Source organism: Lampris incognitus, chromosome 2, assembly GCF_029633865.1.
Source record: "Lampris incognitus isolate fLamInc1 chromosome 2, fLamInc1.hap2, whole genome shotgun sequence".
Lineage (NCBI taxonomy): Eukaryota > Metazoa > Chordata > Actinopteri > Lampriformes > Lampridae > Lampris > Lampris incognitus.
Window position 1 is genome coordinate 144,804,415 of NC_079212.1, and position 70,915 is coordinate 144,875,329.

At 47.5% G+C, this 70,915-nt stretch overlaps 3 protein-coding genes across 3 annotated transcripts; 2 read left to right on the plus strand and 1 right to left on the minus strand.

The window, feature by feature from the left end:
* Positions 1–3,906: 3,906 nt before the first annotated feature.
* On the minus strand, positions 3,907–25,598 carry psmf1 (proteasome inhibitor subunit 1). Its single transcript, XM_056274342.1, has 8 exons — positions 25,537–25,598; positions 22,727–23,081; positions 19,386–19,538; positions 18,402–18,484; positions 16,714–16,905; positions 6,997–7,053; positions 6,757–6,918; positions 3,907–4,457 (listed from the first exon to the last, which is right to left on the minus strand). The coding sequence occupies exons 2-8, from the start codon at positions 22,853–22,855 to the stop codon at positions 4,406–4,408; spliced, it is 828 nt and encodes a 275-aa protein (XP_056130317.1). The 5' UTR covers positions 22,856–23,081; positions 25,537–25,598; the 3' UTR covers positions 3,907–4,405.
* A 219-nt stretch (positions 25,599–25,817) lies between these two features.
* On the plus strand, positions 25,818–39,931 carry pigu (phosphatidylinositol glycan anchor biosynthesis, class U). Its single transcript, XM_056275246.1, has 12 exons — positions 25,818–25,947; positions 28,917–28,981; positions 29,640–29,703; positions 32,377–32,435; positions 34,038–34,147; positions 34,402–34,502; positions 35,593–35,690; positions 36,149–36,303; positions 37,700–37,843; positions 38,369–38,493; positions 38,713–38,855; positions 39,818–39,931. The coding sequence occupies exons 1-12, from the start codon at positions 25,818–25,820 to the stop codon at positions 39,929–39,931; spliced, it is 1,308 nt and encodes a 435-aa protein (XP_056131221.1).
* Positions 39,932–46,437: 6,506 nt separating this feature from the next.
* Positions 46,438–70,884, plus strand: mcm2 (minichromosome maintenance complex component 2). Its single transcript, XM_056274244.1, has 20 exons — positions 46,438–46,495; positions 48,218–48,405; positions 48,676–48,848; positions 49,350–49,480; positions 49,996–50,134; positions 51,763–51,860; positions 52,122–52,243; positions 53,340–53,547; positions 54,257–54,391; positions 54,726–54,917; positions 55,601–55,694; positions 55,930–56,008; positions 60,417–60,588; positions 61,680–61,806; positions 62,110–62,222; positions 64,913–65,080; positions 67,404–67,478; positions 67,672–67,854; positions 68,264–68,419; positions 69,676–70,884. The coding sequence occupies exons 1-20, from the start codon at positions 46,490–46,492 to the stop codon at positions 69,784–69,786; spliced, it is 2,670 nt and encodes an 889-aa protein (XP_056130219.1). The 5' UTR covers positions 46,438–46,489; the 3' UTR covers positions 69,787–70,884.
* Positions 70,885–70,915: the final 31 nt, after the last annotated feature.

The following is a 70,915-nucleotide window of genomic DNA, read 5'->3' on the forward strand; positions in this document are numbered from 1 at the left end:
CTTGTTAACGTTCTCCTATCAGTGTTAACGTTCTCCTATCCGTGTTACCGTTCTCCTATCAGTGTTTACGTTCTCCTATCCTTGTTAACGTTCTCCTATCCTTGTTAACGTTCTCCTATCCGTGTTAACGTTCTCCTATCCGTGTTAACGTTCTCCTATCGGTGTTACCGTTCTCCTATCCGTGTTACCGTTCTCCTATCAGTGTTAACGTTCTCCTATCCGTGTTACCATTCTCCTATCTGTGTTAACGTTCTCCTATCCGTGTTACCGTTCTCCTATCCGTGTTACCGTTCTCCTATCCGTGTTAACGTTCTCCTATCCGTGTTACCATTCTCCTATCTGTGTTAACGTTCTCCTATCCGGGTTACCGTTCTCCTATCCGTGTTAACGTTCTCCTATCCGTGTTAACGTTCTCCTATCCGTGTTACCATTCTCCTATCAGTGTTAACGTTCTCATATCCGTGTTAACGTTCTCCTATCCGTGTTACCATTCTCCTATCTGTGTTAACGTTCTCCTATCCGTGTTACCGTTCTCCTATCCGTGTTACCGTTCTCCTATCAGTGTTAACGTTCTCATATCCTTGTTAACGTTCTCCTATCCGTGTTAACGTTCTCCTATCCGTGTTAACGTTCTCCTATCCGTGTTAACTTTATCCTATACTGTTAACGTTCTCCTATCCGTGTTACCGTTCTCCTATCCGTGTTACCGTTCTCCTATCAGTGTTAACGTTCTCATATCCTTGTTACCGTTCTCCTATCCGTGTTAACGTTCTCATATCCTTGTTAACGTTCTCCTATCCGTGTTAACGTTCTCCTATCCGTGTTACCGTTCTCCTATCCGTGTTAACGTTCTCATATCCGTGTTACCGTTCTCCTATCCGTGTTAACGTTCTCATATCCGTGTTACCGTTCTCCTATCCGTGTTACCGTTCTCCGATCCGTGTTAACGTTCTCCTATCAGTGCTAACGTTCTCATATCCGTGTTAACGTTCTCATATCCGTGTTACCGTTCTCCTATCCGTGTTAACGTTCTCCTATCAGTGTTACCATTCTCCTATCCGTGTTAACGTTCTCCTATCCGTGTTAACGTTCTCCTATCAGTGTTAACGTTCTCCTATCCGTGTTACCGTTCTCCTATCCGTGTTAACGTTCTCATATCCGTGTTACCGTTCTCCTATCCGTGTTACCGTTCTCCTATCAGTGTTAACGTTCTCCTATCAGTGTTACCGTTCTCCTATCCGTGTTAACGTTCTCCTATCCGTGTTAACGTTCTCATATCCGTGTTACCGTTCTCCTATCCGTGTTACCGTTCTCCTATCCGTGTTAACGTTCTCATATCCGTGTTACCGTTCTCCTATCCGTGTTACCGTTCTCCTATCAGTGTTAACGTTCTCCTATCAGTGTTACCGTTCTCCTATCAGTGTTAACGTTCTCCTATCCGTGTTACCGTTCTCCTATCCGTGTTAACGTTCTCCTATCAGTGTTAACGTTCTCCTATCCGTGTTACCGTTCTCCTATCTGTGTTAACGTTCTCCTATCCGTGTTACCGTTCTCCTATCAGTGTTAACGTTCTCATATCCGTGTTACCGTTCTCCTATCCGTGTTACCGTTCTCCTATCCGTGTTAACGTTCTCCTATCAGTGTTACCATTCTCCTATCTGTGTTAACGTTCTCCTATCCGTGTTACCGTTCTCCTATCAGTGTTAACGTTCTCCTATCCTTGTTAACGTTCTCCTATCAGTGTTACCATTCTCCTATCTGTGTTAACGTTCTCCTATCCGTGTTACCGTTCTCCTATCAGTGTTAACGTTCTCCTATCCTTGTTAACGTTCTCCTATCCTTGTTAACGTTCTCCTATCCGTGTTAACGTTCTCCTATCCGTGTTAACGTTCTCCTATCGGTGTTACCGTTCTCCTATCCGTGTTACCGTTCTCCTATCAGTGTTAACGTTCTCCTATCCGTGTTACCATTCTCCTATCTGTGTTAACGTTCTCCTATCCGTGTTACCGTTCTCCTATCCGTGTTACCGTTCTCCTATCCGTGTTAACGTTCTCCTATCCGTGTTACCATTCTCCTATCTGTGTTAACGTTCTCCTATCCGTGTTACCGTTCTCCTATCCGTGTTAACGTTCTCCTATCCGTGTTAACGTTCTCCTATCCGTGTTACCATTCTCCTATCAGTGTTAACGTTCTCATATCCGTGTTAACGTTCTCCTATCCGTGTTACCATTCTCCTATCTGTGTTAACGTTCTCCTATCCGTGTTACCGTTCTCCTATCCGTGTTACCGTTCTCCTATCAGTGTTAACGTTCTCATATCCTTGTTAACGTTCTCCTATCCGTGTTAACGTTCTCCTATCCGTGTTAACGTTCTCCTATCCGTGTTAACTTTATCCTATACTGTTAACGTTCTCCTATCCGTGTTACCGTTCTCCTATCCGTGTTACCGTTCTCCTATCAGTGTTAACGTTCTCATATCCTTGTTACCGTTCTCCTATCCGTGTTAACGTTCTCATATCCTTGTTAACGTTCTCCTATCCGTGTTAACGTTCTCCTATCCGTGTTACCGTTCTCCTATCCGTGTTAACGTTCTCATATCCGTGTTACCGTTCTCCTATCCGTGTTAACGTTCTCATATCCGTGTTACCGTTCTCCTATCCGTGTTAACGTTCTCCTATCCGTGTTAACGTTCTCCTATCCGTGTTACCGTTCTCCTATCCGTGTTAACGTTCTCCTATCAGTGTTAACGTTCTCATATCCGTGTTACCGTTCTCATATCCGTGTTAACGTTCTCCTATCCGTGTTAACGTTCTCCTATCCGTGTTAACGTTATCCTATACTGTTACAGCTACAGAAAAGAAACAACGTCCCCCAAGAAAAGTGCCAACCGGCTCTGTGCGTAACTGCAGCCCACTGACTTCCGGTTTCTCCTGCAGCGGTCGCACCAGTTTCCTGTTTGTTGGCGCGCGCTATTAACAACGTTCGGCATATTTGTCGGCAAGATTTACCGTGGACATTTATCATCCCCATCCTCATAACTGCGGAGTAACGTGATGTGTACAACTTGACGCTTTTCACCCGTGTGCTGGTAGGCTCAGGGGGGAAGTGTGTGGACAGTTGTGTGCATGTGGTTGACGTGTATCCATGGTAAATTCTGCAGCAGGCGTCGCCAAAAATATGCCATTGTCGGTAACACGCGCCAACAAGTAGAAACCGGAAGTCAGTGGACCGCAGTAGAAACCGGAAGTCAGTGGACCGCAGTTGTGCACAGTCGGAGAGATTTGCGGGCGCTTCTCTGGCGAGGAAGCCGCATTAGAGGACAGACGTAGCCGAGCGGGTCACAAACAACTGTCTTAACGTTATCTAAATGGGTTTGTTGCCCCATAGCCTTGTGGGTAAAAAACACTAGACCTGATCCACCGCTGCCAACGCAACTGTTGGTAAATAAGGGTTTACCGCCTAAAGAGCAAGATCTGGGGTCGGACTCTGATTGGTTGGTAGGGAGGGGGAATGAGGAAGTTGCTGTTGTGTGGCGCGAACGGTAGTGGGAGCTCCGCGCAAGTGAAAGGAAATATTATCACTAAGATCTGTGATATGTTGGACCTATGTCAACGTTTTGTGCAGCTGTGAAGAAGGATTAAACGTGTTTCCGAAGAGAGAAGACGGTGTCGTCGCCATTTTCAGACGAAGTGAACTATTGAGCCGTGTTGGGTGGTGCTCCGGAGTTTAGCTAGCTAGCTAGCACCAGGCCGTGACGGACAGCGCCGGCGAACTTCCGCCCTGGATCCCAAATACATTCGGTTCCCCTGCAACTTCCGGCGAGCGAAGGTGGTCAGAAGACGGAGACGGGACAAGTAACACAACAGTTGCCGTTTTCCAGCAGAATGCACCAACGAGTCTGGCCGAGGTCTGCGTTTTTCCCGTCTTTATTTAAACACACATTTTACACCAAGCACATTTTATTCATACACAAGTACACACCGATTATCTAGGATGGACATGGACTAGCTTCTCTACTCCAGTGTGTCCTCCTTCCAGGCGAGGGGGGAAAGCACTACCTAAATAAACGCAGAGGAACACCACGAAAACCAGTGTGCGTGTGTGTGAAATGTTATTTTAGATTCTTCACTGCAAACGAATGGAATCAAACCAAAATTCACACGGGAGGTTTAAGGTGTTTTTTGGACACCATCTATGAGCTTGAAAGGAATGATTAGCAAGTGGAGAGAACAACACACATTCAGCCACAAAGGGGAACCGAACTCAGCCCTGTGTTTAGTAGAAGACCCCCATCAGGAAGGTGGTAATGAAGCCCGCCCTCCAGCTCCTATTGACTGGGGGGCTGGAGAGTTGGTAGCTGAGTTGGCAGAGGGCAGGAAGTAAGAACCAGGAAATGTTGAAGAGTTCTACATGAACATGTCGTCGTAGCCTGGAGGTGGCAGGTGATCTGGGTCCGGCCTGCGAAGCAAAAATATAAACATTATGACCACTCAAAGGTGAATCGAATAACACTGATCATCTCCAAACAAGGACACATGTCAAGGTCTGGGTATACTAGATGGTAAGTGAACATCAGTTCTCGTAGTCGCCATGTTGGGTGCAGGAGAAATGGGCAGGAGTTAAGACCTGAGTGACTTTGACAAGGGCCAAGTTGTTATCGCCGGATGACCGGGTCAGAGCATCTCTGAAACGGCAAGGCTTGTGGGGTGCTCCCAGTCAGCAGTGGTAAGTACCTACCGACGGTGGGGGGAGGAAGGACAAACCACAAACCAGCCCAAGGCTCATTGATACGTGAGGGCAATGAAGGCTATCCCGTCTGGTCTGAACTGACAGAAGGTCTACTGTGCCACGAGTCACCGAAAATTTTAATGCTTGTTACAGAAGGACTGTGTCACAACACAGTGCATCGCACCCTGCTACGTATGGGGCTGCGTAGCCACAGACCGGTCAGAGTGCCCATGGTGGCCCCCACTGAAACCACCTACAATGGGCACGTGAATGCTGGAACTAGACCTTGAAGCAGCAGAAGAACATCACCTGGTCCAATGACTCCCATTTATTCAGATCAAGTGGATGGCTGTGTACGTGTGCCCCATTTACCTAGGGAAGGAACGGCACCAGGATGAACTGTGGGAAGATAACAAGCCGGTGGAGGGAGTGTGATGCTCTGGGCAATGTTCTGCTGGGAAACCCTAGGTCCGGGCATTCATGTGGACGTCAATTTGACACGTACCGCCTACCTAAACATCGATGCACTGGTATTCCCTGAGGGCAGTGGCCTCTTCGAGCAGGATAATGCGCCCTGCCACCCTGCACACATTGTTCAGGAATGGTTTGAGGAACTTGAGGAATGCTAGAGATAGGAGACTCCATTACCCACAATATCAGATTAGCTTCGCCAGCCTTGGCTCACTGTTTAGTCTCCGACATACAGGATAATCTTAGGGTGCTGGCATCACGGAGGGAGTCAGGGAACCCAGGCACTGCACCACTACTTTCAGCAACATCGTTATTCACGTCGGCACCAATAGATCACAAAAGCCAGCCTAGTCGGGACGCTTGAACTGGCCAGAAAGATGTGTCGGCATCGATTAATGGTCCCTGGTCCCTTACCTGTGAGGGGTAATGATGAGATGTACAGCAGGCTCACCTCAATGAACCGCTGGCTGGCTCGTTACTGTAATGAGCGGGGATTCGGCTTTGTTGACAACGGGCCTGCTTTCTGGGGCCGCCCTTATCTGCTGAAAGTGGACGGCTTTCACCCTACCAGGGACGGCGCCACTCTTTTGTCAAGCAATACAAATCGCTGTCTACGTCTAGTTTGACACTAGGGACTTATCATTCAGCGGGGTGCAGGTGATTAGAGAGCCTGCTAGGTTTAAATCTAGTGCGGATGTGGAGTCAAGTGGTTTAGTTTAATATGTCTAGTCAGGGAATTTCTCATAGTGTAGATTATCAGACTGACAGCTTGGTCTATAACACTGAGACCATCTCCCTACCCTGCTGTAATGCCCCCAAGCTCTCCTCTCCTAAATGTGTGAATCACAATAATCTAATATCATTCCTGCCCCTGTTGGTGGTGAAATGTGCAGCAAAGTACCTGATAATCTACAGAACCAAACATCTAACGTTATCAAAAGTGTGACCACATATCGTCCGAAGCGACTTGACCTGTTCGAGGTGTTGCCCTGGCCTCCAAATTCTCCAGATCTCAATCCGATTGAGCATCTGTGGGATGTGCTGGACTGACAAGTTCGATCCATGGCAGCTCCGCCTCACAACTTACAGAACTTGAAGGATCTGCTGCCGCAGTAGTCCCAGTGGTAATGGGAGCTCTAGGGGCTGTGACCCCCAAACTGCGAGACTGGCTCCAGCAATACCAGGAACAACATCTGAGGTCTCTGCCCAGAAGAGTGCGGTCCTAGGAACAGCTAAGATACTGCGCAGAACCCTCAAACTCCCAGGCCTCTGGCAGAGGACCCGAGCTTGAGGAGGACACACCACCCACCCGAAAAATGGGTGAGAGGGAGAATTTTTCTGCATACATTTTGGAGGTATGCATCTAGAGCTGAAGCATGTCAAGGTCTGTCCAGTCCCCTTGCACAGTACATCTTCACAAACACACCCACTCCTCTTTGGTTTTATACACTTATATGCCAATTATTTTTAAAAATTGTGTTTTTATTATCAGAGTGATTTCCTTAAAGTAATTAAAACGTCATCCCACTGTGTGTGTGTGCGTGTGTGTGTGTCTCACCCTGGTCTGTGGCGTCCTACAGGGCCAAATGGGTCAAAGCGGGCTCCTGGTGGAACCGCTCCAGGAGGCAGAATGTCGGGGATCCCACTGGATGGGTCGAAACCAGACCGTGGATACCCCGACCTCAGAGGGTCAACGATCATTCCCCCACCACCACGAGACCTGAGAGAGAGAGAATAGGAAATAAATACACAGTAAATGTGGGTGGAGGGGGGATATAACAAAAGGAGAGAGACTCACCCAAAGGGATCCAGATCTGCTCCACCAGCTGCAAATGGAGGACCCATTGGGTCGGGCCTGAAACACACACACACACACACACACACACACACACACACACACACACACACACACACACACACATTAAACGCTGCACATTTTTCAGGGTTAACATGGTTGATCACCTGCTGCATTGCAAACAGCAGTAATACAGGATAGATGTTACCATGGTGACCACTGTAAACAGCAGTAATACAGGATAGATGTTACCATGGTGACCACTGTAAACAGCAGTAATACAGGATAGATGTTACCATGGTGACCACTGTAAACAGCAGTAATACAGGATAGATGTTACCATGGTGACCACTGTATATAGTTCTAATACAGGATAGATGTTACCATGGTTACCACTGTATATGGCAGTAATACAGGATAGATGTTACCATGGTTACCACTGTATATGGCAGTAATACAGGATAGATGTTACCATGGTTACCACTGTATATGGCAGTAATACAGGATAGATGTTACCATGGTTACCACTGTATATGGCAGTAATACAGGATAGATGTTACCATGGTTATCACTGTATATGGCAGTAATACAGGATAGATGTTACCATGGTTACCACTGTATATGGCAGTACTACAGGATATGTTACCATGGTTACCACTGTATATGGCAGTAATACAGGATAGATGTTACCATGGTGACCACTGTATATGGCAGTAATACAGGATAGATGTTACCATGGTGACCACTGTAAACAGCAGTAATACAGGATAGATGTTACCATGGTTACCACTGTATATGGTAGTACTACAGGATATGTTACCATGGATACCACTATATATGGCAATAATACAGGATAGATGTTACCATGGTTACCACTGTATATGGCAGTAATACAGGATAGATGTTACCATGGTTACCACTGTATATGGCAGTACTACAGGATATGTTACCATGGATACCACTGTATATGGCAGTAATACAGGATAGATGTTACCATGGTTACCACTGTATATGGCAGTAATACAGGATAGATGTTACCATGGATACCACTGTATATGGCAGTAATACAGGACAGATGTTACCATGGATACCACTGTATATGGCAGTAATACAGGATAGATGTTACCATGGTTACCACTGTATATGGCAGTAATACAGGATAGATGTTACCATGGTTACCACTGTATATGGCAGTAATACAGGATAGATGTTAACACTGTGAGGCCTGCATGTTTTAGTTGTATGCAATGTGCTATTTTAATGGATACTCCCACTTGGTGTTTAGAATATCACCGGTCTTGTAAAACTCTGAATATTGTGACACCGCTAGTCATGAGGGATCGCTCGGTGGTGGTTGTACACAGCTTACACAGAAGTGGCGGCTCCGCAGGACTGTTTGCTGGATGACTCCCCATGGTTTAATGTTCCAGCAGCCTGATATTTCCCATGGGGATAATTAATGTTTGAGCTAATCTACATTCAACCCGTGTCATTTATGTTACAACGTCTGTCGGCCTGGCAACCTGCCTACGAGTCAACCAGCCTGTCAGCCCATCGTGCAGCACCGCCGGTTTTAACGGGCTGGTCGTTATTCTCGCTTAATCACACCGGCAGGCAGCAATTAGTTTTTGATGGACTTGCAACAATAAACTGATTCAAAACTGAAGTGAACCCTTCACATGTGACAGTGTGTCACCTCTCCTCGTCTCCAAACCATCCTCACTTCATATCAGCCATACTTCCCTCACACGTCTCTCGTTCCTGCTCCTTCCACCCCTCCTCCACCTCTCCCTCTACATCTGCAACGACTTCTAAGACACCGCTGGTGGTTTTCCATTTTAACACATGGACACAAATCTTCTGTCATTTATTTTACAAACTACAGCGTCTCTGGGCATCCGGGTGGCGTGGTGCGCTATCCCGTTGTCTACCAACACGGGGATCGCCGGTTCGAATCCCCGTGTTACCTCCGGCTTGGTCGGGCGTCCCTACGGACGCAATTGGCCGTGTCTGCGGGTGGGAAGCCGGATGTGGGTATTTGTCCTGGTTGCTGCACTAGCGCCTCCTCTGGTCGGCCAGGGCACCTGTTCAGGGGGGAACTGGGGGGAATAGCGTGATCCTCCCACGTGCTACGTCCCCCTGGTGAAACTCCTCACTGTCAGGTGAAAGGAAGCGGCTGGTGACTCCACATGTATGGGAGGAGGCATGTGGTAGTCTGCAGCCCTCCCCGGATCGGCAGAGGGGGTGGAGCAGAGACCGGGACGGCTCGGAAGAGTGGGGTAATTGGCTGGATACAATTGGGGCGAAAAAGGTGGGGGGAAAAATCCAAACTTTGTTTATAATCTTTGCCCTCTCGAGGTTCCATACAGCTGTACAACAGAGCTGACTATCGGACTGAACCAAGCTCTTCTGTTTCTGGGTCGGTCCATTTCCAGACACGCGTTCTTTACTTTCACCGCTTTACAAGATAATCTCTGGCTTCATACAAGCCAAACGTCTGCCAGCAGCATGTCGGGCTGCCCTCCCCCTGACTGCCTCTCTCAAACCGTCCCCAGTTAAAGGGAAGCATCAATCTTGCAGCTTTTATTCAAACTGTTTGGTAACGTTTCTGTAAATATTACTCGGTCCCGAGTCAACAAACTCCCGATCCAACGTTTCCAGAATTACCGACTCCGCCACGTGGTCACAAATGAACACGACTTGTAAAAGTCCCACACAATCTGCAGATTAGGTTGCCTGTCTGTCTGTCTGTCTGTCTGTCTCTTTCTCTAGCCTCCTCCTCTATCCTTTCCTCTCTTTCTCTAGCCTCCTCCTCTATCCTTTCCTCTTTCTCTAGCCTCCTCCTCTATCCTTTCCTCTCTTTCTCCACCCTCCTCCTCTATCCTTTCCTGTCTTTCTCTAGCCTCCTCCTCTATCCTTTCCTCTTTCTCTACCCTCCTCTTCTATCCTTTCCTCTTTCTCCACCCTCCTCCTCTATCCTTTCCTCTCTTTCTCCACCCTCCTCCTCTATCCTTTCCTCTCTTTCTCCACCCTCCTCCTCTATCCTTTCCTCTCTTTCTCCACCCTCCTCCTCTATCCTTTCCTCTTTCTCTACCCTCCTCCTCTATCCTTTCCTCTCTTTCTCCACCCTCCTCCTCTATCCTTTCCTCTCTTTCTCTACCCTCCTCCTCTATCCTTTCCTCTCTTTCTCTAGCCTCCTCCTCTATCCTTTCCTCTCTTTCTCTACCCTCCTCCTCTATCCTTTCCTCTCTTTCTCCACCCTCCTCCTCTATCCTTTCCTCTTTCTCTACCCTCCTTCTCTATCCTTTCCTCTCTTTCTCTACCCCCCTCCTCTATCCTTTCCTGTCTTTCTCTACCCTCCTTCTCTATCCTTTCCTCTTTCTCTACCCTCCTCCTCTATCCTTTCCTCTCTTTCTCTACCCCCCTCCTCTATCCTTTCCTGTCTTTCTCGACCCTCCTCCTCTATCCTTTCCTCTCTTTCTCCACCCTCCTCCTCTCTTTCCTCTTTCTTTCTCTACCCTCCTCCTCTATCCTTTCCTCTCTTTCTCCACCCTCCTCCTCTATCCTTTCCTCTCTTTCTCTACCCTCCTCCTCTATCCTTTCCTCTTTCTCTACCCTCCTCCTCTATCCTTTCCTCTTTCTCTACCCTCCTCCTCTATCCTTTCCTCTTTCTCTACCCTCCTCCTCTATCCTTTCCTCTTTCTCTAGCCTCCTCCTCTATCCTTTCCTCTCTTTCTCTACCCTCCTCCTCTATCCTTTCCTCTCTTTCTCCACCCTCCTCCTCTATCCTTTCCTCTTTCTCTACCCTCCTTCTCGATCCTTTCCTCTCTTTCTCCACCCTCCTCCTCTATCCTTTCCTCTCTTTCTCTCTTTCTCTACCCTCCTTCCTTCCCGGGGGATGAGGCAGTGACAGCAGCGAGGTCGATAAAGTGCTGACATCACCTTTCTCCTCTGATAGGGTCACAGCTGAGAGGAGAGGAGAGAGGAGAGGAGAGAGAAGAGGAGGACAGGAGTGGAGAGGAACGGAGAGGACGAGAGAGAAGAGAAGAGGAGGAGAAGAGAGGGGAGGAGAGGATGAGAGAGAAGAGAAGAGGAGGAGGGACAGGGCAGGACGAGAGAGAAGAAGAGGAGCGGAGACGAGAGGCGAGGAGAGGAGATGAGAGGAGACGAGAGGTATGGATCTTGGAAAGAGAAGGAGAGCGGGAGAGAGGATACTGATAGACTCTGTTATGAATCCCTGCCACCTCCCTCACACACACACACACACACCCTAATGCTCATCTCTCTCTATCTTGTAAATCCTATATAAGATCAGAGGATACAGCAGTGGTGGCCAACAGACACACAACAGACACACACCAAGTCCTTGCTGTGTGGATGTTGAACAGCTCCGTCTAGACACACTGGATGACACACACTCAGCATGTCTACACATCTGCTTCGAATATGCATGACTACACACACTCTCAGAAATACACGTGTGTGTTAAGTGTGTGTGTGTGTGTGTTATTAGGTAATACACACAAGCCCATTTGTAAGTCATGTTCTTCCTTGTTTCCCTGCTCTTGATCCCGCGGGACAGAAAAGACTCCGAGGTGGGTCCTTAAAGAGACCGGTCCGCGCCACGCCAAAGCCCCATCGTCACTCATTTCAACCGCTGTCCCTGGAGGCCAACCAGCCTCTCCCAAATCGGGCCGCTACAGAACCAAACCGACGGGTTTCAGGTGTGCGTGGTGAAAACCTACAGATTCCCGGGTTCCTCGATCTCCCGGGACCTAAGGTGGAAACCCAACACGGACACAATCGTCAAGAGGGTCCAGCAGAGGATGTCCTTCCTCCGCCAGCTCGGGAAGTTCTGCCTGCCTCGGCAACTGCTGATTGGGTTCTACTCGGCAGTTCACTCACTGCGTTTACATGCACAGGGAAGGCGAGCTACGGTTACAGCTCGCCTAGGCCGCGTGACCGGACTACTGTCGTTGTCCCAGTAGACAAGAACCGGGGGAGAATCCATTTATTGGCGGCAGTAGGTCCGACCCCGGTACGGTAGGTGGCGATATGCCCCCCTTTCAGCTGGTCGCTATTGGACCTTCTTCCGGTTGACCTGTTGCCTCACATACCAAACAAGCGACCAACAAGCTAGCAAGCAGCAAGCAGGTTCTCCTTCCATCCATGTACGTTAGGATGTTCACCTCCTTCAGCTGACGCAACATGAAGGTTGTCTCCTCGTCTGTCCAGGAACGCGTGGTTCTCGCTCGATACCACGCTGTTCGATTTCCGGGTGAAAGACCGCCGCGCGAACTATGGGTCATGCCCAGAACGCCTAGGCCAGTTGGGGGCCGACTGAAGCGTACACATGCCAGAGTCAATCCATCCCCAACCGCGTCGTCTAGGTGTGTTAGTCCCACTTCCCGAAAGTCGATTTGGTACGACTTCAGTCGGACTAACACGTTTACATGTGTTGTAAAAGTCCAGTTTTAGTCGGGCTAACACAATAAACCCACTTCTTCTAACATCGTGTAAACGTACCCACTGTCTGGTTTGGATCGGCCACCGAACAGGACGGGGACAGACTACAACGGACAGTCAGGTCTGCAGAGAAAACCATGGTGCCAACCTGCCCTCCATTCAGGACTTGTACACCTCCAGAGTCAGGAAACGGGCAGGCGACATCACTGCAGACCCATCACACCCTGGTCACAACCTGTTCCAACCCCTCCCCTCCGGTAGGCGCTACAGAGCACTGTACCCCAAAACAACCAGATATAAAAACAGTTTCTTTCCGCAGGCTGTCATTCAAACGAACACTTAAAACTGCCGAATAAATCCAACCATGTGGTAGATGCTGTACTGTACATTGTACTGTACATTGTACTGTACATTGTACTGGTACGCTCTGTCGTGTCCCTCTACCTCAGGCATGCATGTAAGTAACGGGCCATCCGGGTAGCACAGTGGTCCGTTCCATTGTCTATTCTGTGTCCTGGTCGCTGCACTAGCGCCTCCTCTGGTCGGTCGGGGCGCCTGTTAGAGGGCGGAGGGGGAACTGGGGGGAACAGCGTGGTCCTCCCACGCGCTACGTCCCCCTGGCGAAACTCCTCACTGTCAGGTGAAAAGAAGCGGCTGGCGACCCCACATGTGTCGGAGGAGACGTGGTAGTCTGCAGCCCTCCCCGGATCGGCAGAGGGGGTGGAGCAGCGACCGGGACGGCTCGGGAGAGTGGGGTAATTAGCCAAGTAATTGGCCAATTACCCCACTCCAAAAAAAATACACTGAGAGAGCCACGAAACCACAAAGATCCCCACGCAGGGTGAAACAACAGCAGATTTGTCGGCCCCCGTGTCCATGTGACCAGGCGGGGACCAGGTCTCGGTAACACAGCACTACTGAACTGAGTCCGATACCGAGAGCAGCCGAGCAGAATTAAACGTGATCAGTTCTTATGATTTTAATCACACAGACTGAAGTTTTTAAAAACTAGGACGAACAAGGCCGTCATTCTGACCGCTTTGGATTTTCAAAGTTTAATAACTTTGTGGGGGGGGGAAAAGATACAGACCTGCCGCCTCCCCGAATGCTCCTAAAATTGCATATATTTGCGTTAAAATGAGTTTTAGATCAACTGCACAATAAAAAGTTAAGACCTACCTAAAAAGACTATGAGCCATCAAAATACACCTTGTTAATTTGCGCGTGGTTGTGCGCATCATGTCCGCCCACAGTCGTTCTGGTAGTGTTTAGGTCCCGGTCGGTGTTTGGGACAGTCTCAATATTCATTTTCAGTTCTTTTTTTACATTTCATGTTTTATAGGCCTTGTTACGTCCCAGGTACGACGTTAAAGTGCAACCGCCGGGTCGTTGGCGACTATACCGGCACCGCCCCCCCCCCCACTTCAAGCCTTGGGTTGTTGTGAGGAGGGTGTGTGGACACCCAGCAGGACTAAGAACGAAACCGCTCAAAGGGCGGATGAGATGACCCAACAGCCACCCATACCTGGAGAGGAGCTGGGGACCACCAGGCACTCCCCCTACTGACACACAATGGTGACCCAACCTGTTGAGGCATCAGCTGTGCTCCGACCATCTCCATGGGTTACGGAACTGATGATGATGATGATGATGATGATACATTCGTTAGATTAGCAACACGTGTTTCCTGCTTCGATCTCCAGGTCGTATTTTCACTTTTTCAATTTTGATGTTCCAGTTCGACCACGTCTCTCTGAAGTTTAAACTGTTTAAAAACAGTATTGTAGTTGTTAAAATGTTAATTTTGGAGTCAGTTAGTTTCACAACAGACACACTAACGTATGTAATGCATCAATATCTCAGTTGGGTGTTTATCTTGACAGAATATAGAGTTTCAAAACGGCCGCCATTTTGACCGCCTGTGGTCGTTTTAGGTAGGAGTGAAATCCTGGTTGTTCTCGTACCTACACGTCAGGCGTGGTCTCTGGTGGGTGTGTCTGACATTCAGACCCGGACCTCCGGTTTGACCTGACGTCATAATCGAGAGAGAGGGAGGTATGAATGATTCCAGAATGTTCCTGTAGTCTATGTTCCTGACCGTTTTCCCTGTATGTCACCATGTCCTCTGTGTGCAGGCCTGTATCATTTTTAACTTTCTCCCCTTTTCGTTCTGATTTGAAACCTCCACGTTCCTTGTTTTCCGGCGGTCCCCCTGATGCGTGACCCCTACGGCGGTCGCAGACTCCACATGCGTTCTTACATACATGTGGAATCAACAGCCGCTTTTAAAAAAAAAAATTTTACTTGTAGTAATAGACTCATTACTTTTAGTAATGGACTCATTCTGCTGAAAAGCACCACAGGAGGTCACATTCCTGCCTGTGGCCATCAAACTTTACACCTCCTCCCTCACACTCAAGCCTGTCAGACACTCGGAGTTAACGGTCCCTGGACCGGCCCTGTCCAGTTTTGTTTGTGCCGCTTGTTGTGTGCTGCGGTAGTGCAGTATAGATACGGTGTTATGTGCACCACGCTTGTTGATATATTTTGTTCTTATTTCTATTTCTTATTTATCTTTTATTTCTGTTTCTATTTTCTTATCTTGTATCTTGTTAGTTTTTAGCTATTAGAGCGCGAGTGTCTGTAATAGATCTCAATTTATTTTCTCAATTTATTTCTGATTTTTCCCTTTTTCTCCCAATTTAGTGGCCAGTCGACCCCTATTTTTAGTTCCAACACCACCCTCATACTGCATGTGTTCACCAACAGCGTCTCTCCGGCTGGCAGTCTCGAAGGAGTCGCCTCGCCACTTTCGCGACAAGGCGACTCCGGGCCGAACCACTGCTTTTTCCCCCACAACCAGAGACGCATTCATGTGGCGAACACAAGCCGACTCCGCCCCCCTCCCGAAGACAGCGCTGCCAATTATTGCTGCTTCGTCGAGTCCGGCCATAGTCGGATCTGACGAGACCGGGGTGCGAACCCCCGGTCCCCAGTGGGCAACTGCATCGACACAAAGCCGATGCTTAGACCGCTACACCACCGTGGACCCCTGATTCTGATTTTTTATTTTTCCCTTCCCCCACAATTATTCCTGTCCAATCACCCCGCTCTCCGAGCCGTCCCGGTCTCTGCTCCGCCCCCTCTGCCGATCCGGGGAGGGCTGCAGACTACCACATGCCTCCTCCCGTACATGTGGAGTCGCCAGCTGCTTCTTTTCACCTGACAGTGAGGAGTTTCACCAGGGGGACGTAGCGCGTGGGAGGATCACGCTATCCCCCCCAGTTCCTCCTCCCCCCCAAAAGGGTGCCCCAATCAACCAGAGGGGGCGCTAGTGCAGCGACCAGGACACACACCCATATCCAGGTTTCCACCCGCAGACATGGCCATTTGTGTCTGTAGGGACGCCCGACCAAGCCGGAGGTAACATGGGGATTCGAACTGGAGATTCCCATGTTGGTAGGCAACGGAATAGCCCGCTACGCTACTCGGACGCCCTGGTGAGGCCTGTATGTATGTTAGCATGTTCTTTGTATGTGTGGCCTGTATGTTAGCATGTTCTTTGTATGTTCTTCGTATGTGTGGCCTGTGTGTTAGCATGCTCTTCGTATGTGTGGCCTGTGTGTTAGCATGTTCTTTGTATGTTCTTCGTATGTGTGGCCCCGTGTGTTAGCATGTTCTTCGTATGTGTGGCCCGTGTGTTAGCATGCTCTTTGTATGTGTGGCCTGTGTGTTAGCATGCTCTTCGTATGTGTGGCCTGTGTGTTAGCATGCTCTTCGTATGTGTGGCCCGTGTGTTAGCATGCTCTTTGTATGTGTGGCCTGTGTGTTAGCATGCTCTTCGTATGTGTGGCCTGTATGTTAGCATGTTCTTCGTATGTGTGGCCTGTGTGTTAGCATGCTCTTCGTATGTGTGGCCCGTGTGTTAGCATGTTCTTTGTATGTGTGGCCTGTATGTTAGCATGTTCTTCGTATGTGTGGCCTGTGTGTTAGCATGCTCTTCGTATGTGTGGCCCGTGTGTTAGCATGTTCTTTGTATGTGTGGCCCGTGTGTTAGCATGCTCTTCGTATGTGTGGCCTGTGTGTTAGCATGCTCTTCGTATGTGTGGCCTGTGTGTTAGCATGCTCTTCGTATGTGTGGCCTGTGTGTTAGCATGCTCTTCGTATGTGTGGCCTGTGTGTTAGCATGTTCTTTGTATGTTCTTCGTATGTGTGGCCCGTGTGTTAGCATGCTCTTTACGCGTCACCACCCACCAGCGGGGCTGCGTGCCGGCGTACGGCTGCCGGAAGGGGATGCGTAGCGGGTCGTGGTGCTCCCCTCTCTGCCTTGTCCTCTCTTCTTCCTCCTGGGTCTCTCTCTTGCTCCTCCTCTCCGCCGGCCTTTCCTGCGACGGCAGCAGCTGAGTCCTCACCTTCTCCGACAAGCCGGCCGTGTCCTTGTAAACACTGAGGAGAACATTTCACTTTCGTTTGATACGGAAAAACAATGGAAACCTCTGATCGACACACACCACATGTATCACCAAGCAAACGGCAGGAGCAGGACCCGCGATGTCTCCCACGCAGTCCCAAAACCTCCTGTGTTAGCTGAATACCTGGCTCCATCCATCTATGGCGTTATACTTTCATCTTTACTCATGCTTTAAAACTTGACTAAACTAATCCTCTCTAGAGCTCAATAACGTCCACCACCAAGACTCCGCGTCGGCGAGGGAGTCGAACCGGACGCCGTAAAATTCACACGTAAACTTGACGGTCTTGCTGGTCAGTGACGTCTAACAGTTTGTGTGTAACTGAGTTTTCACGATGTTGTAGCACTTAAAATGTTTGCCTGGCGGTGGGGCGGCATCCTCCCGTTATACTCTTCCTGCCTATTTCAGATACCGGAAGACGTTCTTATTCCTCCCCATCTTGAGTTGCTGCCTCAAGTGAAGGAGTTCAAGTATCTCGGGGTCTTGTTCACGAGTGAGGGTGGGATGGAGCGGGAGATTGACAGGCGGGTTGGTGCAGCATCAGCAGTAATGTGGATGTTGTACCGGACCGTTGTGGTGAAGAGGGAGCTGAGCCGGAAGGCAAAGCTCTCAATTTACCAGCCAGTCTTGGTTCCAACCCTCACCTATGGTCATGAGCTTTGGGGAGTGGCCGAAAGGGTGAGATGGTGGATACAAGCGGCTGAAATGAGTTCCCTCCGTAGGGTGTCTGGGCTCAGCCTTAGAGATAGGGTGAGGAGCTCGGACATCCGGAGGGAGCTCAGAATAGAGCCGCTGCTCCTTTGTGTCACAAGGAGCCAGATGAGGTGGTTCGGGCATCTGATCAGGATGCCTCCTGGGCGCCTTCCTTTGGAGGTTTACCGGGCACGACCAACTGGGAGGAGACCCCGAGGTAGACCCAGAACTCACTGGGGGGACTACATGTGCAGTCTGGCCTGGGAACACCTTGGGATCCCCCAGGAGGAGCTGGAGGGCGCTGCTGGGGAGAGGGAGGTCTGGAGTGCCCTACTTAGCTTGCCGCCATCGGGGACCCGACCCCGGAGCCCTGGCTGATGATGAATGAATGAATCTTATTCCGCCTACATTTCAAACGGTGCGTTGTGTCTCTTGTGTTTGGTGAGAGTATGACATCAAGTCATAGACCTTGTATGTGCAAACTTAACTGGCGACTGACGAACCTCAACTTTGTTTGAGGCGTTTAAGTAACACAATTTCTCAAAAAGTGAGATTGTTTTGAAAAACGGTTTTTAAAAATTGGCGGTACGGTGGCGCAGTGGTTAGCACGGCCGCCTCACAATTAAGATAAGTGGCTTGGATGATGCGTGGATGGAAATTTTCATAGATACCAAATACTAAGCCAATATTGGTGCATGCGTGTGTGTGTGTGTGTGTGTGTGTGTGTGTGTGTGTGTGTGTGTGCATGGTTGGGGGGGGGGGCTCTGACACACCTACCTGTCAAACGAGTGCAGTTGGTCACCATTGACGTGATCACTGACATTCACCGTCAGGTCTGATACCTGCTGTGTTTTGATATTCTGAGAGCACACAAACACACACAAACACACACACACACACACACACACACACACACGCACACACACACACACACAGACAAGCAAAAAAGTAAACGGACAGCGTAACCTCTTCTTTTGAAAGGACTAAATATTTAAACGTCCTGCTTTCTGTGGCGTTTTGCTGGAGTAATAAACAGTGGAGTTTCACAGGGAGACACAGACTCTCACACCGTGCACCACCCTGACACCATCCACTACCCTGACACCATCCACTACCCTGACACCACTGCAGTTCACCAGCAATGTTACTTCTGCCCTAACTAACGAGTATTCCATTACTTTTCTTCGGATTGTGTTCCCTTTTTTTCTCCCCAGTTGTATCCGGCCTATTACCCCACTCTCCCGAGCCGTCCCGGTCTCTGCTCCACCTCCTCCTCTGATCCAGGGAGGGCTGCAGACTACCACCCGCCTCCTCCCATACATGTGGAGTCACCAGCCGCTTCTTTTCACCTGACAGTGAGGAGTTTCACCAGGGGACGTAGCACGTGGGAGGATCACGCTACTCCTCCCCAGTTCCCCCCTCCTTCCCCCCCGAACCGGCGCCCCGACTGACCAGAGGAGGCGCTAGTGCAGCGACCAGGACACAGACCCACATCCGGCTTCCCACCCGCAGACGCGGCCAATAGTGTCTGTAGGGACGCCCGACCAAGCCGGAGGCAACACGGGGATTCGAACCGGCGATCCCCGTGTTGCTAGGCAACAGAATAGCCGGCCTTGCTACCCGGACGCCCCGTACTACGTTACTTTTCATGAATGGAGAGCCATCACGGGTGGTGGTGCTAGTGTCTCCACCACACCAGCACCTGTGCAGACTCGGGACCGCAGCGTCGCCGGTCTTTACGGCGCCATCCACCTCACGTACCATTAGGTTGAAAATCAAGGCGGAGTCGACGGTGATGGCTTTGAGCAGGAAGTGGCCATTGTCGTCGTTGCTACGGTAACGCAAAGTGTAGAGCTCCTTGTTACTGTTCCAGCCTGCAGGCAGCAGCTCTGACTTCTTGTCGCTGTTACTAGGCTGTTTGGAAGGAGCAGAGAGAGACAGAGAGAGAGAGAAGGAGGGGGAGTGAAGGAAAAGGGAGGTGCAGGCAGAGGAGAGGAAACCGGCGAGCGGGAACGAGAGACAGAGAAAGGGGATCGGGGCGAGGGGACGTGAACGGGAGATAAAGGGGGGAGGGGGGGGGGGACGGTAGAGAAGCGGGAAGTGGAAGAAATGGAGACAGCAGCATTAATAAAAACCATGACAACGTTGTTAATTGAGTCATACCCCCCCTCCCCCTTTCCCCCCCCCAATTTTACCCGGCCAATTACCCCCCGCTCTTCCGAGCCGTCCCGGTCACCGCCCCACCCCCTCTGCCAATCCGGGGAGGGCTGCAGACCACCACACGCCTCCTCTGATACATGTGGAGTCACCAGCCGCTTCTTTTCACCTGACAGTGAGGAGTTTCCCCAGGGGGACGTAGCGCGCTATTCCCCCCGGTTCCCCCTCCCCCCTGAACAGCCGCCAGGACCGACCAGAGGAGGCGCTAGTGCAGCGACCAGGACACATACCTCCCACCCGCAGACACGGCCAATTGTATCTGTAGGGATGCCCGACCAAGCCGGAGGTAACACGGGGATTCGAACCGGCGATCCCCGTGTTGGTAGGCAACGGAACAGACCGCTACGCTACCGTGACAGATTAGCCATCAGGAGACTCGACAAAGACCCGTCAGAAATGGTGCAGTTGAAGGCGGGTCTCACGCTCGACAACGCAGTCGAAATGGAGCGACAGTCAGACCAGGTGAAAAGACAGGTCAGTGAGCAAGGCACATCGGTTGGCAAGCAGCTGAATGAACTCCCACAACTCAGAAGGAAACTAGCAAGTGCTCAGCCCAACAAAGCCTGATAACGGCCTAAATGTCCTGTGTTGAGAGATCAGAGCTGCAGAGCGTCTCTCCTCCACACATGTCCACACCATCTCCATCTCGCCTCTCTTGCTTTGTCTCCAAACCGTCCAACCTGAGCGGTCCCTCTAATATACTCCTTCCTAATCCTGTCCTTCTTCATCACTCCCAATGAAAATCTTATCATCTTCATCTCTGCCACCTCCAGCTCCACCTCCTGTCTTTTCATCAGTGCCACTGTCTCCAAACCATACAACATAGCTGGTCTCACTACCATCTAGTAAACCTTCCCTTTAACTCTTGCTGGTACCCTTCTGTCACACATCACTCCTGACACTCTCCTCCACCCACTCCACCCTGCCTGCACTCTCTTCTCCACCTCTCTTCTACATTTTGTTACTTTGCACAGTTGAACCCAAGTATTTAAACTCGTCCACCTTCGTCACCTCCACTCCTTGCATCCTCACTACTCCACTGTCCTCCCTCTCATTCACGCATAGGTATTCCTCTTCTCTCCAGTGCATACCTCCACCTCTCCAGGCTCTCCTCCACCTGCACCCTACTCTCACTACAGATCACAATGTCATCCAAACATCATAATACACAGGGACTCCTGCCGGATCTCGTCCGTCAACCTGTCCATCACCACTGCAGACAAGAAAGGGCTCAGAGCCGATCCTTGATGTAATCCCACCTCCACCTTGACCCCATCTGTCATTCCAACCACACACCTCACCACTGTCACACTGCCCTCATACATATCCTGCACCACTCCTACATACTTCCTTGCCACTCCCGACTTCCTCATACAATACCACACCTCCTCTCTCGACACCCTGTCATATGCTTTCTCTAAATCTACAAAGACACAATGTACCTCCTTCTGGTCTCCTCCATACTTCTCCATCAACATTCTCAAAGCAAACATCGGAACCAGCATGCTCCTCCACTCCTCAGGCATCCTCTCATTTTCCACTTGTGTTAAACAATCTAGTTAAAAACCCCACTGCCATCTCTCCTAAACACCCCCATGCCTCCACAGGTATGTCATCAGGACCAACCACCTTTCCACTCTTCATCCTCTTCATAGCCGCCCTCGCTTCATCCTTGCTAATCCACTGGACTTCCTGATTCACTATCCCCACATCATCCAACCCTCTTTCTTTTTCTTCATTCATCAGCCCCTCAAAGTTACTCCGTCCACCTTCTCAACACACTCTCCTCGCTTGTCAGCACATTTCTACTTCTACTTCATCATCCTCACTTGCCGCACATCCTTCCCGGCTCGCTCCCTCTGTCTAGCCAATCGCTACAAGTCCTTTTCTCCTTCCTCAGTGTCCAACCTCTCATCCAACTCACCATCCACCTTTTCCTTGGCCTTCACCACCTCTCTCCTCACCTTACGCCGCATCGCCTTGTACTCCCGTCTACTTTGGGGAGAACATGCAAACTCCACACAGAGGACGACCCCCAAGGTTGGACTACCCCGGGGCTCGAACCCAGAACCTTCTCGCTGTGAGGTGACCACGCTACCCACTGCGCCACCGTGCCACTTGTCACCATCAATGTTCTGTAAAATAGCTTTCATTAGCATAAACTCCTCTCCGCTGTTTGTACAAGGTAACGAAACAACACACGCGGGGCGACACTTCCTTTTTCTCCCCAGTTGCATGCGGCCAATTACCCCACTCTTCCGAGCCGTCCCCACCTCTGCTCCACCCCCTCTGCAGACCACCACACGCCTCCTCCCATACATGTGGAGTCGCCAGCCGCTTCCTTTCACCCGACAGTGAGGAGTTTCGCCAGCACGTGGGAGGATCACGCTATTCCCCCCCAGTCCCCCCCCTGAACAGGTGCCCCGACCGACCAGAGGAGGCGCTAGTGCAGCGACCAGGACACGTATCCACATCCGGCTTCCCACCCGCAGACACGGCCGGAGGTAACGCGGGGATTCGAACCGGCGATCCCCCGTATCGGTGGGCAACGCTACCCGGACGCGCCCCACCCCCCCACGAGGCGACACTTTTGTTAATATTTGAACCAGTGTGCCTTTAATTTTATGTTATAAGTATTATTTGGACTCGGGTCTTGGTTCGGATCTCCTATTTGGCACAGCCACGTTTCCTGCCCGCCTTCCCCCCTGGGCACCTTCACGCCGTGCAGACGCACCGTTTTGCATTTTAATGACGTAAATGTTCCAGGCTACACAACAACAACAACAACAACAACAACAACAATACTGTTGACTGACTGAGTGAGTGAGTGAGTGAGTGATTATCCTCCTGAAATGAGCAGCGCTTATCTGACGCCACCGCCTCACCTCGTCCCCCGAGCCGACACATTTGTATCCGCTCTTTATAATCTCCCAGTGCACGAGGCACACGGCGGCGTCCTGCGCGCACGTCAGGCTGCCCGCCACGCAGCAGTACAGCACCTCCAGTCCCGCCATCTTCCGTCAAGGCGGATCACACGGCCAGCATAGCCCCGCTTTCCCTTGGCAGAAAACGAAAACAAAACCGATCGCCGCTCTGAACGGTGGCCGTTGTCAAGCGCGAGGGGGAAGTGGGAAGGCAAACTTCCGGTGCCTTTCAAGTTAATGGTCGCGTGAGAAAAAGAGAACGTGTCCAGTCTTCCCAACTCGGATTTCTAGACACAGTGTAACATCTGGTAGGATTCTGCAAAACAAAAACGATGAGCTCTGCTGTAATGCTTAGCCAAAGTCCTTATTCATAAGAATAGATACTTTAAGTCATCCCCCAAATTTGTTGTTTTTTTAAATGAATTTAGGTTATACTTGAAATCTTTAGAATTAATGAGCGATACAAAAGCTCTGAAGGTTTATGAGGTGTTAAAAAATTTCCCCAATGACTCAGAAGACTGACATCCTTATTAATCCCCCCTTGTAGGATGGACTATGCTTTATTATTTTCAATTAGTGTACGTCACGTATTTAATTTATTATTGTTTGTACCCTTATTTTCGTAATACATTACCGTATATTTGTCACGTGACATTCAACCTCTATGCACTTCCTGATGTACTGTATAGAAATGTTTACATACTGTTCCCTTTGGTACTTTGGATATACCTATGTGTTTTTGGATGGAATGTTGGTTTTATAATGAACTTTCTTCAAGAATCTGTACATGAACATGAACAATGTTCAATAAAAATATTAAAAAATAAAAAGCTTTAGCAAAACATGTAAAACTGCGGGATGGGTAATTGGCAGAGGACAATTAGGGAGAAAATAGGGGGGAAACTACGGGATACCAATGTAATTATGATTTACCGTGGAGAATAACAATATAATAATAATAATAACAATAATAATAATAATAATAATAACAATAATAAATTAAACTTATAGAGCGCTTTTCTAATATAATATCTTAAAAGAGGGTAACGAGTATAATGCTGGTAAAATTCAAGAGTAAAGTCCTTAGGTTAGCCTTATTTGAATGTGTTATTGTGTGTTGTTAATTTCAACAGCCCATGAGCAGCGTTTTCCAACTGCACAGAAAACGAGGAAAAACGTTCGTTTTCAGGAGAAGAAAAAAAAAACCGCTAATGGGGGGGGCTTTTATTTTGAAAGGAAAATGTCCTCCGCGGAACAAAGCGAGAGCGATACTTTGTGTCGCTTCACCGGGCCTCGTCACGGTGTTTTGATGCAACGCGTTCTGCCTACCGGTGTGAAACGTGGACAGCTATTTATAGTTCCGCTCCGTGTGCAAAAGGTATTTCGATTCTTGTGCTTTTAAAAGGCTTTACGATTCAAATAGAAGTGGAAATCATTGTTATGTGAAGCTTTTGAGTTCATCTTACCGAGGGAATAATGCATGTGTAGGCCAATTTAAATAAGTAATTGTAAATGAACACCAGTGATTTTTTCCCCCTTTGGTTTTGTCCCCCTTAAAGTCCCCTTCTATGTTCCTTAACCTGTATACATCTTCGGTAACACTTTAGTATGGGGAACATATTCTAAGTAACAAAACCTTAATTACTAGTGAATTAGTAATGATCAAGATGTCACTTTAGTATGGGGAACATATTCTAAGTAAAAAAACTTAATTACTAGTGAATTAGTAATGATCAAGATGTCACTTTAGTATGGGGAACATATTCTAAGTAACAAAACCTTAATTACTAGTGAATTAGTAATGATCAAGATGTCACTTTAGTATGGGGAACATATTCTAAGTAACAAAACCTTAATTACTAGTGAATTAGTAATGATCAAGATGTCACTTTAGTATGGGGAACATATTCTAAGTAAAAAAACTTAATTACTAGTGAATTAGTAATGATCAAGATGTCACTTTAGTATGGGGAACATATTCTAAGTAACAAAACCTTAATTACTAGTGAATTAGTAATGATCAAGATGTCACTTTAGTATGGGGAACATATTCTAAGTAAAAAAACTTAATTACTAGTGAATTAGTAATGATCAAGATGTCACTTTAGTATGGGGAACATATTCTAAGTAAAAAAACTTAATTACTAGTGAATTAGTAATGATCAAGATGTCACTTTAGTATGGGGAACATATTCTAAGTAACAAAACCTTAATTACTAGTGAATTAGTAATGATCAAGATGTCACTTTAGTATGGGGAACATATTCTGAGTAACAAAACCTTAATTACTAGTGAATTAGTCATGATCAAGATGTCACTTTAGTATGGGGAACATATTCTAAGTAACAAAACCTTAATTTACAGTAATTTAACACTATGAACACTTGTAGTTTTGTGTGTTGTTATGTAAGAACAGACCATATTCATTAAGTGTTAGTAAGGGAGAATAACTCTTCTTGTGGTACTACCACCTTATAAAGGCCATACTAAGCAAAGCATATTGAGATGGTACTACTAATAAGCAATACTTCTGAGGTTATAGAGGGAAAACTCATAGTTAATGGCTTACTGGTTGTATAATAAGGCCATGCTGAATAAGGCATTAATGAGTACGTAATAATGACCAATTAAGAGCCGATATGTTGCTAATTTGCATGCTAATAAGCACCTAATTAATGGTGACTACGTTCCCCATACTAAAGTGTTACCACATTTTCATCATTTTCAAATTGTCTTAAAACGTCTACAAGGATACGATATGAAGACCTTACCTGTAAACCCAAACGTTTTCTATTTTGTTTAGCCACAGAATAAATGGTTCATTGTAATCAAAGGCGCTGGGTTATAGGCTGGCGCCATTCGGGATCTTATCAAAATTGGGGAGGAGAAAGCAGAACACGAAACATTACGAACGCCTAGTATCTCGCACGTCAGAAGTTTTGCCTGGTGAGAATTGTAGTTTTCCGTTACGCCCCGCCCCCCGCTCCGCGCCATAAGACTTCATTTCCCATCATGCGTTTCGCAGCGGGGCGGCTCTCGCTTCCTGGCCAAGATGGCGGCTCCCTTAACGCTGCTTCTGCTTGTAGCTGTCACGATCCGAGCCGCGCTTTTTAGATCCAGTTTGGCGGACTTGATTTCGGCGAGAGTGGAGGTCGTGTCTCCCCTGAATGCCTGGAAAAGAGGTGAGCAGTTGAAAATCGTGTCTACGGGTGAGCTTTTCAGTAAAATCCATGTTTCTTGCCCCCCACTTCCCCCCGGGGCTGGGACGGGATGGGCGAAGTGGGAGCTAAGCTAACGTCTGGCGGCCGGTCGAACCGGTTCAGTCGCAGCGACCTGGCTCTGCAAGCGGGATTTAGTTATCTCGTGGTTTTGCGTTTGCTGTTGATTTCAGTGGCGTACGCTGAGGAATTGGTGCACTTATTGGACCCTCAACTCCGGTTCATTTCTGGTGAAGGCTCGCCGTTACTACGTCGCATCTCTTTCGAGTCTGTTTGGTCGTTGAGAGGACACGAAGTTCCTCTCGCTTGCGTATAAACACACGTATTAACCCCAGATAAGGACTTGTGGATGCCTACACATTGAAGCAACACTACAACCCTTTGCATCATAAATATTTAATTGAATAGCAGTTACAGGAAATGACCAACTGGGTAATTTCTGTAGTGGATAGACTGCAGTATAAAATGTGCTTTGATAGAAGTTTAAAGTTTGGGGTCAGCTGTCCAAAGTAATGGGGAGTGCAGGAGAGAGGTGAAGAAGAGAGTGCAGGCAGGGTGGAGTGGGTGGAGAAGAGTGTCAGGAGTGATGTGTGACAGAAGGGTACCAGCAAGAGTTAAAGGGAAGTTTTACAAGATGGTAGTGAGACCAGCTATGTTGTATGGTTTGGAGACAGTGGCACTGATGAAAAGACAGGAGGAGGAGCTGGAGGTGGCAGAGATGAAGATGATAAGGTTTTCATTGGGAGTGATGAAGAAGGACAGGATTAGGAACGAGTATATTAGAGGGACAGCTCAGGTTGGACGGTTTGGAGACAAAGCAAGAGAGGCAAGATTGAGATGGTTTGGACATGCATGGAGGAGAGATGCTGGGTATATTGGGAGAAGGATGCTGAATATGGAGCTGCCAGGGAAGAGGAGAAGAGGAAGGCCAAAGAGGAGGTTTATGGATGTGGTGAGGGAGGACATGCAGGTGGCTGGTGTGACAGAGGAAGATGCAGAGGACAAGAAGAGATGGAAACATATGATCCCTGCGGTGTCCCCTAGCGGGTGCAGCCGAAAGTAGCGGTAGTAGTTTCAGAAACATCCATCCATTCATTATCCAAGCCGCTTATCCAAAGTTGGGTCACGGGATGCTGGAGCCTATCCCAGCAGTCATTTGGCGGCAGGCGGGGAGACACCCTTGACAGGCCGCCAGTCCATCACAGAGCCAATACATTCACAACTAGGGACAAGTTAATATGGCTGATTCACCTGACCTACATGTCTTTGGACTGTGGGAAGAAACCGGAGTACCCGGAGGAAACCCACGCAGACACGGGGAGAACATGCAAAGTGCACACAGAGGAGACATTTATTTCAGAAACATATATTATCATTGTAAAAAGATAGCGTCCTCATTGACACAAGATAGTACAGGAAAAGGAATTTGACATAAAAACCAAAAAAAACAAACAAAACAACAGCTCAAACCATGACATTCACTGAGTTCACCAACTACTAACTTAATTCTTTATACCATGACCACATAGGACCATGAGGGCCAGCTCAGGTTGGACGGTTTGGAGACAAAGCAAGAGAGGCAAGATTGAGATGGTTTGGACATGTGTGGAGGAGAGATGCTGGGTATATTGGGAGAAGGATGCTGAATATGGAGCTGCCAGGGAAGAGGAGAAGAGGAAGGCCAAAGAGGAGGTTTATGGATGTGGTGAGGGAGGACATGCAGGTGGCTGGTGTGACAGAGGAAGATGCAGAGGACAGGAAGAGATGGAAACGGATGATCTGCTGTGGTGACCCCTAACGGGAGCAGCCAAAAGTAGTAGTAGTAGTAGTAGTAGTAGTAGTAGTAGTAGATTACGAGTAAACATTTAGAAGTTGCTTTTGAAAGTTTTTGCATGTTCCTGCAGGCTGCTTTCATCTTATCCAGCAGAAACCGTTCATGCAGTGTATAATGGACTTAAGACGGGCTGTTGTAGAGCCAGCGAAGAGGAGAAGGGGTTTCTAAAGGCCAGGTGAAAGCAGGACAGATTACAGGTTACTGTAAAGTTGCATAAATAGAAAAAATATTTAAAGAGCCGTAAACAGACATGAATAATAAAATGAGTAAAGGTAAAATCTCATACTTCTCCCTAGGGACAACCTTTTACATGCTGCTGTATCTCCATGTTTATAACATGTTTATTATATTCATGTATGATGATTTTTGTCTGTGTTCTTGGACATGAGGTGTACACAGTATGAATCAGCTTTTTGTTTGGTTAAGCGGTAGAAATTGTGATACACATGCACTCTTTTAGCACTTAGTGAGTATTCAAGTAATTGTAGGCTGGGAAGAAACTGATTTTCTATTAATTGTCATCTGTAATAAAATCAGAGTTTATTAGAAAATGTATGTGTAGGGCATCCAGGTAGCGTGGCGGTCTGTTCCATTGCCTACCAACACGGGGATCACCAGTTCGAATCCCCGTGTTACCTCCAGCTTGGTTGGGCGTCCCTACAGACACAATTGGCCGTGTCTGCGGGTGGGAAGCTGGATGTGGGTATGTGTTTTGGCCGTTGCACTAGCGCCTCCTCTGGTTGGTCGGGGCGCCTGTTGGGGATGACTGGGGAGAATAACGTGATCCTCCCACGTGCTACGTCCCCCTGGTGAAACTCCTCACTGTCAGGTGAAAAGAAGCGGCTGGTGACTCCACATGTATCGGAGGAGGCATGTGGTAGTCTGCAGCCCTCCCCGGATCGGCAGAGGGGGTGGAGCAGCGACCGGGACGGCTCGGAAGAGTGGGGTAATTGGACAGGTAGAATTGGGGTGGAAAAAGGGGGAGGGGAAACCCCCCCCCCCCAAAAAAAGAAACTGTATGTTTAGTGACTTATAGCAGTCTGAGAAGCTTTAGAGCCTCTGCGAGATGAATAATGTTGTTTAATGTTGCTGCTTTCAGTGGTGGAAGGTCTGGCCCTGCTGGACCTGGGAATCTCCCCATACTCTGGAGACGTGTTCCATGAGGTAACACAAATACACACATCCACATAGACACACATGCAAACAAAAAGTACAATCGAAAGCAAAATGGCCCATTCGTACCACCTGTTGGAGTTAAAAGGGATCATTTTACACCCTTATGCATTTCTCCATTGAGTTGTACTGTGGCTGGATCTGGAATCCATTATTTGGTCCATCAAAATGATGTGCCCGTTTAGAGGACCATAATCCATATCATCCAAGATATGGATTATAGTCCCCACCGTGTGGTAGTTAGCATGGTCGCCTCACAGCAAGAAGATCCTGCGTTCGAACCCCAGGGTAGTCCAGCCTTGGAGGTGGTCCCGGGTCGTCCTCTGTGTGGAGTTTGCATGTTCTCCCTGTGTCTGCGAGGGTTTCCTCCGGGGGCTCCGGTTTCCTCCCACAGTCCAAAGACATGTAGGTCAGGTGAATCGGCCGTACTAAATCGCCCCTAGGTGTGAATGTGTCGGCCTGTCCAGGGTGTCTCTCCGCCTGCCGCCCAATGACTGCAGGGAGAGGCTCCAGCATCCCGTGACCCCAATTGGGATAAGCAACTTGGATGATGGATGCATGGATGGATAACCCGTTTTTTGTAGTCAGGGGACAGTTACTATGTTATGTGTCTATAGTGTGATTCAAAATGTTTTCTTTTCTTTTTCAGACGCCTCTCATCATCTATCTCTTTCACTTTGTGGTGGATTATGCAGAGGTAACCTTCATGGTGAGTATGGAGGATGGACAACATCCGCTCAGCTTGATGGGTCCACTCTTCTTCCATCATGATAGTGGCAGAAACCCATGTTACATTTTAGATAAAAATAATTTTATTATGGTAGTGTCACCTCAGCTGCTTCCCTTCAAATCTGTGCTGTTACATAATGACTTCTATGATGCAGGTTGAAAAGATGTAATTTAAAGAGTCAGCACCTCCAAGTCTGAGGCCATGGTTCTCTACTGGAAAATGGTGGATTGCTCCCTCCAGGTTGGGGATGAGTTGTTGCCTCAAGTGAAGGAGTTCAAGTGTCTCGGGGTCTTGTTCACGAGTGAGGGTAGGATGGAGCAGGAGCTTGACAGGCAGATTGGTGCAGCATCAGCAGTAATGTGGACATTGTACCGGACCGTTGTGGTGAAGAGGGAGCTGAGCCGGAAGGCAAAGGTCTCAATTTACCAGTCAGTCTTCGTTCCAACCCTCACCTATGGCCATGAGCTTTGGGTAGTGACCGAAACGGTGAGATGGTGGATACAAGCGGCTGAAATGAGTTTCCTCCGTAGGGTGTCTGGGCTCAGCCTCAGAGATAGGGTGATGCGCTCGGACATCCAAAGGGAGCTCGGAGTAGAGCTGCTGCTGCTTCGCGTCGAAAGGAGCCAGTCAAGGCTGGATTACGGACCGGGTATGCTGGGCGAATGCCCTGGGGCCCCGGACCATGAGGGGCCCCCAAAGGTCAGGTGTATTGTGTTGAAGCGTCGACTACCATTTTGGCTATTTGCATTAGTTTTCTATTTAACAATGTTTAGTGTTGTTTGCATAGGCTATCTGACGGGGCAGGGGCCCAATGGATGTGAGTGCCCCGGGGCCCCCTGGTGGGTTAATCCGGCCATGAAGCCAGTTGAGGTGGTTCAGGCATCTGATTAGGATGCCCCCTGGATGCCTTCCTTTGGAGGTTTTCCGGGCACATCCAACTGGGAGGAGACCCCGGGGTAGACCCAGAACTCACTGGAGGGACTACATGTCCAATCTGGCCTGGGAACATCTTGGGATCCCCCAGGAGGAGCTGGAGGGCGTTGCTGGGGAGTGGGATGTCTGAGCTGCCCTACTTAGCTTGCTACCACCGCGACCCGACCCCGGAGAAGAGGCTGGAGATGAATGAATGAATGAATTAAAATTCAAAGACATGAGACTTGCGGTTTGCCGATGGAGTAGTCGGACGCATAGTAAAAGCGCGCTCCCAGATCAATCCCAAATAACTCGTTAACTCGATATTTACCGGCATAAGGGATAGATTAGTGGGAGAAGATTCGCCAAAGGCCACAGAAGAGAGGAAAGCATGCCAAAACTCAAGACAAAAGTGCCTTGGCCCCGGCGAGGAAAGTTAGCAACACCGACAGAGAGCATGCTAACAAACGTAGCGAAGCTGCCGATGTCCAGAGGAGTCCAGGAACGAGCACAGGCCCCGGAGACATAATTAGGGCGATACAAGAGTTAAAAACAGAACTCAAGGCAAACAATGGCTACCTGAGAGGATATTAACCACTTGAGACAAGAAATCAACGGCAAACTTGATAACCTTGCGATGGAAATGCAGAGTCTGTCCGACCGAGTTGGCGAAGCGGAGACCCGAGTGGGGCGGGTGGAGGGCTTGGCTGAAGCGGCAACCAACGTGCTCTGCACCTGCCTGGAACAACAAAGAACCCTGCAGCAAAAGCTAACGGACTTAGGGTCCCAGTCCAGGGGAAACAACATACGCATCTTCGGAGTGGCAGAGAGAGAGGAGGGAAACTCGGTACCACAGTTAATTGTGAAACTTCTAAGAAGCGAGCTGCCATACCTCAGGACCTGGGTCTGAAAATACAGCGGGCACATCGGTCCCCTGCACAAAAACACCACCCAAAGCCCCACGGAGACCTGTCGTTATCAACTTCCAGGAGTTCACAACCAAGGAGATGGTGTTGAGAGAAGCTTGGAAAAAGGGTCAAATCCAACGGGGCAACAGGTCTCTACTTCGACCGTGATCATGTGACCGAGATAGTCAAGACGCACAGGGGATACAACGGGATTAAAAAAAGCCCTAAAGGAGAGGGAGGGTTCGCTTTCAAACACCATACACGAATATGCGGATCCACTGGCATACGGGGGCTCGAACCAACAGCAGTGCACAGGAGGTGCAGCAGGAGCTGAAGAGACGCGGGTTCCCCGTGGAGGAGCTGGAGACAGTCGAGGGAGAGAACAGCCTGGAAACAAGGCTTCATGAGCTGCTAGGATGGCAGCAGACAGCGGGTCGTGACAAAGGGGGGGGGGTACTCCAGGAGTTCCAGAGAGGGGCGCTCTGAGCGAATTTGAACAGGGGCTCGATAGTTTTCCATTTTGGCCGTGTACTGTTCACCGTGTGTCTGGGCGTGACGGTTTCATTTTCAATGTGGGACACATTGGACTCACAAGATGGTAGAGGTACTGCTTTTTGACTCCTCAGCCATCCTTAAGACCGGGCCCTCTCTTAATGAGAGGCTTCACCCTCGACCCACCAACCGGGTCACAGTTGAGGAGCAAGAGCCTCCTCCTCGCTTGGAATGGGTGCTGAAAAATAATTACACCTGTTTGTTTGTCGGCTAAACGTCTCTCTCTGTCTCTCTCTCTGTCTCTTTCTGTCTGTCTCTGTCTATCTGTCTCTCTCTCTAGATAGCAGACGGGATTACAGCTGTGGCTCTCTACCTGGCTGTTAAGGACTACAACAAGCAAGTGGTAAGATTTCAAGCTTTCAACCAGGAAGGGCGTCTGAGTAGCATAGCGGTCTATTCTGTTGCCTACCAACACGGGGATCGTTGGTTCGAATCCCCGTGTTACCGCCGGCTTGGTCGAGCATCCCTACAGACACAATTGGCCGTGTCTGTGGATGGGAAGGCGGCTGTGGGTATGTGTCCTGGTCGCTGCACTACTGCCTCCTCTGGTCGGTCGGGGTGCCTGTTCAGGGGGAAGGGGGAACTGGGGGGAATAGCGTGTTAGAACAGTCATGTTATCTAGTCTCTGGGCTGCTGGATAAGCAGACAGATTGGTCAGACTGTATAATTCACTATGTGGTCCTGGTATAAAGAGTGAACTTAGGAGTTGGTGAAGTCAGTGAATGTTGTGGTTTGAGCTGTGGTTTTCTGTTTTGTCTCCGTTTGACTGTTGTGTCAAATTCAGTTCCCTGTGCCGCCTTGTGTCAATGAGGATGCTATCTTTTTGCAATGATCCATCCATCATCCAAGCCGCTTATCCTGCTCTCAGGGTCACGGGGATGCTGGAGCCTATCCCAGCAGTCACTGGGCGGCAGGTGGGGAGACACCCTGGACAGGCCGCCAGGCCATCACAGGGCCGACACATTCACACCTAGGGACAATTTAGTACGGCCGATTCACCTGACCTTCATGTCTTTGGACTGTGGGAGGAAACATTTTACTATGATATATGATATGTATGATATATGATATGTATGTTTCTGAAACTAAACAGTGTAGGTTACACCATCAGCTGAGTCTGAGTGTTACCTGACAAATCACAGAAGCGTCTCGACACTTTAGGGCTAAAATGCAATTTAAAAGAAGGAGTTCCCGGTGTGGGAAGGTGGCAGCACGAACTTAGGTTTGCGGCGGCCTCACCCAGCACCGTCCATGCAGTGTCTTTGTCCACATCTGTGTCTAAGTTTGTCTTCGTTTGATGGCTGGGAGAGCTGGCTCTGGATCGGCTGGGCGAGCCTGGTCTGCTGCGTCCCGTGGGCCCAGGGACCACGGCCCTGCCTGGAGCCGCGCCCAAAGAGGACACACTGAGGGCGGTCTGACAGGACACGGAAGCGGGGCAGGCTAAGCTAACTGCTAGCCCACGTAGACCGGCAGTTCCGATAAAACCGACGGTGATCTGGCGGCGGTCTCGCCTGGCGTTGACTGTGGTGTTTTTGGTGTAGTCGTGTGGAGTGCAGGGAGGTGTGTCGAGGGTTTCTGGCTGGGGGAGCTGGCGCTGGATCAGCTGGGAGAGCTTGGTCTGCCGCATCCAATGGGCCCAGGGACCACGGCCCTGCCTGGAGCCGCGCCCGAAGAGGAGACACCGAGGGCGGTCTGACAGGATGTGGAAGCAGGGCAGGCTAAGCTAACTGCTAGCCCGTGCAGACCTGCAGTTCTGACAGTCATCCTGGCATTCGCTCTCTTGGACAGTGAATTTTTTAAATTTTTTTAAATGTTAGTTTATGTGTTCTTGTAGTTTGGATGTGTGTTTTTGTCTTTGTGTTGCACTGCTGTGGGCTGGGGGAAGCAACAGATTTTCCTGATCCCTGATGTTAGAAGTTAGTCTGCCTTCTTTCCTGTTTCTCAGTTCAGGAAACAGAAATACGCCTTGGAGGCAGACCGCTACCCCCTGGACTGTCTGGAGCTCATCAGAAGCCCCAACGAAATGTACTACATCCCGCTCAAAGTGGCCATGTTGTAAGTACTACGTCCTCACACAGTAGCCATGTACTATCAATACTGTCCTCGGAGTAGCCATGTGCTAATTACTGTGTCCGCTCAGAGAAGTCTGTCTGTCCAACACTAAACACGTGAACGCCCTCAAACCCCGCTACATACATGTGACAGAAATATATCTGTCACCTGCCACACAGTCATGTTTAGACGTTTCTGTGGTCTTTATAGTTTTCTGAACCGTCCTCTCACGAGAGTCCTCTTTCTGTTTGTCACAGTTACCTGCTGAACCCGTTCACCATCTTGTCCTGCGTTGCCAAGTCGACCTGTGGCCTGAACAACGCGGTCATCGCCCTCTTCATCTTGTCGACCGTTAAAGGTACGGTCTGCTTATCCACCATGTCGTGAACTGTTTCAACAGGGAGGGGATCTCTCGGGACAGTCCAGACTCTCCGTCCACCCATCCTTCCATCCATCCATCTATTATCCCAACTGCTTATCCTGCTCTCAGGGTCACAGGGGTGCTGGAGCCTATCCCAGCAGTCATTGCATAGGCCGCCAGGACAGGCCGCCAGGCCATCACAGGGCCAACACACACACAGAGTTAGTAGGCGCTGTGTGTCCTACCAGTCACGGGACGTCTCATCCTTGGTGAAGTTTGACGCCTCTGAGGTTCTGGCTTGCCGCTCCTTCTGGCCTCAATCTTGATGTCCCCTTGCGTACATTTGTTTTGAATCATTCATCCTTCTTTTGTTAGTTACTTAATGGTAACCTCAGATAAAGATGGGTTACTTTTAATTAATCAGTGTTTGTGGCACTTTTGTTTACTTTACCAGCTCAGTTTTAAACTTGTCTGTACTTTTATAAAATTTGTACATTTTTTTTTTTTACCCAACCTTTGGTTTTTTTTAGGGGGAGGGTTATAGGTGGCACAGTGGCGCAGTGGTTAGCATGGTCACCTCACAGCAAGAAGGTCCTGGGTTCAATCCCCGGGGTAGTCCAACCTTGGGGGTCGTCTCGGGTCGTCCTCTGTGTGGAGTTTACATGTTCTCCCCGTGTCTACGTGGGTTTCCTCTGGGGGCTCCGGTTTCCCCCCACAGTCCAAAGACATGTAGGTCAGGTGAATCAAAGACATGTAGGTCAGGTGAATCAAAGACATGTAGGTCAGGTGAATTGGCCATACTAAATTGCCCCTAGGTGTGAATGTGTGTGTGTGTGTGTGGGGGGGGGGGGGGGCTCTGTGATGGTCTGGCAGCCTGTCCAGGGTGTCTCCCCGCCCGCTGCCCAATGTCTGCTGGGATAGGCTCCAGCATCCCCGCGACCCTGAGAGCAGGATAAGTGGTTTGGATAATGGATGGATGGATGGATTATTGTGTGCGGCACTTTGTATTACATTTGTTTGTATGAAAAGTGCTATACAAATGAAGTGTGATTGGTTGATTTTTTTTGTTTTTTTTGTGGTGTTGCAGGAAGTGCCTTGTTGAGTGCCATTTTCCTGGCTCTGGCCACATATCAGTCCATCTATCCAATCACATTGTTCGCTCCAGCACTGCTGTTTTTCCTGCAGGTATGATGCAAACACACACACACACACACACACACACACACACACACATGCATATATGTGTACATGCATCACAAATGTGCAGAAGTGAACAGACATGCCAGAACAAACCGTCGTCTCCCAGCTTGTAGAGTAGCTCTCGATGTTTGACTTTGGCTTTCATTTCATTTTGGATTTTTATCCACTCGCCAGCTGTCTGTCTCTCTCTCCCCCCATCCTGCCATGTGGTAGAACATAGAGAAAGGCAGGGCTCTGTCACTCCTGGTGATTAGCATCATCAGATTTCATTTGAACTGAAAGGGAAAGATGAAGTTTGGCTTCAGAGAGTTCAGCGTACAGGATGACTCTGATTTACCTTTCCCAGAAGTGCTTTCAATGACATTGTGTAATGTAACACTCTGTCTGTCTCTCTCTCTGTGTCTGTCTGTCTGTCTGTCTGTCTGTCTGTCTCACTCTCTCAGCGCCTGTACATACCGGTAAATGTGCGGAGGCCGAGCTTCTGGTTCTTCACCCTGCAGTTTGCCTTCATGTTCCTGGGCAGCTTGTTCGTCATCGTCTGCCTGTCTTTCTTCCTGCTGGGCACCTGGGACTTCCTGCCCTCTGTCTACGGCTTCATGTGAGGACAGGGGTGGATGGTTGGATAGATGGGTGGATGATAAGTGATCATTAGTTGGATGAAAGATGGATGGATGGCTGGGTGATGGATTGAAGAAGGTTGGATGATAAATGGGCAGATGGTTAAGAGCATAAACCAGGTGTCGAGACATATCTACTGTGGAGGAGTCACCTGGTGGTGAAGAACAGCAAGCGCAGGTTCGTAAAGGTGTAGTCGGAGAGAGAAAGACATGAAAATGGTGTTTTTATAAACAAGAGGCCTGATTTATCAATGGCTTTCTGTGTGACTATGATGGACTACGATGTTTGCGGATGACATTGTGATCTGTAGTGAGAGTAGGCTGCAGGTGGAGGAGAGCCTGGAGAGGTGGAGGTATCCACTGGAGAGGAGAGGAATGAAAGTCAGTAGGAGCAAGACGGAATACCTATGCATAAACGAGAGGGAGGACAGTGGAATGGTGAGGATGTAAAGAGTAGAGGTGATGAAGGCATATGAGTTTAAGTACTTGGGGTCAACTGTCCAAAGTAATGGGGAGTGCAGAAGAGAGGTGAAGAAGAGAGTGCAGGCAGGGTGGAGTGGGTGGAGAAGAGTGTCAGGAGTGATGTGTGACAGAAGGGTACCAGCAAGAGTTAAAGGGAAGGTTTACAAGATGGTTGTGAGACCAGCTATGTTGTATGGTTTGGAGACAGTGGTACTGATGAAAAGACAGGAGGTGGAGCTGGAGGTGGCAGAGATGAAGATGATAAGATTTTCATTGGGAGTGATGAAGAAGGACAGGATTAGGAAGGAGTATATTAGAGGGACACCTCAGGTTGGACGGTTTGGAGACAAAGCAAGAGAGGCAAGATGGAGATGGTTTGGACATGTGTGGAGGAGAGATGCTGGGTATACTGGGAGAAGGATGCTGAATATGGAGCTGCCGGGGAAGAGGAGAAGAGGAAGGCCAAAGAGGAGGTTTATGGATGTGGTGAGGGAGGACGTGCAGGTGGCTGGTGTGACAGAGGAAGATGCAGAGGACAGGAAGAGATGGAAACGGATGAGTCGCTGTGGCGCCCCCTAACGGGAGCAGCCCGAAGTAGTAGCAGTAGTAGTAGTAGTAGTAGTAGTAGTAGTGGTGGTGGTGGTAGTAGTAGTAGTGGTGGTGGTAGTAGTAGTAGTAGTAGTGTTATGTCTGTGTGAATGTATGTGAGTCTATCTGACATTGTTCTGGACCCGTAATTCAGTCAGTCAATGAAAATCAAATTGAAATGAAATGATGCTTTCAAGTGGTGTGTTTTCAACATGCATGAGGACAGACAGACAAGGTTTTAAACAATAAAAACTATGCATTATTGTGTATTTACTGTCTCTCTCTGTGTATGTGTGTGTGTCTCTCTCTCTCTCGCTCTCTCTCCAGTCTATCTGTACCTGACTTGACCCCCAACATCGGTCTGTTTTGGTATTTTTTCGCCGAGATGTTTGAACACTTCCGCCTCTTCTTCCTCTGCGTCTTCCAGATCAACGTCTTCTTCTACACCATCCCTCTGTCCATCAAACTCAAGTAGGTCCTCCAACCTTCTCTGAACACCCCCCCTCCCCCCGGTCTCTGTTAAAAAAAAAAACTTGGTGTATTTCATTGGTTTATTTCATCAAGTGGGCGGCACGGTGGCGCAGTGGTTAACGTGGTCGCCTCACAGCAAGAAGGTCCTGGGTTCGAGCCCCGGGGTAGTCCAACCTCGGGGGTCGTCCCGGGTCGTCCTCTGTGTGGAGTTTGCATGTTCTCCCTGTGTCTGTGTGGGTTTCCTCCGGGGGCTCCGGTTTCCTCCCACAGTCCAAAGACATGCAGGTCAGGTGAATCGACCGTACTAAATTGTCCCTAGGTGTGAATGTGTGTGTGTGTGTGTGTGTTGGCCCTGTGATGGTCTGGTGGTCTGTCCAGAGTGTCTCCCCACCTGCCGCGCATCCCCGCAACCTTGAGAGTAGGATAAGCAGTTCGGATCATGGATGGCTGGATTTCATCAAGTAGCAACCATTTTAATTACCTTGTGTGTGTGTGTGTGTGTGTCTGTGTGTGTGTGTTTTCCAGGGAACACCCTGTGTTTCTGGTCTTTATGCAGTTAGCTGTAATCGCCATCTTTAAGTCGTATCCCACGGTGGGCGACATCGCTCTCTACCTGGCCTTCTTACCTGTCTGGAGTCACCTGTACAGATGTAAGTGTCTACAGACGCAACACATACACAGCTGCGCGTAGAACCACAACATTAATACACACGCCGTAGGAGGACACATGTCCAGCTCATTCCAGTCTACAAGATGGTGCCTCTGCATCGGTTTTCGTAGAAGCGACCTTCAGTCAGTCAGAACCCAGTTGTGACTTCAGGTAAAGGAACTCACGTCCTGTTTTTCTCCAACGTCCCCCTGCTGTCTAGTCCTGAGGAACATCTTCCTGGTGTCCTGTGTGCTGCTGGCCTGTTCCGCTCTGTTCCCCGTTCTCTGGCACCTCTGGATCTATGCCGGCAGCGCCAACTCCAACTTCTACTACGCCATCACGCTGCTGTTCAACGTGGCGCAGGTAAAACGCCCACACAGAGACCAGGGACGGTCAGCGTCCATGTTACAGATTATTGTAGTTTTATATACACAAGGCGCCTGGCACGGTGGGGTGATTGTGTAGGTCACATGAAACATGACGCAACCTAAGATCATATAATTCTACATAAAAGGCTGAGAAGTGAGTAAGACCGAAATGACAAATATTAAAAACAGACTTTTCTGAAAACAGATGTCCTGTATGGAGTATGGAGCTGGTCTGTGGTAGAGATTGACTGACTGCACTGATGAGAAGCTGTGGGTTCGAGTCTTAATAGGAATAAACTGAAGTATATATGTAGTGAACTTGGGGCAGCCGCGAACTGCCGCAGCCAGGACGTGAGCCCAGGTCGCCTGCACCATGGGCGACTGCGCTAACCAGTCGACTGAAGGGTCCAACCCGTTAGCCAACTGGCTAGCGAGCCTACTCACTCGTGACCGCCACACTACCCCCCCCCCCCCTTTGGGAAGCGCGTCCCTGCGCTTCAGCATACCAGCTCCCTCACGCCTCTGGGCGCACACGCTTCTGACGGCCTCACGGTCTCACCATCCCACTTCTGACACCAATGTAGCGAATTCAGGGGCACCACCATAGGCGACTGCGCTAACCAAGGGTCCGACCCGTTAGCCAACTGGCTAGCGAGTCTAGTCATCCACGGTCATTACATATATAGAGACTGAGAGAAGCTTGAATGGATAGGCAGCAGTAGATACCAGGGTTGATGAGGATAGAAATCATCATAGATGTAAAATAATAAACTGATTGAACTAGCTGTAATTTCTGGTTTCTAAAACTTCAACCTCATTTACTATTGACAGGTTCATTTTTCTTTAAATCTACATTTTTGTCTGTATTGGATGGAAAAGATGAGGTAAAGAGAGAGAGAGGTCAGTCCATGTTTGTTTTTGGCTTTTTGCAATGATCTGTTCATGTTGTTCGTTTAGATCCTGCTGGTGTCCGACTACTTCTATGCTTTCCTGAGGCGAGAACACCATCTCACACATGGGCTGTACCTGAAGAGGAAAGATGGCTCCGAGGCTACACTGGTTCTTAAATAAAACACGCACACAAAACACACACAAAACACACACACACACACACACACACACAGACGCTCCCTTACAGACCAGCTGACTCAGGAGGAGACGGAGTTGAAGCAGCCGTCTTGCTCACAAGCAAGAAAACCCAGACTGAGTCGCGTCATCCAGGTACTTGAACTGCAGATGAGCAAAGGCATCAAAGCCCCGGCAGACGTCACACAGGGCATCTGCACACACCCACACATGTGTGGCCAGCACTACCTGTTATGCATTACTGGAGACTTCGGAGTCACACACACACACACACACACACACACACACACACACACACACACACACACACACACACACACACACAACGGGATGTGATGCCGAAGTTGGACAGTTGGACTCTTTCATACTCCTGCCTTTTTGAGACTGACCGGCAGACGTCGAGCTGCTGAAAACGCCGTTATCTTGTTTTATGGATGGCTCTTATTCTGAAGCCTCGTGCATCCTGCGACCACCTGGAGGGCTTTTGTTTTGAAGTCCTCATTCCTCCCACAGGCTTCCTTTTGGGAGTGCCTTTATTCTGAAAGACGGTTCCTCGTAAGAAACAACAGCAAACCATCACAGGTGGTATTTTTCCAGATTTCTGTTTTTTTTGCTTGTTTTTTCGGGGGGGGGGGGGTTCTGGACATTAGCGTGATATGCCCACCCTCATCTGTGGTACGAACAGCAAAGAGCTTTGACCATGAGGTCCAGTCTCTCTCTCCTCTCTCTCTCTGTCTCTGTCTGTCTGTCTCTCTCCTCTCTGTTTCTCTTTGTATCTCTGTCTCTGTCTCTCTCCTCTCTATCTCTCTGTCTCTCTCTCTGTCTCTCCCCTCTCTGTCTCTCTCTCTGTCTGTCTGTCTCTCTCCTCTCTGTTTCTCTTTGTATCTCTTTCTCTGTCTCTCTCCTCTCTGTCTGTCTGTCTCTCTCCTCTCTGTTTCTCTTTGTATCTATGTCTCTCTCCTCTGTCTCTCTCTCTGTCTCTCCCCTCTCTGTCTCTCTCTCTGTCTGTCTGTCTCTCTCCTCTCTGTTTCTCTTTGTATCTCTTTCTCTGTCTCTCTCCTCTCTGTCTGTCTGTCTCTCTCCTCTCTGTTTCTCTTTGTATCTCTGTCTCTGTCTCTCTCCTCTCTGACTCTCTCCTCTCTGTCTCTCTCTCTCTGTCTGTCTCTCTCTCTGTCTCTCCCCTCTCTGTCTCTCTCCTCTCTGTCTCTCTCTCTGTCTCTCTCTTCTCTGTCTCTCTCTCTCTGTCTCTCTCTTCTCTGTCTCTCCCCTCTCTGTCTCTCTCCTCTCTGTCTCTCTCTCTCTGTCTCTCCCCTCTCTGTCTCTCCCCTCTCTGTTTCTGTCTCTGTCTCTCTCTCTGTCTCTCCCCTCTCTGTCTCTCTCTCTCTGTCTCTCTCTTCTCTGTCTCTCTCCTCTCTGTCTCTCTCTCTCTGTCTCTCCCCTCTCTGTCTCTCCCCTCTCTGTTTCTGTCTCTGTCTCTCTCTCTGTCTCTCCCCTCTCTGTCTCTCTCCTCTGTCTCTCCTCTCTGTCTCTCTCTCTGTCTCTCCTCTCTGTCTCTCTCTCTGTCTGTCTCTCTCTCTGTCTCTCTCCTCTCTGTCTCTCTCTCTCTCACTCTCACACACCCATTTATGAAGCGGGGTCTGTTCTGAGTGCAGCCATCACTGTCACATCTTCCCTCATTTTCTGTTATATGTGTGAAAAGTAGAAACACCAGCTCTGTTTCTCATTGGCATCACAGTAGTTAAACGTTTGGACCGTGATCCCGTTAGCAGGCCGGACGGACACAGAGCTGAGCTGTCCACCCAGAAGGAGTTGTGAAGGCCAGTATTGTCGAGGGCACAGCTTTTTTTTTTTGTCCAACCGCTGCCTGGTTGAAATCCTTTAGCTTATCGCCTCGAGACGATGACGGCTAAACATGCTTGACAACAGCTCTTAAGTCTGGTTTCCATGGAGACCAAGACTCGGACCAGAACACTGTCAGCCAAGCCGGCATGCCGGTCCCACAACACTCTTGTCCCTTTTTTCAGTGTATGAGTTCACACCTACAGGTCTGTATTGTAATTTCTGGATCCGATAGAGGGTGTAAAGAAGTTCTTTTTCCAAGTGACCAACCAAGTTCCAGCCACTGTAACCAGAGTTTTGGCTAATATTGCCAGTTCACTAAATCTGGTTCCCCGATGTAAGAATGTCACAGTGGTTCTGCAGGTCAACAATACAACACTTGGAACCATATCGAATGGAAAACCATATAAAGTCAGGCTCCGTTTGCACTCAGGGTGAAATGCAGTTTTGGTGGTGCAGTGGTTAGCGCAGTCGCCTCACAGCAAGAAGGTCCTGGGTTCGAGCCCCGGGGTAGTCCAACCTTGGGGGTCGTCCCGGGTCGTCCTCTGTGTGGAGTTTGTATGTTCTCCCCGTGTCTGCGTGGGTTTCCTCCGGGTGCCCCGGTTTCCTCCCACAGTCCAAAGACATGTAGGTCAGGTGACTCGGCCGTACTACATTGTCCCTTGGTGTGAATGTGTGTGTGTTGGCCCTGTGATGGCCTGGCGGCCTGTCCAGGGTGTCTTCCCGCCTGCCGCCCAATGACTGCTGGGATAGGCTCCAGCATCCCCGCGACCCTTAGAGCAGGATAAGCGGTTTAGGTAGTGGAATGAAATGCAGTTTATAGGCCAGATTTGAACCAGTGGACAAGTTTTTTAGATTAGTTTTTCTCATACACAGCAAGATAACCTTCGATATATATACATTTACAGTCTACAATAAGCTTTCGCCGGGGGTTAGCTTTAACTGCCCAACACACGTACTAATAAAGTCGGGGCTGCTCTAAGCCTCGGTTGAAGGGATATTTTTACCGAAGTATTACCCAATGGAATAATAAACCGGGTATTCCTGTGTCGGTTTTAACCACCGACGAATCGATGATGTCATCTCGGCGTCCAGGGGCTGTAACAGTGCCAAGTGTGTCCGAGACAAATGGCGACTTCGCTCATCCGTTGATTATCTCACCGGTTTAGTTGAATCCAGGGCCATGGGGGACTTCCCAGCATACATCAGGCCAAAGGGGGTGAGACACACTGGTCCATCTCTGTATGTCACGGTAAAGCTGAAACCAGACGATGGTGGTCGCTGCCTTGATGAGAGAAGAGAATCTTTATCGAGGCAGGAGTTTCTTGTCTACGTCTAAACGGGCAGCGTTCAGACAAACGCTGAATGACCTTTAATTTGAATTGTGAGGAGAGTGAAGTTCAAGTCAAAGCCTGAACAGGAAGAACCAGAGAACCAAGGACAGACGGTCTTACTGCTTGTGTTAGTGTTCTTTACGGGGCTGTCGGGGTCTAGCAGACCCTCGCAGAAACACGCCTTTCCTGTTGATTGAGGTTGTAAACCAGATTCTGCGTCAACAGGTGAAACTGGGACAGACCAGTCGTCTATAAAATGGCCTTACCCTGGCGTGCGTGATAGACGTGACCAAGATAATGGCTGTACAGTTTCGACTCGCGGGGACACGTGGGTGATCACTTTTGAGCTACGGTCACAGCTCGATTAGGCCATGTAACTGGACTGCTGTCGTCCCAGTAGACGAGAATCGATTTATTGACGGGAGTCTGTTCGACCCCGGTACAGTAGGTAGTGATATGCCCCTTTTCGGCTGGTTGCTATCGGACCGCGGGGATCTATGGATCACGCGGAGAACGCCTAGGCCAGTTCAGGGCCGATTGAAGCGTGTACATGCCACAGTAAATCCATCCCCAACTGCATCGTCTAGGTGTGTTAGTCCCACTTTGAGAAATTCGATTTAGGACGATTTCAGTGGGACTGACACGTTTACATGTATTTTAAAAGTCCAGTTTTAGTCGGACCAGCACAATAAATACACTTTTTCTAGCATCATGTAAACGGACTGACTGACTGTGGGGAAAATCTCCTGTACCCATGATACAAACCCTGGGGCCTGAACTCAGGAGCTTTCGGACAAGAAGCTTGAGGTTAGATCTGTTTGGGCTTTGACTTGTACCGAAGTAGCGCCAGTCAGACAAACCTCCTCCATATTACTGTCGCCTCATTAACACTAATATGGATTCTAAACCACGTGGTCTTATTTGATACGGACTCTGCGGGATGTCACGTTTTCACGTTTTGTTTTAATGCCAAGAGAGGAGCACTTGGGAGTTCCCACCTGAAGTTCAGGGTGGATTACGGCTCAGCAGATGCTCAGACGGGCCCAAAGAGCAGGTTGACCTCCGGGTCGAACTACATGAAAGTAACGAATCCAGAACAAAATAAAATGAGACCGTGAGCTCCATACTTCCACACATTGACTCTGTAATTCAGAGAAACACGTTAAGGATTTTGATGCAGTTTAGTGAGTTTTTACAACCAGATCTGAATGTCCGCGGCGGCCATGCTGAGACTGCAGAGAAGATTAGCTAGTAATTATTTATTTTTTTGCACTGGCAGCATTGTGTTGACGCTAATTTTATTTTTGTGTTCTGATATTTTTTCGCCCCCGCTGAAAGTTGAGTTCTTGTATTGTTTTGATACTGTAAATATTTCAGTTTATTCTTCTTTGTTAGCACATTGTTCTGATTTGCTTTGGAAGGAATGATATTATATTTGTTGAATGAATCTGGGATCTGTCGACGAACATGGCATGAATGATGATTATTAAACGTCAGGTGTTGGTTTAATTCCGTCGATCTGTTCAGTGCCAAAGTCTGCAGACTAACCGGGGTTCACGGTGATGTTTTCCTTCTTATTTTCAATGAGTTTATACTTTAATACAGATTTTAATAGAACTCTACTTACAGCAACTTTCAAGTATTTGAATTTATTTTACTGTATCAAATCAACCCGTGAATTTTATTACTTGTTTACAAGATAAATTAGTGGTGTGCTCATGATGTCCTACTACTACTACTACTACTACTCCCCATTAGGGGGCGCTACAGCAGATCATCCGTGTCCATCTCTTCCTGTCTTCTGCATCTTCCTCTGTCACACCAGCCACCTGCATGTCCTCCCTCACCACATCCATAAACCTCCTCTTTGGCCTTCTTCTTCTCCTCTTCCCTGGCAGCTCCATATTCAGCATCCTTCTCCCAATATACCCAGCATCTCTCCTCCACACATGTCCACACCATCTCCATCTTGTCTCTCTTGCTTTGTCTCCAAACCGTCCAACCTGAGCTGTCCCTCTAATATACTCCTTCCTAATCCTGTCCTTCTTCATCACTCCCAGTGAAAATCTTATCATCTTCATCTCGTGTCTTATTAGTAGTTTACATTTGTTTAGGATTGTTCCTAAATAAGCAGTGTCCCGCTTGTTACAAGCCTATCGAGTCATTTGTTAATCAGTGATCAGTGAAATCTGTTACAGAAGAAACTGGACTATTTTAACAGATTCTCGACCTCCATCCCGCGGTAGAATATGGTCAAGTAGAAACTGGTTGCTATGCAACGATTCACTTTAAAAGTGATCTCTAGATTTGGAAAAGTCCGCCACAGGCAGAAACCACAAGAGGGGACCCAGCTGAAACCAAAGCCACCATGAAGGTTTGGGGCGTAGCGCCGACTCATCTGTTGGCGGGAGCGATGGAGGAGAACAAACGGGCCCAAACGTTTCCCGGGAAAAAGTGTCCGGCAGAAATCGGTTATTTCGGGGAGGGTACGCGTGATGTGTTCTCCAGACCGTCCCGTTTTGGTTGGCCGCCGTTGTGAACCGGCTCCGCTAAACCCCGTCCGCCTTTGACCGAAGAGCGAACGCGCCCTCACCTAAATCCCCGCCCCCTGACGCAACTGGCCAGCCTTCCTTTCCTCGTCGCGGATTCGTGTATTTTCGCGGGTTTCGAGAGAGGCGGTTTTTTTTTCTTTTCGTTACTTTATTGATACTTCAAATACATTGAAACAGAGCAAAATAGAGACACACGAGACACCACAAAAACAAGAAATTGAAGATAAAAAAAGAAGAATAAAGACACAAAAGAGAAAAGCGAATTATAAAAAACAAATAAAAATAACAGAAAACAAACGGAAGAGGCAGTCTGGTACAGGAAGCGCAGTGACGCAACTGGCCGGTGACGCGACTCGCCAGCCTTCCTTTTCCTCGTCGCGGATTCGTGTATTTTCGCGGGTTTCGAGAACCACGTGGTTCGTTCGCGGGAAAATTGAGCGTGGTCCGGAAGAGGCGGGTTTTTTTCCCTTTATTGATACTTCAAATACATTCAAACAGAGCAAAATAGAGACACACGAGACACCACAAAAACAATAAACTGAAGATAAAAAAAAAAGAATAAAGACACAAAAGAGAAAAGCGAATTATAAAAAATAAATAAAAATAACAGAAAACAAACGGAAGAGGCAGTCTGGTACAGGAAGCGGAGTGAGTGACGCGACTGGCCGGTGACGCGATTCGCCAGCCTTCCTTTCCTCGTCGCGGATTCGTGTATTTTCGCGGGTTTCGAGAACCACGTGGTTCGTTCGCGGGAAAAGTGAGCGTGGTCCGGAAGAGGCAGTCTGGTACGAGGAGCGGAGTGAGACGCATCGAAGACAATGGCGGTGAGTGAATTTGGCCATTTTGATAAGAAACGCGAATAAGTGGCGCTTTATTTGGCTAGTGGAGACTTTGTTAGGCCCGTTTTCTTATCTCGTATTGCCGCTGCTGGAAAATGTTTCGCCATTTTCCATGTCTGCCGCTCATGACAAAGACTTGGAAAGTTGAATTATCTCGGACCGAACGGACGCAGACGTCCCCCCAGGAAGGCGGGTTGGGTCGGGTCGCGTGTTTCCTTCGCGACGGTGAACTTGTGGCGTTTTAATCTTTTATCACAAGTTGCTGCGTTGCGTCTGCCATCTTGCAGAGGACCCGGTAAAACATCCCCCAGACAAGATGGAAGGCCACACTCCAGAAAACCACTCTGTCGGTCATAATGGACGCCTAGCAGTTGGGTCTTTTAAATTAGGAAATGCTTTCTCAGTCAGACGCCATTGATATTGTGGCGCACGTAGAAGCAACGACAAAGGAAACTGTGCAGCCCCTTTACTGAACTCACACAGAAACAAGGACTTGGAAGTGTGCCGCAATACATGGGGGTCCTCTACTCCAGCGTTTCTCAACCGGGGGTCCGCGGACCCCTAGTGGTCCGTGGTGTAGTTGCAAGGGGTCCGCGAAAATAAAATATCTTTAAAAAAAAAGATCCTGTGACATTTATAGAAATAGGATTATTTTACTCAAATGTGACTGAGACCTTTATCTACCTAAACTATAAAGGTTAACAGGACTTTTTTCTCTAATTACATCTGTTTCACAAGTGTAATTTATTGTATTTTAATAAGAGATCTCGCTCCCGTTTGCATTGTTAAAAGTTACTGCATAAGAATTCTGTTGTTACATATATCTGAAAGTTACTGAATACATATTCTGTTTTGTTACATATATCTGAAAGTTACTGCATAAGAATTCTGTTTTGTTACATATATCTGAAAGTTACTGAATACATATTCTGTTTTGTTACATATATCTGAAAGTTACTGAATACATATTCTGTTTTGTTACATATATCTGAAAGTTACTGAATACATATTCTGTTTTGTTACATATATCTGAAAGTTACTGAATACATATTCTGTTTTGTTACATATATCTGAAAGTTACTGAATACATATTCTGTTTTGTTACATATATCTGAAAGTTACTGCATAAGAATTCTGTTTTGTTAACTACATCTAAGTTACAACTGAAAGCTCTTATTTTTGCCCCAAAGAGTGAATACATGCTCTAATGCAATTTAAAATGCAGTTTCTACTGTTTCTATCAAATTGCAACCCCTCCTCCCCCAAGATCAGGTGGAGGGGTCCTCAGGGTAGATCCAAAATACGCAGGGGGTCCAGGACCCCAAAAAGGTTGAGAACCACTGATCTACTCGAACAACAAAGTTGTTCAGGGTTTCAGTTCCAAGGTTACACAACACAACAGAATGACAACTACAATTACACCACAACACATAGTAATCACATAAACACATAAAACATTTACAAAACTTAATAACAACTGACAAGCTGCACGCAGTGCCTGATGGGTAAAACAGGACAATTGGCACAATTCTGACGGGGTAGCAACTTCGCTACAATATGAGCATTTTCATCCATAAAGACAAAACGACGCCGCACGAGAACAATACGAAAATGTAAATAGAACAAGAAAAATGCATAGATTTGACACATTTCTATTCAAAACAATAACCGAGGCTGAATGTGAACTGTCGTCTCCTCTGCCGGTAGGATTCATCTGAGTCGTTCCACATGGCCACCAGCCCCAGCCGCTCCAGGCGGGGAGACCTGACCTCCAGCCCCGGCAGAGACCTGCCCCCCTTTGAGGACGAGTCCGAGGGGCTGCTGGGAGATGAAGTCCTGCCAGGGCAGGAGGAAGAGGATGATGGAGAGGAGCTGATAGGGGATGGGATGGAGAGGTAAGGACAGAAATGGCTATAATGGAAGAAAAACTGATTTGAATAGAAGGAGGTGGAAGAAGATTGGACAGGAGCTCAGTGATGAAGATGGGCCAACTCTTTCTCCCCCCCTTTCTTTTTTGTTTCTCACTCCTTTTATTTCCTCTGGCCCTTTTTGCTCTCTTTATCTCTACTCCTGTCTCTGTCTCTCTACCCTTCTCTCTCACCATATCCCCCCCACCTCTGATTTTTTTTTCTCTTTCTCTGCACCCCCACCCCACTCCCATCCAGGGACTATCGGGCCATCCCAGAGTTGGACCAGTACGAGGCGGAGGGTTTGGACCTGGATGAGGAGGACTTGTCGGAGCTCTCCCCCGGAGCGCGGGCTGCCGCCGAGGAGGCCATGAGGAGGAGGGACAGAGAGCAGGGAATCAGGGGGAGGCTCAGGAGAGGATTGCTCTATGGTGAGTGTGTGTGGTTTGGAGGACAGGTAGACAGACATATGGGAAGACATTGCCTGTCCCATGATGAGAGAGAGACACACACAAACAGAAATTAGCAAGCTTCATGAGCGTTGCTTGATGTGTTCACACAGATGTTTACATACATAAGTATGTATCGACTCCCAATACAGACATTCTCATTGCAATAAGACACTTTGGCAGTGTAGTTGGAACATTTATGACAAAGAACTTTGAGTTGAGAGTGAGTGGAAAGACTTGACAGGGAGTGACGGAGAGGACTTCTCTATAAATGGTCTTTAGCCAGACAGACAGATGGACAAGCAGACAGGTGAGTTGACAGACAGACAGATGGCGATAGACGTGGGGAGGCTGAGGAAGAAGCATATTTGCATGTAAGCGCCTCATCTGTGATATGCTTTGTTGTATGTTACTCTATTAACTGGTAAGAAACGTTTTTAAAGAAAGTCATACCAATAAGTCATTATTATTGTTTTCCTCCAGACAGCGAAGATGAGGATGATGAGCGCCCAGCAGCCCGGAGAAGGCGATTGGCTGAGAGAGCAGCAGAGGGGGTCGGAGAAGGAGAGGATGAAGAAATGATAGAAAGCATTGAGAATCTGGAGGATATGAAGGTCAGTAGTACTACAATAGTACTATGTTACTAAAACTACAGTACTACCAAAAGAGCCTGGAGGATGTGAAGGTTAATAGTTGTACTAAAATACTACTACAGTACTTCTGGCACTAAAATACTTCAATATCACTAGCATCGCTGAGTACAACTCTGCTATTACAGTGTTGCTATGGCAAGAATATTGATATTAAGTTCTACTACACTACTACTTCAGTACTGGTAAAATAACTTACCACATCAAGATTTACTGAACACTGAAAACCTGATTAAGATGAAGTTTGGTGTTGGAGCTGCTTTTAATAGTATGACCATAACAAATATTTGTGTCAGGGTTAGTAAATAATACTAGTACTTCCAACTGCAGATACTATCACATTTACCACTGCTTGAACCCGACACAAAAAGAACAAGTAATGTCTGTTCTTTTTAACTCGGTCCTATTTTTCAATGTCATCCTGTGACAGAGTTATGTGCATCATATTTTAACGTCCTCTCATTTTGGACTGTGCGTAGGGTCACACAGTGAGGGAATGGGTGTCCATGATGGCCCCCCGGCTGGAGATCTACCATCGCTTCCGCAACTTCCTCAGGACCCACGTGGACGAGAATGGACACAACGTCTTCAAGGAGAAGATCAGCGACATGTGCAAAGGTAGCTCCATGCCTGCGCTCCCCCTGACCCTTTGTAAAGCTGGGAGGTACAACGACAGGACGTCATCTAAAACGTCTTCGTCACTCCGCTCTAAACTCTAATCACAGCCCTTATGATATCATTTCCTGGATTTACAGAAATGTAGGATTGTTGGCATGTTTAGTAGCTGTTTTAGGGCAGTGATTGTCATCCTGTTGTTTTGATAAAATGAGATCCACGGTGCCGAGATTCCGATTCTGTCACTCGGTCCATTTGTTTTCTGTTTTTCATGATGTATTTTAGGGCTCCTTTGCACATGCGACCAAAAATCTGTCAAGTGCAACTAAACATTTTCATTGGTCACGCCACTGCGCTTTAAATTTTAGCAGATTTGTGTGTGGGGCGTCATTTTCTTTCCAACCTGCATTCTGCCAAGGCATCCTACTCTGCCTGGCTCTGACCCTGATATTCTTACCCTAACCATCTCACTCATCATGCCTGAACCTAACCAATCTAACCAACGAAGGCAACGAGTACTAGCTGATCGGAGACGGAACGGAGTAAGGCGGGTCTTCACAAAATGCGGGTGGGAAAATATAAGGCATGTGGCTATGTGTGAGACTGTGCCCTGTACTCCTCCTCAAGCGGCATCACAACCTTAAAACATACCGGTAATTCAAAATGAAGCGAACTACTGATTCTTTTGTGGTCAATAAAAATGCTGCAATGCCGGTAACACCTGTCCCCAGCCCCGAAGGGCCCAGCCTTACCAGTATGTATGGGAACTGACAAAAAAGGTAATTTAAAATGTATTATTGCGGCACCAAAAGGCACAGTGAAAGATTTTGGGTGCACCTGGTTAACCTGAATGAAGAAGTTAGGTGCACCAGTGCAACCAATGTAAAAAGTTAGTGCAGAACCCTGCATTTTATTCCATCTTCTTCTGTCGTCTACTAGTTGTCTAATCTCATAACGATTGGAGACCCCTTACACGACTTTAAATGACCGGAATGTCGTTTGTAGACGCCAGCTAATGAAAACCTTTGTGGGTCCCCATCTGAAGGGTTTTTTTGGGGGGGGGGGGATTTTCCCCCCTTTTCTCCTCAATTGTACCTGGCCAATTACCCCACTCTTCCGAGCCGTCCCGGTCGCTGCTCCACCCCCTCTGCTGATCCGGGGAGGGCTGCAGACTACCACATGCCTCCTCCGATACATGTGGAGTCACCAGCCGCTTTTCACCTGACAGTGAGGTGTTTCACCAGGGGACCGTGGCGCGTGGGAGGATCATGCTATTCCCCCTCCCCCCATACCCACATCTGGCTTCCCACCCGCAGACATGACCAATTGTGTCTATAGGGACGCCCGACCAAGCCGGAGGTAACCCGGGGATTCAAACCGGCAATCCCTGTGTGGGTAGGCAACAGACTAGACCGCGACGCTACCCGGACGCCCCTGTATATCAAGTTTAATATAGTGTGTATCTCCTCCGCAAAAAAAGCTCAAGTACTGGTATGGAAATGAACTGGGGTTTTTATGTATAGACGACTCTGCCGTGCTTCTAAACTAGTCTAGATCATCTTGTCTAATCTACCTGACACCTATGAAAAGATGTAATCTAATTTTTTAACTGTCTGTACTGTAACCTGCAGACAATAAGGAGAGTCTGGTGGTGAACTACGAGGACCTGGCAGCCAGAGAACATGTGCTGGCGTACTTCCTGCCAGAGGCTCCGATCGAGATGCTCAAGGTGAGGAAACGTCTCTGTTTTCGATCATAGTCATCGAAACCGATCTAAAGGCTCCCAGCGGGAGGAGGAGAGATGAGCATCCTGCAAGTTGTGTCATTAATTAAATCCAATTCTCATGCCCCCCCCCCCCCCCACGTGTGTGTTGGTGTTCAGTGGGAATGACCTGGTAAGGAGTGTTGTTGGGTTTGAGTGGAAGAAGGAGGTGCGTTAATAGAATAATAACTCCATTAGGCTGAATGTCATTCTGCTTCTGATTGGTAGGTGTTTGACGAGGCGGCGAAAGAGGTGGTCCTGGCCATGTACCCCAAATACGACCGCATCGCCCATGAAATTCACGTCCGCATCTGCAACCTGCCGCTGGTGGAAGACCTGCGCTCACTCAGGTAATAATGTATTTCCGCTGGTAACAAAACAAAAAAAGCCTTCTGCAATCGACGGTCTAATCCAACGCCTTGGTGACTCGCCTGGGAAGCCCGATTCCTGGCCCCCATGCACGAATTACGGAATTCAGTCGGTTGATGACACTAATTTGAGAAAATTAGCTTACTTTGGTAGTTTCCAAGGAAAAGAAAAACAGTTGAGGTAGGTAAACGGACCAGGCATTTAGTTGGGGGGGAGACACATCTCTCTTGCTCACTCGCTCGCTCTCTTAAGTCCAAGCTGGGTTAGTTTAGCTCTTATCCCAGCTCCCTTCCCCCTCTTTCTGGGGCACCACTCGCGGTGGCGTTTGGTCCGGCAGCGTGGTCAGAAGCTGCCATGGGCAGTAGTAAACACCACAACCCCCCTCCCCCCACGGTAATGCACATACATACCCACGTGCACGGCAGCGGGTGCCCCCACACATAGACACACATACACCTTCACATAGTGGTCAGTCTCGCACATAGCCGTCGGTCCGTATCAGAAGAGATAATGGGACAGAACCATCTGAGACGGCACTGAGGCATCCTAACTGAAGACCATCAACTTGAATGAGTTTGGAGCCCCCAGGCATACAAAAATTAGTCACAATATGAAAGGTTTAACCCCACCAGTGTCCAGTATAATCTGTATATTCACACAACACCCATGCAAATACTGAAATTCTTTCGGTAAGCGACTCAAAATAAGAAGTTATAGTATATGAAAACGAAAGATAAAAGTCTATAAATCTGTTTCCTGTTTTTTTTTTTTACTACGGTTCTCGTGCCATTTCTGTGACGTTTTTATTCCAGTCTAATGATGGAGGGGATTGTTGACTGCGGTTTTTCTTAATTTGGCTGTTAGGGACCAGAAGTACTGCTGTTTTTTTTACCTCTAGGTGTTCGACCTGAGACGACATGAATGTTGGAAAACCAGCAGTACTGGTGGTACCTGAGGACCTGATTGAGAACTACTGGTCTTGTGTCTTGGTGTTTTTCACTCTGTTGAACGTAAAGCCCTTTGAGATGATAAATGTGATTTGAGACTGTATAAATAAACAGGACTTCTCCGCTCCAGGCAGCTCCATCTGAACCAGCTGATCCGGACCAGCGGTGTGGTCACCAGCTGCACGGGGGTTCTCCCCCAGCTCTCCATGGTCAAGTACAACTGTAACAAGTGTAGCTTCGTACTGGGGCCGTTCTTCCAGTCTCAGAACCAGGAGGTGAAACCGGGCTCCTGCCCAGAGTGTCAGTCCCTGGGGCCCTTTGAGATCAACATGGAGGAGGTGAGAGGAGCACATTTTACACTACAGAGCACACATACACCCCAGGCATACACTTTCATGAAAATACATAGACAATACTCCCTCCAACAGACAGGGTCTGAGGTTTGGATGATGGTGTGTGTGTGTGGTTATATTTTTTGTATTACTATACAAACGAATACTTCTTTTTTTTTGTGTGTGAAATTGTGATGCCTTTTTTTTCTGGATTTCTCCCCAATTGTACTTGGCCAATCACCCCACTCTTCCGAGCTGTCCCAGTCGCTGCTTCACCCCCTCTGCTGATCCGGGGAGGGCTGCAGACTACCACATGCCTCCTCCGATACATGTGGAGTCACCAGCCTCTTCGTTTTACCTGACAGTGAGGAGTTTTGCCAGGGAGACGTAGCACATGGCTGGCTCACGTTATTCTCCCCAGTTCCCCCTCCCCTCTGAACAGGCACCCCGACCAGCTAGAGGAAGTGCTAGTGCAGTGACTGGGACACATACCCACATCTGGCTTCCTACCCGCAGACACGGCCAATTGTGTCTGTAGGGACGCCCGACCAAGCCGGAGGTAACACCGGGATTCGAACCGGCAATCCCCGTGTTGGTAGGCAACGGAATAGACCGTTATGCTACCCGGGCCCCGATGCCTTTTTTTTTTGGGCATGTGTTACCAGTGATCCTCCTCCCTGCCCATGTGCATTAACCAATCATCTTCCTCCCACAGACGGTATACCAGAACTACCAGCGAATCACCATTCAGGAGAGCCCAGGCAAGGTGGCTGCAGGCCGCCTCCCACGCTCCAAAGATGCGATCCTATTGGCTGACCTGGTGGACAGCTGCAGGCCAGGAGACGAGATTGTGAGTTAAACTTGGCAGTCTTTCACGTCGAAAAAGAAGATGAATAAATGACGGATTTGACATGTTTTTATTAAGAGAACAGATCTGAAGGATCGTGACTCGGGAAGAAACGTTCCTTCCACTGAGTAGGCCGAATAACACAAATGATCTCAAGTGTTAAACATAGTATTGGTGCCAACTTTGGAAGCCAGTGTTTACATCATCGAAGCTTTATGTATATAGCAAATTATATTGTATTTATCTATCTTACTGACAATAAAGACTTTCTTATCTTATATTTTCTGCAAAAAAATGTAACACACTAATGTTAATTTTTGTTAATATTTTACACTAGGAGCTGACGGGCATCTATCATAATAACTACGACGGCTCATTGAACATGGCCAATGGCTTCCCCGTGTTTGCCACTGTGATCTTGGCGAATCACATCACCTGCAGAGACGAGCGGGTCGCTGTGGCCGAGCTGACTGACGAGGACGTCAAGGCCATCGTGGCGCTCTCCAAAGACGAGCGCATCGGAGAGCGGGTAGGGCAGCCTTTTTCATTGTTTAGATACTGAAGAAACTTGATCATATGCCGGAAGGAGAATGGGAACTCAGAAATGACAGCGGGTACCCTGAAAAGGTGACTTGCGAGCAGACAGACTTCACCATCCACAGCCAAGCGTCCATCCGGCATCCTTCCTTCCTGCCCCGTAGGCTCAGAAACAATGCTGAGGATGTTTTTATTTATTCACTTATTTAATTATTATTATTATTTTGGATTTGTCTTCCTTTTTCTCCCCAATTGTACTTGGCCAATTACCTCAGTCTTCCGTGCCATCCCGGTCGCTGCTCCACCCACTCTGCCAATCCGGGGAGGGCTGCACACTACCACATGCCTCCTCCCATACATGTGGAGTCACCAGCCGCTTCTTTTCGCCTGACAGTGAGGAGTTTCCCCAGGGGGACGTAGCGCGTGGGAGGATCATGCTATTCCCCCCAGTTCCCCCTCCTCCCGAACAGCTTTCCCGACTGACCAAAGGAGGCGCTAGTGCAGCAACCGGGACAAATACACGGCCAATTGTGTCTGTAGGGACTGCCAACCAAGTCGGAGGTAACACGGGGATTCGAACCGGCGATCCCCGTGTTGGTAGGCAGTGGAATAGACTGCCACGCCACCCGATTTATTTATTTTTTTAACCATTCTTCATTCACCCTCTGTCTGTAGATTTTTGCCAGCATTGGTCCGTCTATCTATGGTCATGAGGACATCAAGCGAGCCCTGGCCCTGGCCTTGTTTGGAGGGGAGTCCAAAAACCCAGGTAAAGCATAGTGGCTGTCTCTACCAAACTAGAACCTTCATTTTTCTTTCTTTTTTTACCCACAGTTCATTGTTTCTAATCTGTTTTTCAGCTTTAATACATTTGTCCTGCTTTCTGACCTTAAACCCTTACCTTGACTCTGATTCTGATTCTTCGTCTTTGCTGCACATCATGCATGTCATTCTGTGCTGACTGTTAATCGCTCTCGCTCTTTTTCTCTCCCTTTCTGTCTCAGGTGGTAAACACAAGGTGCGTGGTGACATCAATGCCTTGCTGTGTGGAGACCCAGGAACCGCCAAGTCTCAGTTCCTCAAGTACGTCTGAAGAGAGAACCATGGAGACAGTCGGTGTTTAATGTTTGGGTGTAGAAGTACAGTTTAAATCATGATTGATGATTGAGGAAGGCGCCTTGAATTCGACATTCATTGCATTTGGTCAAGAATATTGCATGGCGTTTACATAATCTTCACTTCTGGCCTCTGCTAATGAGGTGTATTTCCCTTTTCCTTGAAAAACTTATCCTTAAAATTACTACTGTCATAAATGTACCTAGCAAAGTGAATATCTGAAGTCCTTACAGTATGAGCCTGTTTGGGACAGGATGGTGACTTAGTGAGGTCAATCCATTACTGAAAGTCTTGTGGTTTGATCTGTCATGTTATCGTCCTCATCCGAGGTATCTTAATTTAAAATACTTGACCCTTATTTTGTACGAAGGGCGCTGTGCTTAAGAGAAATCCCCCTCTGGTTTGATTACGTATCGCACAAAATCCTGTTAAAACATCTGTTGTATTTGTTTGGAGTTAGTGGCGTGCTCAGTCCTCTCTGTAGTTAAGTAATATATTGGTTGGGTGCTCTTTGGTCCAAGGTTAGTAGTTTCAGATGAGAAAAAAAGAACAAATCTCTCTGACCAAGGCACTCTGTGTAATTAAAAATGTCTTTATTGGAACTTGGACATATCCAAAAAGGACCTAAAAATGCCCATAAGTAGCGGCTCGGGCCTTCTGCAGGGCACAGTGAGACAAAACAGGGGTGAGTGGTTTTTGTGCAGCACAGAGCCCAGGTGGTAGTTGCTTGATTGGATCTGAAGCAGCCAATTGCTAAGACCCGCCCCTCACACAGATCCTAGAGCAGTCACGTGCCAAACACAGTTCTTTGTAAAAAGAAAACAAAAACAGATTAAATGTACACACACCCACAACTATAGCACAATAAAGGTACATGTTCACAGTGACTCAGAAAGACAGTAGACTATAAATTAGACATATTTACAAAAAAGGCCTACAGTCTATCTCCTCGTTCAAACCGGGATATTCCATTGCCTTAAAATTCCAGATCCAAAAAGTTTCCTGCTGCAGCAACTTTTTCAATCTATCCCCCCCCCACGTACAGATTTCTGTATCATCTCAATACCCCGGACTCTTAAGGATGAAGGGTCACTATGGTGCATTTCTCTATAGTGTTTGGCCATTGGATAATCTTCATTGTTGATCCTTATTGCATATTTGTGTTCAGAAAAACGTTCTTTTAGTTTCTTCTTTGTCCTACCTACGTAAAAGCACCCACATGGGCACTGTAGGCGATATACAACAAACTCAGCATTACAACTGAGAAAGCCATTGGTTTTGTATTCTTTGTGGGTTTTCAGGTCAAGGAATGTCTTGCACTGATTGACACCCACACAGTGTTTACATGGCCCGCACTTATAAGTTCCCCAAAGGTCTTTATGCAACCATGTTTTTTCTTTTGAGCCTGGCAGGTAACTCCTGACAAGTTTGTCTTTTATAGAAGGTGCTTTTCTGAACACTGTCATAGGTGGATTTGGGAAAATTCCCTTTAGAAGTGGATCACTATTAATCATTTTCCAATTGGACCTGATTATTTGTTTCATCCTGGAGGCACAGCGGCTGTATTGTGTGATGAAGCATGGTCTGGGATTGTTTTTAACCATATTAGTTTTTTTAGTTTTCGTTAAGAGGTCAGACCGATTTTGGAACTGGGCTTTTTTTACTGCATCATCAATCAAAATTGGGGAATAACCCCTTTCACAAAATCTCAATTTCATGTCTTTGGCCCGTTTTTCAAAATCTGAATCATTGCTGCAAATGCGTTTCAAACGCTGAAACTGTCCAAAGGGAATGTTGTCTTTAAGTCCCTTGGCATGGAAACTGTCAGATCTGAATAAAGTGTTCCTGTCTGTACTCTTTCTAGATATTGTGGTTTGTAGAGAGCCACTCCCATCAATAGAAATCGATAAGTCTAGAAAGTTTACAGACATTTTGAAATAGTCAATTGACAACTTGACGTTAGAATTTGTCGCATTGATATAATCAGGGAATTGTAAGAGTTCACCCTCACTTCCTGACCAAATTAAAAGGATGTCATCACACCTAATGTGAACTCTAATTCCACTTGTGGTGCTAAGACACTCTTTAAACCTAAGTCTAATTTCATGCCAATGTGCACCAATCCCACTTTGATTGCTTTTACCAAAAAAGTCTCACATGATATGGATGAAATGTTTTGTAATAGACAGAAAAAAGTGAAAGACAGCCTTACAAGAAATGAGAGAGAAGCACTTGAATCTTTGACAAAAAATGAACAAATTATTATCAAGCCTGCTGATAAAGGCGGTGCAGTGGTGGTAATGGATAAAAGTTACTATGTCACTGAAGCTCAAAGGCAATTGGGCAATAGTGTCTACTATGAACAACTGAAAAGAAACCCAATTGAGGCAATGAAAACTGAGCTAAGGGCCATCTCATCTCATCTCATGGTAAAGACCAGAATTGGATCTCAGACAATGAATTTGCATTTCTGATGAGTGAGAATTCACAAATTCCATGTTTTTACATGCTGCCTAAGATCCACAAGAATCTGGAGCACCCTGAGGGGAGACCAATCATCTCAGGCAATGGATCATTGACAGAGCTGTGTTCCCAGTTTGTGGACTTCTTTATAAAACCTTTAGTGCGGGATCTCCCGTCTTTCATTGAGGATACCCCTGATGTTTTATGCAAACTGATGAATATTAACAATGCTACTGACGGTTTCATGGTGACTTTGGATGTAGCCTCTCTTTATACTAATATTGACCACCGGGAAGGCCTGTTAGCTTTACAGCATTATTTGTCATTCCGGTCTGATAGCGCACCACCCAACCAATTTTTACTCACTCTGACAGACTGGACTTTACACAATAATGTCTTTCTTCTCCAGGACTCTTTTTACAGACAGCTTAAAGGCACAGCTATGGGTGCGTGTTTTGCGCCGAATTATGCAAACCTTTTCTTGGGTCACTGGGAAGAAACATTCATATACAATCAATTGAATAATCATTTTTGTGATAAGATTGTATTTTGGGGTGGCTTTATTGATGACATCCTTTTAATTTGGTCAGGAAGTGAGGGTGAACTTTTACAATTCCCTGATTATATCAATGCGACAAATTCTAACATCAAGTTGTCAATTGACTATTCCAAAATGTCTGTAAACTTTCTAGACTTATCGATTTCTATTGATGGGAGTGGCTCTCTACAAACCACAATATCTAGAAAGAGTACAGACAGGAACACTTTATTCAGATCTGACAGTTTCCATGCCAAGGGACTTAAAGACAACATTCCCTTTGGACAGGTTCAGCGTTTGAAACGCATTTGCAGCAATGATTCAGATTTTGAAAAACGGGCCAAAGACATGAAATTGAGATTTTGTGAAAGGGGTTATTCCCCAATTTTGATTGATGATGCAGTAAAAAAAGCCCAGTTCCAAAATCGGTCTGACCTCTTAACGAAAACTAAAAAAACTAATATGGTTAAAAACAATCCCAGACCATGCTTCATCACACAATACAGCCGCTGTGCCTCCAGCATGAAACAAATAATCAGGTCCAATTGGAAAATGATTAATAGTGATCCACTTCTAAAGGGAATTTTCCCAAATCCACCTATGACAGTGTTCAGAAAAGCACCTTCTATAAAAGACAAACTTGTCAGGAGTTACCTGCCAGGCTCAAAAGAAAAAACATGGTTGCATAAAGACCTTTGGGGAACTTATAAGTGCGGGTCATGTAAACACTGTGTGGGTGTCAATCAGTGCAAGACATTCCTTGACCTGAAAACCCACAAAGAATACAAAACCAATGGCTTCATCAATTGTAATGCTGAGTTTGTTGTATATCGCCTACAGTGCCCATGTGGGTGCTTTTACGTAGGTAGGACAGAGAGGAAATTAAAAGAACGTTTTTCTGAACACAAATATGCAATAAGGATCAACAATGAAGATTATCCAATGGCCAAACACTATAGAGAAATGCATCATAGCGACCCTTCATCCTTAAGAGTCCGGGGTATTGAGATGATACAGAATCCTGTACGTGGGGGGGACAGATTGAAAAAGTTGCTGCAGCAGGAAACTTTTTGGATCTGGAATTTTAAGGCAATGGAATATCCCGGTTTGAACGAGGAGATAGACTATAGGCCTTTTTTATAAAAATGTCTAATTTATAGTCTACTGTCTCTCCGAGTCACTGTGAACATGTACCCTTATTGTGCTATAGTTGTTCCAATAAAGACATTTTAATTACACGGAGTGCCTTGGTCAGAGAGATTTGTTCTCTTTTTCTCATCTAAAACATCTGTTGTGTTTAGTTTTGAACATCCAGGGAAGTCCTTTGTGTCTCTTCATAAGTATTAATCTTGTGTTCTCCGGTTCTTGTTGCAGGTACGTGGAGAAGGTGGCCAGCCGTGCAGTGTTCACTACAGGGCAGGGGGCCTCAGCTGTGGGTCTGACTGCCTACGTCCAGAGACATCCCGTCACCCGGGAGTGGACTCTGGAGGCTGGCGCTTTAGTGTTGGCCGACCGCGGGGTCTGTCTCATCGATGAGTTTGACAAGGTGAGTGGACGCGAAGACTGCTAAATTTAATTTGAGTCGGGATTAGCAACTTTTTTTTTTCCTCCCCCCTTTTTTTCTCCCCAATTGTATCTGGCCAATTACCCCACTCTTCCGAGCCGTCCTGGTCTCTGCTCCACCCCCTCTGCCGATCCGGGGAGGGCTGCAGACTACCACATGCCTCCTCCGATACATGTGGAGTTGCCAGCCGCTTCTTTTCACCTGACAGTGAGGAGTTTCACCAGGGGGACGTAGCGCATGGGAGGATCACACTATTCCCCCCAGTTCCCCCTGAACAGGCGCCCCGACCGACCAGAGGGGAGGCACTGGTGCAGCGACCAGTGCACATACCCACATCCGGCTTCCCACCCGAAGACACGGCCAATTGTGTCTGTAGGGACGCCCGACCAAGCCGGAGGTAACACAGGGATTCAAACAGGCGATCCCCGTGTTGGTAGGCAATGGGATAGACCGCTACGCTACCCGGAAACCCAGCAACATTTTTTTTATGGAAATTGTATCATGGAATGGTCTCTTTAAATTGGAATTCCAGTTTTAGAGAATTGGGCCAGATTTTTCAACCCCAACTTTTTGAAGGTACACTTTTATCACCAGTTTTAAAGTTCCCGAAGACAACTAAGCTCTGTTTCTAGCATGATGTGGTCTTTGATTTGTTAAGGTATCTGCATGATAATTGGCCGATGGTCTATTTTGAACACATTTTGTTTAGCTGTGCTATACTGTATGTTTCTCAATTTGCTAACTTGGCCAAATGGATGAATGAATTTATTTGATGATTAAAAAACACATAACACTGCACTGCAGTCATTACATAGAATAAATTACCAAGGATGAAAACACAAAGCCCAAAGGCTTATTTCAAATACCTATGCCACATAGACATCTTCTGTGCTGGTCTTTCTTGCTTTCTCCAAGCTCATGCATTGGAACACTTTTAATCAAGTGGTCAGAACTTAGAACCAGAAAATACCCTCCGATCAGTACTGAAGGGTGAAGCCCAAATACCGTATGTCTTTTGGGGTGTTGGTACTCCTCCATTTATATCCCCCTGTAACTGTCCCCTCACTCTGCAGATGAACGATGCAGACAGGACCAGTATCCACGAGGCCATGGAACAGCAAAGCATCTCCATCTCCAAGGCCGGCATCGTCACCTCGCTCCAGGCTCGATGCACCGTCATCGCTGCTGCTAACCCCATCGGTAGGTTGTCTGCCTGTGTGAGAGAACGAGTGGACACACAGGCTTGCTCTGCTGCTTCTTTTCGTTAGGTAAAAAATATATATATATATATTGAATTTATTGGAGCGTGCAGGGTGTGGCTTGTGATGGAGTGTTCGATTCTGTTTGCGTGCCTGAACAAGTTGTCCAGATTGTCACATTGATGCAGGCTTGCTGTATATTATCTGATTAGACGGCTCGAAAGAGTGGGGTAATTGGCCGGATACAATTGGGGAGAAAAAGTCCAAAAAAGAAAAACGACAATCTCTAAACATTTCTGTGCAGGCGGCAGGTATGACCCCTCGCTGACCTTCGCAGAGAACGTGGACCTGACAGAGCCGATCATCTCACGTTTCGACGTGCTTTGTGTGGTCCGAGACACTGTGGATCCCGTACAGGTACACACCAACATCAACCAACCCAGATAAAGTAGATCTTACCTTTTGTTGGCAGTTTTTTTTTCCTTTGCCTTATAAAGTGAAGCAAAAAGAGAATGGAGCCAGGCTTTTGTTGAGATAGGCAGTCATCCTTCAGATTTATTCTTTAGTTTGATTTTTTTTTTTTTTTTGTGCTGTTTTAACCTTTATTTGATGGTGGAAAGAATCAGGAAGTATACAGCAAACTAAGTAGGGCACTCCAGGCGTCCCTCTCCCCATCAATGCCCTCTAGCTCCTCCTGGGCGATTCTAAGGCGTTCCCAGGCCAGATTGGACATGTAGTCCCTTCAGCGAGTTCTGGGTCTACCCCGGGGTCTCCTCCCAGTTGGCCGTGCCCGGAAAACCTCCAAAGGAAGGCACCCAGGATGCATCCTAATCCGATGCCCGAACCACCTCAACTGGCTCCTTTCGCTGCGAAGGAGCAGCGGCTGTACTCCAAGCTCCCTCCGGACGTCTGAGCTCCTCACCCTATCTCTAAGGCTGAGCCCAGACACCCTTTGGAGGAACCTCATTTCAGCCGCTTGTATCCACGATCAATTGGTGATCGATGATAGACTTTGTGGTCGTAGCATCACATCTACGGCCGTATGTTTTGGACACTCGGGTGAAGAGAGGAGCAGAGCTGTCAACTGATCACCACCTGGTGGTGAGTTGGATCAGATGGCAGGGAAGGCTACTGGACAGACCTGACAAACCCAAACATATAGTGAGGGTGAACTGGGAACATCTGGCAGAGGCCGCTGTCCGTGAGGTGTTCAACTCCCACCTCCAGAAGAAGCTCTCATGTATCCCAAGGGAGGCTGGGGACATGGAGTTTGAGTGGGCCATGTTCAAAGCCTCTATTGCAGATGCGGCAGGCAGGAGCTGTGGTCATAAGGTCATTGGTGGACACTGGCGCTGAAGGAAGCTGTCAGGCTGAAGAAGGAGGCCTTTTGGGCATGGTTGGTCCAGGGGTCTCATGAAGCAGCAGACAGGTACTGGGGGGCCAGAAGGGCTTCAGTGGTCACGAAAGCAAAAACTCGGGTGTGGGAGGATTTCGGCGAGGCTATGGAGGAGGACTTTCGGTTGGCCTCAAGGAAGTTCTGGCAAACCATCTGGTGACTCAGGAAGGGGGAGCAGGGCTGTGTTCAGCCGGGGAGGAGAACTGTTGACCCCGACTGGGGATGTTGTCAAGTGGTAGAAAGAACACTTTGAGGAGCTCCTGAACCCGGCTAACACATTCTCAGTAGAGGAGGTAGAGTCTGAAGACTCGGGGGAAGCCCCACCCATATCCCTGGTAGAGGTCTCTTGAGGTAGTTAAAAAGCTCTTTGGTGGCAAAGTGCCGGGTGTGGGTGAGATTCACCCTGAAATACTGAAGGCTCTAACATTGTTGGGCTGTCTTGGTTGACACGTCTCATCAGAGTCGTGTGGAGGTCAGGGACAGTACCTGTGGAGTGACAGACTGGGGTGATGGTTCCCATATTTAAAAAGGGGGACCGGAGGGTGTGCTCCAATTATCGGGGCATCACATTGCTCAGCCTCCCTGGTAAAGTCTACTCTAGGGTGCTGGAAAGGAGGCGCTGACCGATTTGTCAAACCTTGGATCCAGGAGGAACAATGTGGATTCTTGTCCTGGCCGTGGGACAACGGAACAACTTTTTACCCTTGCGGAAGTGCTGAGGGGGGCATGGGAGTTTGACCAGCCAGTCTACATGTGTTTTGTGGACTTGGAGAAGGCTTATGACCGTGTACCCTGGGGCACTCAGTGGGGGGTACTGCAGGAGTATGGGGTACCAGGTCAGTTGCTACAAGCCATCCAGTCCTTGGAAACCAAAGTGACAGCTGTGTCTGTATTCTCGGCACAAAGTCAAACACGTTTTGGGTGTTGGACTCCACCAAGGTTGTCCCTTGTCTCCGATTCTGTTTGTGATATTCATGGACAGGATATCAAGGCGCAGCCAAGGTGAGGAGTGTGTCCATCTTGGGAACCTCAGAATTGCATCTCTGCTCTTCGCAGATGATATGGTTTTGTTGGCTTCATCAGAACACAACCTCCAGCACGCACTGGGGCAGTTTGCAGCTGAGTGTAAAATGGCCAGGATGAGAGTGAGAACCTCCAAGTCTGAGGCCATGGTTCTCCACTGGTTGGGGATGAGTTGTTGCCTCAAGTGAAGGAGTTCAGGTATCTCTCGGGGTCTTGTTCACAAGTGAGGGTAGTGGAGTGGGAGATTGACAGGTGGATTGGTGCAGCATCAGCAGTAATGCGGACGTTGTGGTGAAGAGGGAGCTGAACTGGAAGGCAAAGCTCTCAATTTACCTGTCAGTCTTCATTCCAACCCTCACCTATAGTCATGAGCTTTGGGTAGTGACCAAAAGGGTGACATCGCGGATACAAGCGGCTGTTAAGAAAAGTGTTATATAAATAAAGTTTATTATTACTGAGACTGAAGTAGGAAGTAATATTTGGATGAAGGGAGGTAAAGTATTGGGATAGATTTTGAGCTTTAGAAAGCTGTAAGAATAGACCAGGGATGAGATGGATCAGTTGATAGCTGAAAGAGAACAGCTGAGTGAATTTGTTGTATTAGACACCACATAGACCTCCAAGTCCCAACCCCTTTCTCCCATCTGATTTGTGATTGATGTGTTTTGTTTTTTGTTTTTTTTGCCAGGATGAGATGTTGGCACGCTTTGTGGTTGGTTCCCACATCAAGCATCATCCCAGCAACAAGGAAGGAGGTGTGGCCAGTTTAGAGGAAATAGTTCTACCCAACTCGTCAGATGTCCCGGCCATTCCACAGGAACTCCTCAGGAAGTACATCATATATGCCAAGGAGCGGGTACGAACATGGGCACACACACACACACAGGGTCTTATGAAAGTAAGGACCAAAGTGGGCTATGTCCACCATTTAGAAAATGATGACACCTTCTCTTAAAAGCTATGTGATGGTACAAATTAAACATCTTTGTTTAGTATTATTTGGTTGAATCTGTTTACTTAGTATTATTGAGGAGGTAATTGGAAACTTAAATCCGTGGCTGGAAAAACTTAACTCTTTTAAGTCTGTGAATGTTCACATTCATCCAGGTCATAGTTAGCCAAAGGAATTGAATCAAGTGCAACTGGACTTGGTTATATATCCGTGAAGACGTTTCGCCTCTCATCCAAGAGGCTTCATCAGTTCGTGCCTTTCTGACTAGACCAAGCTAGTCTGACTGGCTGGTGATGAAACTCATTCAGTGGCTCCAACGACTCATGACCACTGAATGGAGCACTAACGAAGTCGAAACTAACACCTCCAACGACTGTCGTTGCTAAACATCGGAACACAAAAGAGCCATTGACGTCAATAGCTCTGATATCGACTCCAAAGAGGCTAAATATCTGAGTCTCATCACCAGCCAGTCAGACTAGCTTGGTCTAGTCAGAAAGGCACGAACTGATGAAGCCTCTTGGATGAGAGGCGAAACGTCTTCACGGATATATACCAAGTCCAGTTGCACTTGATTCAATTCCTTTGGTTAACTCTTTTAAAAACTGGATACCTGATATTTTTGAGATGTTTGCGTGAACTTCGAAAAGCTATGGACCTGATTTAAACACTAGAACGACCGGGACTTCACTCCTACCTAAAACGACCATGGGTGGTCAAAATGACGGCCGGTGTTTAAACTCTATATTCTGTCAAGATAAATACCCAGTTGAGATGTTAATGCATTAAATATGTTAGTGTGTCTGTTATGAAACGGACGCCAAAATTAACATTTTAACAACTTAAATACTATTTTTCAAACAGTTTAAAATGGCCACTGTCCAACGGCTGTAAATACTGCAACGCCTTGGTGGTAGTCATGGTGTGTCTGTAACCAGACATGTTGGCAATAATCAAAAATCAAGCTTAGAGTATTTCTCTGCACTGGAGGGCGCTAGTATGTTTCTAGGACAGAGCAACGAACTTCAAAAAGGAAATGATGCGTCCAACACGCGTCATAAATACTGACATGACACACACGATCACGCGCAAATTATGAGCGGTCATGTTGACCGCTCATGTTGGTTTCAAGTAGATCTTATCATAACTTTTTTTTTGTGCAATTGATCTAAAACTCATTTTAATGCAAATATATGCAATTGTAGGAGAATTCAGGGAGCGGCAGGTCTGTATTCCCCCCCACAAAGTTACTAAACCTTGAAAATCCAAAAATGGTCATAATGACCGGCTTGGTCGTTCTAGTGTTAAAAGTGGATCTATAGATTATTGGAGGGGAACTGTTTACATGTGATGTTGTTGGTTTGTTTTTTTTTTTCACCATATATTGTCAAGGTCTCTGTTACTGTGTGTCTGCAACAGCTTTATATCGTCTTCTTCTTTCAGCTTGTTCCCTGTTTCCCAGGGAAACGGGGGTCACCACATTGGGATTAATAGTTTCCATCGGTACCCTGTGAGGGCACAGCACCGATGGCGGTCTTGTCAATCCGTATAATGATTTGGCAAAATTTTATGCAACAGCTTCATATCAGTTACTGATAATAACTACTAATTATTAAAAAAAAAAAATTGGGGGGGGGTTTCCCACCTTTTTCTCCTACTGTTCCGAGCCGTCCTGGTCTCTGCTCCACCCCCTCTGCTGATCCGGGAAGGGCTGCAGACTACCACATGCCTCCTCCGATACATGTGGAGTCACCAGCCGCTTCTTTTCACCTGACAGGAGTTTCGCCAGGGGGACATAGCGCATGGGAGGATCACACTATTCCCCCCAGTTCCCCCTCCTCCTGAACAGGCGCCCCGACCGACCAGAGGAGGCGCTAGTGCAGCGACCAGGACACATACCCACATCCAGCTTGCCACCCGCAGACACGGCCAATTGTGTCTGTAGGGACGCCCGACCAAGCCGGAGGTAACACGGGGATTCGACCCAGCGATCCCCGTGTTGGTAGGCAACGGAATAGACCGCCACGCCACCCGGACGCCCACTAATAATTACTATTTGCATTAATATTTGAAAAACAGGTTCACAACACGCTTTACTATCGACGTAGAAAAGAGCTCACAAAAAACAGACAGCCGTACTGTGACAGGAACTGAAACGATCCACAGGAAAACACTGGTTTCAAGAATATGAAAATTTCCCTCCTTTTATTTTTTTTTGTATTTAAAGATTCATCCCAAACTGAATCAGATGGACCAGAACAAGGTGGCTCATATCTACAGCGACCTACGCAAAGAATCCATGGTGAGTTTGTCTGAACTCCACCCCCCCATCGACACCCACCTAACCATCAACGTATACACAACCATCAACATATACGCCACCATCAACACATACCCACCGTCGACACCCACCCTGCCATTAGCACACACCTAACCATTAATACACACAACCATTACCACACACCCTATCGTCAACAACCTTCTCTCTCTCTCAGGCCACGGGCAGCATCCCCATCACAGTGCGTCACATCGAGTCGATTATTCGCATGGCGGAGGCTCACGCTAGGATGCATCTGAGAGACTACGTCCGGGAGGACGACGTCAACATGGCCATCCGCGTCATGCTGGAGAGCTTCATCGACACACAGAAGTTCAGCGTCATGAGGAGCATGAGGAAGGTGTGTGTGTGTGTGTGTGTGTGTGTTTTCATATGGCTGTGTCCATCGTGTATTTTCTTTCTTTTTGAAGCAATTGCTGCATATTTGACGTCATGGATTTTCATTAAATGAATAAAAAAGTTGCAAGGAAAAATATATCTATTGTCATGAAACTGGTAGAATTCATGAAAAATAACAAATTTCTGTGTAATGCAAACAATAAGTGTTTTTGTGGACAATGTTTTAACATTTTCTTTTGAGATGTTTTTGACTGTTTAGAAAAGAGTTTTTTTACTCTTTAGAAAGAGTAGAAAACATACCTTTTTTTCCTCGAATGTGCTAAAACCTGTTCGAATGTTCACCAAGCTAATGTAGTCTCTCTCTCTCTCTCTCTCTCTCTCTCACTCACTCACTCTCTCTCTGCGTCCAGATGTTTGCACGTTACCTGGCATTCCGCAGGGACAACAACGAGCTTCTCCTCTTCATCCTGAAGCAGTTGGTCTCTGAACAGGTGACCTACCAGAGGAACCGATACGGAGCCCAGAGTGACACCATGGAGATAGCAGAGAAAGACCTGCAGGATAAGGTACATCTTTACAGAACACGGGCTCACGTAAACATCAAGAACACCCATAAAGCCATGCAGAGATCAGACATGTGGAACACATTCAATCAATCACCACCTTTAGGGGACAAGAGGATTCATCATAGTTGGCCACTGAAAATACATCTGAGGTGCTTGATTAAGTAACATTAGACTGGTTATACTTGGGCGTCTGGGTGGCGTAGCAGTCTGTTCCGTTGTCTACCAACACAGGGATCGTCGGATTGAGTCCCCGTGTTACCTCCGGTGTGGTCGGGCGTCCCTACAGACACAATTGGCCACTCTCCTCACTTTTGTTTTGTAAGTGGCTATGAATGAAAGTCGGTGTGAGAACAGCTGGTTTACTGCACGAATGGATTTGGAGTCCAGAATGAATTTTGAGTGTCAACACGACAACCACCTATTCCGCTGAAGTTTCCTTGAGCGAGACACAAAATCCCTGCCAGCCCCAGCGTGCTGACCTCTGAACAGTCCAGCAAAAACATCTTTCTCCTTCAAAGATCAACAGGAAGTCATAAAAGAAACCTACAAAACTGATTTACATCCCAGAATGACGCCACAGCCCAATGTGAAAATCTTGCTGCGTTTCGGGGGCCATCTTGTGGTCAGAAGTGGTATTACACGACGGGATCAGACTTGTCACACCAATCGTTTGACAATATTTTATACCGAAATAAATTCATTTGATAGGAATTATCGAGTTCAGTGAATTTGCTTCTGATAGTGAAGTAAATTCATCCAACACCCTCATGCAGAGTTCAAATGTTGCGTCAACATGCGAACCGACCTCTTAACAGAGCGGTCGCAAAGAAGTCCAAAATGGAGAATGCTAACATTTTAGCAGTGTCACGTCATCCAGTCTTATAAAATGTTGCTGTGCCAGAAAATATAAAATATGAGTTGCTGCACTTAAAGTGTGCGTCATGGTTTGCAGTCAATTGTGAAGCAGCAGTAGATGGTATGGTTCATGTGTTTTTGGTCATCACACTTCCTGTCCCGCCTATTTCCTTACAGACTGAATCCTAGCTACACAGATCACAGCGAGGATGGGCTAATTTGCCATAGCTGAATTTCCCCAAGGGGATTAATAAAGGAGACTTCATCTTAGTTTAGAAATGGGGGCTAAAATACAAAACCACTGAAGTTCCTTGATAAAGATCGAGAAATAATCATCTCCTCTTCATCTCCTTCCTTCTCTAATCCTCACGGCTTCATTCCTTTTCTCCCCTCTCTTCCAGGCGAGGCAGATAAACATCCACAGCCTGTCTTCTTTCTACGACAGTGACCTGTTCCGCTCCAACAAGTTCTCCCACGACACCAAGAAGAAGCTGATCATTCAGCACTTCTAGAGTCTTCTCCGAGGCTTCGTCCTCCTTCCCCTTCCTGTAGGATACCGATTCATAAACTGTCTCAGGGTGCAAAACCTGCCCTGAGTGGGTTTGTTCAGTGGTTTAAAACTAGTCGTCCCGTGTGTTCGTCTCACCTGCGGATGGAAGCGGTGGAAGATGTTTTGAATTCCTCCGGTTTCAGGAGGAGATTCCCACCGAGGACGTTTTAGGTTGATGTTCACAATGTGAGTAGGTGTGAGCTGTTGGTTGGGGGGGTGTTCACAGGTTCACTCTGGGTGGGTGGGGGTGCCAAACATGGAAGCGGTGAGGCAGTAGTAAAAGCTATGTGGAACATTTTCGATAAATCGAAATGCTATTTTCAAAGGTTTAGTTGACAGAATAACAACTTTGGTGGACTTCCTGTGTTTCAAACCTGACTGTTTGATGATAAACTTGTTTCACTGGTCGCCAAACCAAATATAAAACACATTATCATCAGTGAACCTAGACATAACCCAGAAACCTTCTGTCACAACTCCAGCCATGAAACCGCTGGCTGTGTTTTCATGCCCTCAGGTTTGGGCCGATGTAAATAATTGTACATATTTTTTTTTCCTCGTATTTCTCATGTTTTTTCTTTTTCTATGTATTCTTCGAAGAGAGAAATGGAATTTAAGACGTATTGACCGACTGTCCGGATATCTCCATGATGCATCTGTGATGTGTTAACGGCATCTCATTTATCCCAGATGAACAACAAAATGTTCTTCAGTCTTTTTTCCCTGAAGGTTCAACATGAGGTTTTCCTTGAAAAAGTACTCGGTCAACAAAAGCGATCGCATGTTTGACCTCAGATTGTTTCAACAGTGATTAAAAGCGAGGAGAGAAACGTTACGTTTTCGAGATGAGATTTAAAGCAAAAGAATGAAGACAATTTACAAGACGCGACAAACAAACCAAATTAAATGGAAAAATGTTCCAAATGACAACACAAAAACTTACTTGTATTGTGAACTGTTAGTAGTTCCTGACTGGCTGTCCTGTTGTGGAGATGTTGGCACAGCAAACCGATGTCTAACTGTTGGGCTCTGGATGTGTTTTGATATTAAAGCTGTTGTGTTTAAATCTGTTCTGACTAGTTTCTTTCCCC

Excerpts from the sequence above, each read along its gene's own strand:
- psmf1 (XM_056274342.1), bottom strand. The coding sequence starts at position 22,855 with ATGGCGGGACTGGAGGTGCTGTACTGCTGCGTGGCGGGCAGCCTGACG. Across the intron at positions 18,485-19,385 it reads CCTTGATTTTCAACCTAATG|AATATCAAAACACAGCAGGT; the intron begins GTACGTGAGGTG and ends GTGTGCTCTCAG. Across the intron at positions 4,458-6,756 it reads GTAGGACGCCACAGACCAGG|GCCGGACCCAGATCACCTGC; the intron begins GTGAGACACACA and ends TTTGCTTCGCAG.
- mcm2 (XM_056274244.1), top strand. Across the intron at positions 48,406-48,675 it reads ATAGGGGATGGGATGGAGAG|GGACTATCGGGCCATCCCAG; the intron begins GTAAGGACAGAA and ends ACTCCCATCCAG. Across the intron at positions 51,861-52,121 it reads CTCCGATCGAGATGCTCAAG|GTGTTTGACGAGGCGGCGAA; the intron begins GTGAGGAAACGT and ends TCTGATTGGTAG.
- pigu (XM_056275246.1), top strand. The coding sequence starts at position 25,818 with ATGGCGGCTCCCTTAACGCTGCTTCTGCTTGTAGCTGTCACGATCCGA. Across the intron at positions 25,948-28,916 it reads CCTGAATGCCTGGAAAAGAG|TGGTGGAAGGTCTGGCCCTG; the intron begins GTGAGCAGTTGA and ends TGCTGCTTTCAG. Across the intron at positions 34,148-34,401 it reads CCGCTCAAAGTGGCCATGTT|TTACCTGCTGAACCCGTTCA; the intron begins GTAAGTACTACG and ends TGTTTGTCACAG.